We start from the raw sequence: 72089 nt of genomic DNA, 5'->3' as shown, positions 1-72089 counted from the left end.
ACACCTGTGATTGCTTTATGCCTCTCTCCCATGTCAATATGGTTAGCTTATTGTTGTTTCGGTTATTTCTAATTGTACTATCCCCCAGCCCAGCTAAACCTGCTTTAGATAGCTCCTTTGACCGACTCAATTGGTGCCTCCAGTGATGCTATCTCTTTCATTGTTACCCAACGCTTAGGTTTACCTCCACTTTACTCATATCCTTCCATATCCTTGTCTGTACATAATGCCCTGAATCTTTTCTACAACGCCCGGAAATCTGCCCCCTTTATTCTATGTACCCAACGCACTAGAAGACCAGTTCTTAAAGCCTTTAGCCGTATCCTTATTCTAGTCCTCCTCTGCTCCTCCGGTGATGTAGAGGCTAACCCAGGCCCTGCAGCCCTCAGTATCACTCCTACTCCCCAGGCGCTATCATTTGCTGACTTCTGTAATCGCAAAAGCCTTGGTTTCTTGCATGTAAATATCAGAAGTCTACTTCCTAAGTTTGAGTTATTCACTGCGTTAGCACACTCCGCCAACCCTGATGTTCTAGCAGTGTCTGAATCCTGGCTTAGGAAGGCCACCAAAAATTCTGAAATTTCCATCCCCAACTATAACATTTTCCGTCTAGATAGAACTGCCAAAGGGGGTGGAGTTGCAATCTACTGTAGAGATAGCCTGCAGAGCTCTATCATACTATCCAGGTCTGTGCCCAAACAGTTTGAGCTTCTACTTCTAAAAATCCACCTTTCCAGAAATAAGTCTCTCACTGTTGCCGCTTGCTACAGACCCCCCTCAGCCCCCAACTGTGCCCTGGACACCATATGTGAATTGATTGCCCCCCATTTATCCTCAGAGTTCGTACTGCTTGGTGACCTAAATTGGGATATGCTTAACACCCCGGCCATCCTACAATGCAAACTAGATGCCCTCAATCTCACACAAATTATCAACGAACCTACCAGGTACAACCCTAAATCCGTAAACATGGGTACCCTCATAGATATCATCCTGACTAACTTACCCTCTAAATACACCTCCGCTGTCTTCAACCAGGATCTCAGCGATCACTGCCTTATTGCCTGCGTCCATAACGGGTCCGCGGTCAAACGACCACCCCTCATCACTGTCAAACGCTCCCTAAAACACTTTAGTGAGCAGGCCTTCCTAATTGACCTGGCCCAGGTCTCCTGGATGGATATAGATCTCATTCCGTCAGTAGAGGATGCCTGGTTGTTCTTTAAAAGTAATTTCCTCTCAATCTTAAATAAACATGCCCCATTCAAAAAATACAGAACTAAGAACAGATATAGCCCCTGGTTCTCCTCAGACTTGACTGCCCTTGACCAGCACAAAAACATCCTGTGGCGTACTGCATTAGCATCAAATAGCCCCCGCGATATGCAACTTTTCAGGGAAGTTAGGAACCAATACACACAAGCAGTCAGGAAAGCAAAGGCTAACTTTTTCAAACAGAAATGTGCATCCTGTAGCACTAACTCCAAAAAGTTTTGGGACACTGTAAAGTCCATAGAGAATAAGAGCACTTCCTCCCAGCTGCCCACTGCACTGAGGCTAGGAAACACTATCACCACCGATAAATCTACAATAATCGAGAATTTCAACAAGCATTTTGCTATGGCTGGCCATAATTTCCACCTGGCTACCACTACCCCGGCCACCAACTCTGCACCCTCCGCTGCAACTTGCCCATGCTTCTCCTTCACACAAATTCAGACAGCTGATGTTATGAAAGAGCTGCAAAATCTGGACACCTACAAATCAGCTGGGCTAGACAATCTGGACCCTTTCTTTCTAAAACTAGCCGCCGAAATTGTCGCAACCCCTATTACTAGCCTGTTCAACCTCTCTTTCGTAACGTCTGAGATCCCCAGAGATTGGAAAGCTGCCGCGGTCATCCCCCTCTTCAAAGGGGGTGACACTCTAGATCCAAACTGTTACAGACCTATATCCATCCTGCCCTGCCTTTCGAAAGTATTTGAAAGCCAAGTTAACAAACAGATCACCGACCATTTCGAATCCCACCATACCTTCTCCGCTATGCAATCCGGTTGGTCATGGGTGCACTTCAGCCACGCTCAAGGTCCTAAACGATATTATAACCGCGATCGATAATAGACAGTACTGTGCAGCCGTCTTCATCGACCTGGCCAAGGCTTTCGACTCTGTCAACCACCGCATTCTTATTGGCAGACTAAATAGCCTTGGTTTCTCAAATGACTGCCTTGCCTGGTTCACCAACTACTTCTCAGATAGAGTTCAATGTGTCAAATCGGAGGGCCTGTTGTCTGGACCTATGGCAGTCTCTATGGGGGTGCCACAGGGTTCAATTCTTGGGCTGACTCTTTTCTCCGTGTATATCAATAATGTCGCTCTTGCTGCTGGTGACTCTCAGATCCACCTCTACGCAGACGACACCATTTTGTATACATCTGGCCCTTCATTGGACACTGTGTTAACAAACCTCCAAACGAGCTTCAATGCCATACAACACTCCTTCAGTAGCCTCCAACTGCTCTTAAACACTAGTAAAACTAAATGCATGCTCTTCAATCGAACGCTGCTGGCACCCGCCCACCCGACTAGAATCACCACTCTCGACGGGTCTGACCTAGAGTATGTGGACAACTACAAATACCTAGATGTCTGGTTAGACTGTAAACTCTCCTTCCAGACTCACATTAAGAATCTCCAATCCAAAGTTACATCTAGAATTGGCTTCCTATTTCGCAACAAAGCCTCCTTCACTCATGCTGCCAAACATGCCCTCGTAAAACTGACTATCCTACCGATCCTTGACTTCGGCGATGTCATTTACAAAATAGCCTCCAACACTCTACTCAGCAAATTGGATGTAGTCTATCACAGTGCCATCCGTTTTGTCTCCAAAGCCCCATACACTACCCACCACTGTGACCTGTACGCTCTTGTTGGCTGGTCCTCACTACATGTTTGTCGTCAAACCCACTGGCTCCAGGCCATCTATAAATCACTGCTAGGCAAATCCCCGCCTTATCTTAGCTCATTGGTCACCATAGAGTGGCGCAGTGGTCTAAGGCACTGCATCGCAGTGCTAACTGTGCCACTAGAGATCCTGGTTCGAATCCAGGCTCTGTCGCAGCCGGCCGCGACCGGGAGACTCATGGGCGGCGCACAATTGGCCCAGCGTCGTCCAGGGTAGGGGAGGGAATGGCCGGCAGGGATGTAGCTCAGTTGATAGAGCATGGCGTTTGCAACGCCAGGGTTGTGGGTTCAATTCCCACGGGGGGCCAGTATAAAAAAATATGTATTCACTAACTGTAAGTCGCTCTGGATAAGAGCGTCTGCTAAATGACTAAAAATGTAAATGTAAAATAGCAGCACCCACCCGTAGTCTGCGCTCCAGCAGGTATATCTCACTGGTCATTCCCAAAGCCAACACCTCCTTTGGCCGCCATTCCTTCCAGTTCTCTGCTGCCAATGACTGGAACGAATTGCAAAAATCTCTGAAGCTGGAGACTCTTATCTCCCTCACTAACTTTAAGCATCAGTTGTCAGAGCACCTTACCGATCACTGCACCTGTACACAGCCCATCTGAAATTAGCCCACCCAACTACCTCATCCCTATATTGTTATTTATTTTGCTCTTTTGCACCCCAGTATCTCTATTTGCACATAATCTCTTGCACATCTAGCGTTCCAGTGTTAATACTAATTGTAATTATTTTGCACTATAGCCTATTTATTGCCTTACCTCCATAACTTGCTACATTTGCACACACTGTATATATATTTTCTGTTGTATTTTTTGACTTTATGTTTTTTTACCCCATATGTAACTCTGTGTTGTTGTTTTTATCGCACTGCTTTGCTTTATCTTGGCCAGGTCGCAGTTGTAAATGAGAACTTGTTCTCAACTGGCTTACCTGGTTAAATAAAGGTGAAATAAAATAAAATAAAAAATGCACACGCACACGGACACAGACACGCGCGCACACACACTACACTTTACCCACTACTCACAGCGAGCTAGACAACCAGCTACAGCTAGAGCAGCTGCAGCGTATTACTCTGAGTTCTGCTCCGTGGGATGTTATTAAAGATTACAGGATATAATCACAGCGGTATCATGCAGGATGCCAGGATCAGCAGCCACTACATCATCATGTGCAGAATGTTGGACTTGGCCGTGGTGGAATATTAGTGCTGTCGCTACCGTCCTGTCCCGTCAGTGTTGAAACGGACACAGCTAAGAGACAAGAGTACTAGGAAAAGGGTTACAGGATTTAACTGAACTGGATGTGGAAATGCAGTAGCTGGAGAGGCGTGTGCACGCAAACATACACATGCACACACACATTCTTGCACATTCTTGTGCATGCACACACACACACACACAATGATAGCTGAGAGCCAAAGGACACCAATCCCTCCCACACCACCAACACTGCAAACAGTAGCCTCTGTCCCTTAGTCCAATAACATCACACAATCTCCCTTCCCAGAATCTTGAACTGAACATCCTTCAACAACCGTCCGTCCCATATAGAACTAATAAATCGTAATGAAAACGTGCCAGTGGGGAGAATCGCTACCTCTATATGAGCTCAGTGACTGGCTATCAGGGCTATCATTATCTGAGCATGGCCATCGGCAGCTGCTCTGACTGCAGAGAGAGAGAGAGATGCACACAGGGAGCGGAGAGGTGCCCACTGGAATACTGATCAGGCTCATAATGCTACTCTCACTCAGCCTCCTCCCCTGTGACTGTAGGTACACTGACACACTGGCATATCCGTCTAAAGGGACCCATGAGCACCAACATGTGAAGTTAATAAGAGTCTATTTTTTTTTTTACATTAACGCATATATACGTTTTTCAACAATTTTTCATCTTACAAATGTGGAATAAGCAAAGACTTTGATTTCTGGTGAAACAGATGGGAAAGGGGTCTTAGACAACATCTACCAGAAAAAGTCTTAAAAGGTATAAATACATTAAAAACACAACAATGTTGAAGTAAAGACCCCTGCCAACTAATATCCATACTTATACTGAACAAAAATATAAACGCAACATGCAACAATTTCACTGAGTTACAGTTCATATGAGGAAATCAGTGAATTGAAATAAATCCATTAGGCCCTAATCTATGGATTTCACGACTGGGAATACAGATATGCATCTGTTGGTCACAGATACCTTTTTAAAAAATGGGCCTCACAATGGGCCTCAGGATCTCGTCAAGGTATTTCTGTGCATTCAAATTGCCATCGATAGAATGCAATTGTGTTCATTGTCCATAGCTTATGCCTGCCCACACCATAACCCCATCGCCACCATGGGGCACACGCCTACACGACGCCATACAAGTGGTCTGTGGTTGTGAGGCCAGTTGGACGTACTGCCAAATTCTCTAAAACAACGTTGGAGCCAGCTTATGGTAGAGAAATTAACATTTAATAATCTGGCGACAGCTCTGCTGGACATTCCTGCAGTCAGCATGCCAATTGCACGCTCCTTCAAAACTGTGGAATTGTGTTGTGGCCTTTTATTGTCCATAGCACAAGGTGCACCTGTGTAATGATCATGCTGTTTAATCAGCTTCTTGATATGCCACACATAAAACATGGGACCAACACTTTATATGTAACATGTAAAGTGTTGGTCCCATGTTTCATGAGCTGAAATAAAAGATCCCAGAAATTTTCCATACGCACAAAAAGCTTATTTCTCTCAAATTGTGTGCACAAGTTTGTTGACATCCCTGTTAGTCAGCATTTCTCGTTTTCCAAGATAATCCATCCACCTGACAGGTGTGGTATATCAAGAAGCCGTTACCAAAAACCCACATATATTTAAGATATTTTCAAATTTCTCTCCCTCTGGGGAGGGAGAATAGTGAACGTTCACAGAAGTAATGAGTAAAGGTAGACCTACCAATTAGTTAGTGTTTTTACTAATATACAGTTTATGAATTATTAAGTGATTAAAACGTGTAATTGATTAAAATGTGTAATTCTGTTACCAAATCTATTTAATAGGCTACAATGGGAAATCACAGTAGTCACAAACCACAGTTGGGTCACCTGCTAATGTCCTCCCTTCCAATGGCATACTGTTATGTTCAGAAGTGTTTTTTGTCTCTCTTTCTATCGTCTGGTGGTGAAAGCAAGACTGTGAAAACAGTCTGGACAATCAATCTTTCGCTCTCTCATGTCACCTCTCCCTGCTCTTACTGACTGCCCTCTTTCCATTTAATGTAACAAGCATGCTCACCCACTGAACACCGACCGACAACAGACGTCCATGGATGTTGAAAAGCAGATGGCTGGAACAAACCTGAACCAATCATAGACATCTACAGTTGAAGGCGGAAGTTTACATACACCTTAGCCAAATACATTTAAACTCAGTTTTTCACAATTCCTGACATTTAATCCTAGTACATTCCCTGTCTTAGGTCAGTTAGGATCACCACTTTATTTTAAGAATGTGAAATGTCAGAATAATAGGAGAGAATTATTTATTTCAGCTTTTATTTCTTTCACATTCCCAGTGGGTCAGAAGTTTACATATACTCAATTAGTATTTGGTAGCATTGCCTTTAAACTTGGGTCAAACGTTTCAGGTAGCCTTCCACAAGCTTCCCACAATAAGTTGGGTGAATTTTGGCCCATTCTTCCTGACAGAGCTAGTGTAACTGAGTCAGGTTTGTAGGCCTCCTTGCTCGCACACGCTTTTTCAGTTCTGCCCACAAATGTTCTATAGGATTGAGGTCAGGGATTTGTGATGGCCACTCCAATACCTTGACTTTGTTGTCCTTAAGCCATTTTGCCACAACTTTGAAAGTATGCTTGGGGTCATTGTCCATTTGGAAGACCCATTTGCGACCAAGCTTTAACTTCCTGACTGATGTCTTGAGATGTTGCTTCAATATATCCACATAATCTTCCTACCTCATGATGCCATCTATTTTGTGAAGTGCACCAGTCCCTCCTGCAGCAAAGCACCCCCACAGCATGATACTGCCACCCACGTGCTTCACGGTTGGGATGGTGTTCTTCGGCTTGCAAGCGACCACCTTTTTCCTCCAAACATAACGATGGTCATTATGGCCAAACAGTTCTATTTTTGTTTAATCAGACCATTTCTCTAAAAAGTATGATCTTTGTCCCCATGTGCAGTTGCAAACCGTAGTCTGGCTTTTTTATGGTGGTTTTGGAGCAGTGGCTTCTTCCTTGCTGAGCGGCATTTCAGGTTATGTCGATATAGAACTTGTTTTACTGTGGATATAGATACTTTTGTACCGGTTTCCTCCAGCATCTTCACAAGGTCCTTTGCTGTTGTTCTGGGATTGATTTGCACTTTTCGCACCAAAGTACGTTCATCTCTAGGAGACAGAACGTGTCTCCTTCCTGAGCAGTATGACGGCTGCGTGGTCCCATGGTGTTTATACTTGCGTACTATTGTTTGTACAGATGAACATGGTACCTTCAGGCATTTGGAAATTGCTTCCAAGGATGAACCAGACTTGTGGAGGTCTACCATTTATTTTCTGAGGTCTTGGCTGATTTCTTTAGATTTTCCTATGATGTCAAGCAAAGAGGCAGTGAGTTTGAAGGTAGGCCTTGAAATATATCAACAGGTACACCTCCAATTGACTCAAATTATGTCAATTAGCCTATCAGAAGCTTCTAAAGCCATGACATCATTTTCTGGAATTTTCCAAGCTGTTTAAAGACACAGTCAACTTAGTGTATGTAAACTTCTGACCCACTGAAATTGTGATACAGTGAATTATAAGTGAAATAATCTGTCTGTAAACAATTGTTGGAAAATTACTTGTGTCATGCACAAAGTAGATGTCCTAACCGACTTGCCAAAACTATAGCTTGTTAAATAGAAATGTGTGGAGTGGTTGAAAAACGAGTTTTAATGACTCCAACCTAAGTCATTTAATTGTAGTCATTTAGCAGACGCTCTTATCCAGAGCGACTTACAGTTAGTGAGTGCATACATTATTTTTATTTTTCATACTGGCCCCCCGTGGGAATAAAACCCACAACCCTGGCATTGCAAACGCCATGCTCTACCAACTGAGCTACATCCCTACCGGCCATTCCCTCCCCTAAACTTCCGACTTCAACTGTATGTTTCACATGTTTGGACAGTACAGTACAGTAGAGTAGTAGAGTAGAGTCCAGTACAGTACACTAGAATACAGTATAATGTACTGTAATGTACTGTACTGAACATATCTACTTTACTGTACTGTACTCTACTCTACTTTGCTGTTCTGTACTATACTCTACCGTGCTGTACTGTGATGTCCAAACTTGTGGAACATAGACGTCTATGATTCTTTCAGATTTGGTCTGGTCCAGACCAACCGACTGTGGTCTTGTTTTGGGGCGGAATTGCCCACAGTCAATTTGGCCTTGCTAGCTAATTTACTCCCAAAATCCCAAAATAAGCAATAATCCAATAATAATTCAAACACAAAATTGTCTACAGAGAAAAGGCCTTGCCTTAGAAATAGCCTTCCACACTTTGTCCTTATAAGTCAATAGTCTAGTCCACAAAAGGAAACTTTTAATAATCAATAATCCTTACAAGTGTTTGAGAAAGTTATCACTTAAAAATTAGGCTTTCTTAAACTGTGAAGAGTTTCCTAGTCACAAACATTTCTGACCACACATGCACACAAGATTTCACTCAAACCAGGAAGTGACTATGGGTGTGGCTAGGGCGTGACCGGGGCGGAGCCCACAGCCTATACACATCTCAAGGAACCATTGAACCTTGTGGGTTGTGTGTGTGTGTCTGTGTGCGTGTTGAGGAAACAGCAGAGCTACGAGAGAGAGCGAGTGCGGGAGAGAGAGAAAGAGAGAGTCAGAGACAGAGAGAGCTTCCAGAAATCCACGGTTCTTCTTGCCTGGATTCACATTCAGCAAGCTTTTTGCTGGGTTACGTAACAGGTTGTGTCTGACTCAAGCTCGGAAATGTCTAATTAGATTTCTCTTTTCCACTCGGTGCAAGGTCATTCCTTTAGTCATTTCCTAACAACCTTCCACTCAAATCATGGCAGTAGGGCTGAAGCGGCATGTGTGAGGAGGAGGTTAGTAATACTTTTTAGAGGTTGAAAGCCACATGTTTTCTATGACCTACTCGCTCTGAACCCAAGTCTCCTGTACACCAGAAGACTGTTAGACCTTTGAGCTAAAGCTTAGGTTTTCTGGTCTCAGGCAAGTTTATTTTTTTTTATCACACGATTAACCACCTTCATACATTTCGTCATCATAGGATAGCTACTTCAGAATAAACTATAAGCCTACAGTGCCTTCAGAAAGTATTCATAACCCTTGACTTATTCCACATTTTGTTGTGTTACAGCCTGAATTCAAAATGGATTAAATAAAATAAAAAAACTCACCCATCTACACATAATACCCCATAATGACAAAGTGATTGTTGTTGAAATTTGAACTACATTTATTGAAAAATGAAATACAGAAATATCTCATCTTGGTAAGCAACTCCAGTATATTTTTGGCCTTGTGTTTTAGGCTATTGTCCTGCTGAAAGGTGAATTTGTCTCCCAGTGTCTGTTGGAAAGAAGACTGAACCAGGTTTTCCTCTAGGATTTTGCCTGTGCTTAGCTCTATTCTGTTTCTTTTTATCCCCCAAAAAACTCCCTACATCTTGCCGATGACAAGCATACCCATAACATGATGCAGCCACCACCATGCTTGAAAATATGAAAAGTGGTTCTCAGTGATGTGTTGTATTTGCCCCAAACATAACGTGTTGTATTCAGGACATAAAGTTACTGCAAACAGGATGCATGTTTTGTCATATTTGTATTCTGTAAAGGCTTCCTTCTTTTCACTCTGTCAATTAGGTTAGTATTATGGAGTAACTACAATGTTGTTGATCCATCCTCAGTTTTCTCCTATCACAGCCATTAAACTCTGTAACTGTTTTAAAGAAACCATTGGCCTCATGGTGAAATTCCTGAGCGGTTTCCTTCCTCTCTGGCAACTGAGTTAGGAAGGATGCTTGTATCTTTGTAGTAATTCTCTGCTCGACTGAGGGACCTTACAGATAATTGTATGTGTGGGGTACAGAGATGAGGTAGTCATTAAAAAATCATGTTAAACACTATTATTGCACACAGAGGGAGTCCATGCAACTTATTATGTGACTTGTTAAGGACATGTTTCCTCCTGAAGTTATTTAGGTTTGCCATAACGATATTATAACCACGATCGATAAAAGACAGTACTGCGCATTCTTATAGGCAGACTAAATAGCCTTGGTTTCTCGAATGACTGCCTCAACTGGTTCATCAACTACTTCTCAGATAGAGTTCAATGTGTCAAATCGGAGGGCCTGTTGTCTGGACCTCTGGCCGTCTCTATGGGGGTGCCACAGGGTTAAATTCTCGGGCCGACTCTATTCTCTGTGTATATCAATGATGTTGCTCTTACTGCTGGTGAAGCTCGGATCAACTTCTATGCGGACGACACCATTTTGTATACATCTGGCCCTTCATTGAACACTGTGTTAACAAACCTCCAAACGAGCTTCAACGCCATACAACACTCCTTCCGTAGCCTCCAACTGCTCTTAAACACTAGTAAAACTAAATGCATCTTCAACCGAACGCTGCTTGCACCCACCCACCCGACTAGAATCACTACTCTCGGCGGGTCTGACCTAGAGTATGTAGACAACTACAAATACCTAGGTGTCTGGTTAGACTGTAAACTCTCCTTCCAGACTCACATTAAGCATCTCCAATCAAAAGTTAGATCTAGAATCAGCTTCCTATTTCGCAACAAAGCCTCCTTCACTCATGCTGCCAAACATGCCCTCGTAAAACTGACTATCCTACCGATCCTTGACTTCGGCGATGTCATTTACAAAATAGCCTCCAACACTCTACTCAGCAAATTGGATGTAGTCTATCACAGTGCCATCCGTTTTGTCACCAAAGCCCCATATACTACCCACCATTGTGACCTGTACGCTCTTGTTGGCTGGCCCTCACTACATATTCGGCGCCAAACCCACTGGCTCTAGGTCATCTATAAATCACTGCTAGGCAAATCCCTGTCTTACCTTAGCTCACTGGTCACCATAGCAACACCCACCCATAGTCTGCGCTCCAGCAGGTATATCTCACTGGTCATCCCCAAAGCCAACACCTCCTTTGGCCGCCATTCCTTCCAGTTCTCTGCTGCCAATGACTGGAACGAACTGCAAAAATCTCTGAAGCTGGAGACTCTTATCTCCCTCACTAACTTTAAGCGTCAGTTGTCAGAGCAGCTTAGCGATCACTGCACCTGTACACAGCCATTCTGAAATTAGCCCACCCAACTACATCATCTCCATATTGTTATTTATTTTGCTAATTTGCTCCCCAGTATCTCTATTTGCACATCATCTTTTGCACAGCTATCATTCCAGTGTTAATACGAAATTGTAACTATTTTGCACTATGGCCTATTTATTGCCTTACCTCCATAACTTATTACATTCGCACACACTGTATATATATTTTCTGTTTGTATTTTTGACTTTATGGTTTTGTTTACCCCATAGGTAACTAACCGCTTTGCTTTATCTTGGCCAGGTCGCAGTTGTAAATGAGAACTTGTTCTCAACTGGCTTACCTGGTTAAATAAAGGTGAAATAAATAAATAAATAAATAACAAAAGGGGTTGAATAGTTATTGACTCAAGACATTTCAGCTTTTCATTTTTAATGACATAAACATAAATCCACTTTGACATTATTGGGTTTTGTGTGTAGGCCAATGACAAAAAAATCTAAATTTTATCAATTTTAAATTCAGGCTGTAACACAACAAAATGTGGAAAAAGTCAAGGGGAGGAGTGTGAATACTTTCTGAAGGCACTATATGTCACCTCTATTATTATTTCACATCCCGCAAAGTTAACCTCGATGCACCACCACCACAAATTCAATTATACAAAACGCTTCACCATCTACAATAACAGACATGTCTTGTCTTAAATTAAAGATATTTCTTTCCTGACGATGTGGGCACCTGTCTTATACAAAACATTGTCGGTACTATACGATAATTATACTCTCCAACATGCATTTCTTTATTATTATTTTGTGAAATTATTTTTTGTAATTTTTACCCCCTTTTTCTTCCCAATTTCGTGATTATGATCTTGTCTCATCGCTGCAACTCCCCAAACGGGCTCGAGAGAGGAGAAAGTCGAGCCATGCGTCCTCCGAAACATGACTCGCCAAGCCGCGCTTCTTAACACCTGCTCGCTTAACCCGGAAGCCAGCTGCACCAATGTGTCGGAGGAAACACCGTTCAACTGACGACGGAAGTCAGCCTGCAGGTGCCCAGCCAGCCACAAGGAGTCGCTAGAGCGCGATGAACCTAGTAAAGCCCTCCTGGCCAAACGCTCCCCTAACCCGGACAATGCTGGGCCAATTGTGCGCCGCCCTATGGGACTCCCAGTCACGGCCGGTTATGACAGAGCCTGGGATCGAACCCGAGGCAGTAGTGACACCGCAACACTGGGTTAGACCGCTGTGCCATTCGGGAGGCTCCAACATGCATTTCAATTTCCCTCCACCTCAGAGTCACCTGATCAAACATGTTCAATGTTTTTTTTAACTGGGGGAGAACTGGGCTTCACTCCCCATAACTTCATCACAGCCATTGATTGAATGTGAATTTGGACCATCTGGTCAGCGCTAATACTGCTGTACAGTACGCAGCTAGCCAATCGGGTGGGTTGAGCAGTAAGAACTAAGAAGACAGATAAGAGACAAGGTGGGGGGGGGGGAGCAAGAGAAAAATAATTGAATTTTTCTGACAGTCTTTCTTCAGTTCATGATCTTGGGTTGGATGTGCGTTGGTCTGTCCTTAGCCACTGAAATGGTTGATGGGTTTTCAGTGACCCGCCCTCAAATCATAGCCTGGAATCCAAGCTGAATAGGGATATTATTCAGTTTGGATTCCAGGCTAAACATATCCAACACACACCAAAAAAGCAACTTCTAATTCAAACTGAGAAGTAGAAGTTTTAGCATGCATGTGATGTATAGTACCTCAAGATTTTTGCTTCTTGTTCAATTTCAACTGAAAGCGCCTTATTTCCTGAAATGAATAGCCTACATCTTTATTCACAGGGTTCAGTTTGGAGGATGCAGCCATGGAGGAAGATTTGAGAGTTTGTGAATAATAATAAATGGCTAAAGGGGAGATTTAGTCAAACCACATTCATTTCGCTGGGCTGGCTAGGCTGTGTGTGTGACATCGCTTTTCCTCTCTCGCTCTCTGTCTCTTTCCTCCTCTTTTCCCTCTCTCTTTCCTCCTCTTTTCCCTCTCTCTTTCCTCCTCTTTTCCCTCCTCTTTTTCCACTCAGAGAAGCTCCTCCTGGAAACAGCAGGCCTGCCCCCTAACTTTAATACTACATGGTTGAGATGAAAGGAACACAGGGCAACAGAGAGTAAAGCGAGAAACAAAGAGAGAGAGCGAGAGAGAGAGAAACAGAGAACAGTCGCCCAGTCATCTCCCAGTCTTGATAGGTGTCATGTCATGTTTGCGAGAGCATGATGCAGCCGCTCTGACATCCACAGTGGCTCAGGTGAACTGAAACCACAACAAAAATGTGTTACTACTCCAGTGCATTCTCCTCTCTCTTGGTGCGTCACTGAAAGCACACCAACAGAACAGTAACACATTGGTGCATTATTAAGGCCATTCACCACAGTAGAGAAAAGATGCAAGGTCGGGTCCTCCAGAGAAACAATTAGCCGTGGAACTTCAGAGGAGAACAATCGTTGATTAGCATCTGTTTACGGCACAGAGGCAGACATGATTGGACAAGAGGAGAGCAGGGAACTGTAGGGCTTGTCACACTAGTTGTAGTCTATGGATTTGCTTACATAATGAAGCAGTGCAGAATTTTGCGTATCGCAGAATTGTTTAACGCACCCCTCCTTCTAATCCGCACACACACACCTCCTCTTGTTCCTTCACTGCAGTAACCTCATTTGGACCATTGGACTAATTACAGACTCAGTTTGCATACCATATTCCCAACCTGCCATATGCTCTATACCCCCAACAGTAACTCAAGTGTCACAACTTGAACTGTCAGATTTAGCTGCTGGGCCAAAACAAGGATATTATTTTCTTCTATTTTAACACTCTTATCTGTTAAACTATTCACATCATCTGCCTCCTGCAGAAAGCACTAACACTAACAGTCTAATTATTATTTGTGGTATATGAAGGAATAGTAGTAACTAGGCTATAGACAGTATACTGTATTTTCACTACCACTAATGGCAACAGAAAATACCATTGGCCTCCTCGTCCTGTAGAAACCTATAGCCCCAATAGTCTATTGTCTATGTGAAGGTGTAATAGCAGTTTTACCACAGCTACTGCTACCACTGCTATCATTCCTATTCGATCAACACTGATTATAACAATGACGAAACTGTAGGCTGAAGAATATGAGTCACAATACTGTACATCTCTTTTGTATAGGAGAATCTACAGCATGAATAGCTATAACCTTTTTGAGGGCCATACATGAAGCGAGCCATTGAACCCTCTTTGGTTCAACACAGCTACTGTAGCAGCATCTCTTATTACAGTGTACAGTACGTTATGAAAACGAAAATACAGTTGAAGTCGGAAGTTTACATACACCTTAGCCAAATACATTTAAACTCAGTTTTTCACAATTCCTGACATTTAATCCTAGTAAAAATTCCCTGTTTTAGGTCAGTCAGGATCACCACTTTATTTTAAGAATGTGAAAAGTCAGAATAATAGTAGAGAGAATGATTTATTTAAGCTTTTATTTCTTTCATCACATTCCCAGTGGGTCAGAAGTTTACATACACTCAATTAGTATTTGGTAGCATTGCCTTTAAAATTGTTTAACTTGGGTCAAACGTTTCGGGTAGACTTCCACAAGCTTCCCACAATAAGTTGAGTGAATTTTGGCCCATTCCTCCAGACAGAGCTGGTGTAACTGAGTCAGGTTTGTTGGCTTCCTTGCTCGCACATGCTTTTTCAGTTCTGCCCACACATTTTCTATAGGATTGAAGTCAGGGCTTTGTGATGGCCACTCCAATACCTTGACTTTGTTGTCCTTAAGCCATTTTGCCACAACTTTGAAAGTATGCTTGGGGTCATTGTCCATTTGGAAGACCCATTTGCGACCAAGCTTTAACTTCCTGACTGATGTCTTGAGATGTTGCTTCAATATATCCACATAATTTTCCTTCCTCATGATGCCATCTATTTTGTGAAGTGCACCAGTCCCTCCTGCATGTCACGAACGTCGTAGGAGTGAGTAGACCAAGGCGCAGCGTGTGAAACAAACATGACTTTATTTAATTAAAGTACAGTACTAACAAAACACGACTCGTGAAGTCCACGGTTAACAATACCGACACGGAACAAAAACCCACAACACCCAAGGGAAAACATGCAGTTTAAATATGGCTCCCAATCAGAGACAACCCACAACAGCTGACACTCGTTGCCTCTGATTGGGAGCCACTCTGGCCAACATAGAATACACAACCTAGAATACCCAACATAGAAAATGAACACATAGAATGAACACACCCTGGCTCAACATATAGAGTCCCAGAGCCAGGGTGTGACAGTACCCACCCCTAAAGGCGCGGACTGCGACCGCGCCTCAACAAAACCCCAAAAAGGGGAGGGCTGGGTGGGCATTCCTCCTCGGAGGCGGCTCCGGCTCCGGCTCCGGGCTTGACCACCACCCTTCCATAATTCCCCCGTAGCGCCCCTGGTCCGGTCTGACTCCGCTGGCTGGATCTGGACTGGACATTGACGGAGCGGATTGCTTACGCTCCGTTGTGGAGCAGCTGACCGGTCTTACCAGGCTGACGACTCGCACCCCGGGCTTGGTGCGAGTAGCAGGAACGGGCTGAACCAGGCTGACGACTCGCACCCCTGGCTTGGTGCGAGTGGCAGGAACGGGCTGAACCAGGCTGACGACTCGCACCCCTGGCTTGGTGCGAGTGGCAGGAACGGGCTGGACCAAGCTGACGACTCGCACCCCTGGCTTGGTGCGAGTGGCAGGAACGGGCTGGACCAGGCTGACGACGCACACCGTAGGCTTGGTGCGTGGAGCAGGGACAGGCCGGACAGGGCTGGCGACGCACCCCGTAGGCTTGGTGCGTGGAGCAGGGACAGGCCGGGCTGGGCTGACGACGCACACCGTAGGCTTGGTGCGTGGAGCAGGGACAGGCCGGACAGGGCTGGCGACGCACACCGTAGGCTGGGTGCGTGGAGCAGGGACAGGCCGGACAGGGCTGGCGACGCACACCGTAGGTTTGGTGCGAGTGGCAGGAACAGGTCGGGCCGGGCTGGCGACGCGCACCGTAGGTTTGGTGCGAGTGGCAGGAACAGGCCGGACCGGGCTGGCGACGCACACCGTAGGTTTGGTGCGTGGAGCAGGGACAGGCCGGACAGGGCTGACGACGCACACCGTAGGTTTGGTGCGTGGAGCAGGGACAGGCCGGACTGGGCTGGCGACGCACACCGTAGGCTTGGTGCGTGGAGCAGGGACAGGCCGGACAGGGCTGACGACGCACACCGTAGGTTTGGTGCGTGGAGCAGGGACAGGCCGGACTGGGCTGGCGACGCACACCGTAGGCTTGGTGCGTGGAGCAGGGACAGGCCGGACAGGGCTGGCGACGCACACCGTAGGTTTGGTGCGTGGAGCAGGGACAGGCCGGGCTGGGCTGGCGACGCACACCGTAGGCTTGGTGCGTGGAGCAGGGACAGGCCGGACAGGGCTGACGACGCACACCGTAGGTTTGGTGCGTGGAGCAGGGACAGGCCGGACTGGGCTGGCGACGCACACCGTAGGCTTGGTGCGTGGAGCAGGGACAGGCCGAACCGGGCTGTGGAGACGGATAGGAGGCCTGGAGTAAATAGCGGCCACCACCCGTCCTGGCTGAATGCCTACCCTCACACACTCTGTGTGAGGCATCCGCACAGGACGTACAGGGCGGTGTACCCCTGGCCTGGTGGCCTTCTGGATCCGCCCCCTTTTCTCCTCCGTCAGCCCCGTCGTCCATGCCGTGTGCCCCCCCCTAAAAAATTTCTGGGGTTGCCTCACGACCGTCCGACGATGACCCTGATCACGCCGTAACTCCTCTCTACGGCGCGCCTCCACCGTCTCACTCCATGGCCGGCGATCCATCCCGGCCAGGATTTCCTCCCAGGTCCAGGACCCCTGCCCGTCCAAGATCTGCTCCCACGTCCAGGCTGCCTGCTCCTGGACACGCTGCTAGGTCTTGGTATGGTGGGTTTTTCTGTCTCGAACGTCGTAGGAGTGAGTAGACCAAGGTGCAGCGTGTGAAACAAACATGACTTTATTTAATTAAAGTACTAACAAAACACGACTCGTGAAGTCCACGGTTAACAACACCGACACGGAACAAAAACCCACAACACCCAAGGGAAAACATGCAGTTTAAATATGGCTCCCAATCAGAGACAACCCACAACAGCTGACACTCGTTGCCTCTGATTGGGAGCCACTCTGGCCAACATAGAATACACAACCTAGAATACCCAACATAGAAAATGAACACATAGAATGAACACACCCTGGCTCAACATATAGAGTCCCTGAGCCAGGGTGTGACACTGCAGCAAAGCAACCCCACATCATGATTCTGCCACCCCTGTGCTTCACGGTTGGGATGGTATTCTTCGGCTTGCAAGCGACCACCTTTTTCCTCCAAACATAACGATGGTCATTATGGCCAAACAGTTCTATTTTTGTTTAATCAGACCAGATTTGTCCCCATGTGCAGTTGCAAACCGTAGTCTGGCTTTTTTATGGAGCAGTGGCTTCTTCCTTGCTGAGCGGCCTTTCAGGTTATGTCGATATAGGACTCGTTTTACTGTGGATATAGAAACTTTTGTACCTGTTTCCTCCAGCATCTTCACAAGGTCCTTTGCTGTTGTTCTGGGATTGATTTGCACTTTTCGCACCAAAGTACGCTCATCTCTAGGAGACAGAACGCGTCTCCTTCCTGAGCGGTATGACGGCTGCGTGGTCCCATGGTGTTTATACTTGCGTACTATTGTTTGTACAGATGAACGTGGTACCTTCAGGCGTATGGAAATTGCTCCCAAGGATGACCCAGACTTGTGGAGGTCTACAATATTTTTTTTCTGACGTCTTGGCTGATTTATTTTGATTTTCCCATGATGTCAAGCAAAGAGGCAGTGAGTTTGAAGGTAGGCCTTGAAATACATCCACAAGTACACCTCCAATTGACTCAAATTATGTCAATTAGCCTATCAGAAGCTTCTAAAGCCATGACATCATTTTCTGGAATTTTCAAAGCTGTTTAAAGGCACAGTCAACTTAGTGTATGTAAACTTCTGACCCACTGGAATTGTGATACAGTGAATTTTAAGTGAAATAATCTGTCTGTAAACAATTGTTGGAAAAATTACTTGTATCAAGCACAAAGTAGATGCCCTAACCGACTTGCTAAAACTATAGTTTGTTAACAAGAAATGTGTGGAGTGGTTGAAAAACAAGTTTTAATGACTCCAACCTAAGTGTATGTAAACTTCCGACTTCAACTGTAATAAAGAAAGGGGATATTCATATACTGTATGTGGAGTCTAACGTATAGTACAGTAATTAGGGCCATAGGCCCCTGGGCAAAGTCACCCAGATGATGATTATTTTTCTTTTCATTTGAGAGGGCATGGGGAAGGAGTCCTGTATTTGGTTTTCCATATCAAAGAGCTATTCAAACATTTTGTTTGAGGGAGAGACACAAGACACATTTTCCAATCCTCTATATTCAATATTCTCTTTTGATTGGAAACGGCTGGGGTCTCCCTGCCCAAGACAAAGACTGTGGTGCTCCACTGCTCTGCTTGGTATTTGATTCATTCAACTCCTTGAGGCAATCTTCCATTTCCTTTTTAGTAAGAGCTATGGGTATAGTAACCGTGGTGATTCTCACAACAAAACGGTTGAGACAGCAATTCCCAAACGCTCAACCCCAGGTCCACGCTCACCATGCTCCCTTTAATACATATGGTAGAACTTGAAGAGAATTTGAGATAGAACAGAAGCCTTACGAGAGACATGGGGCTCGTGTCGGAAGCTACCTCTCTCTGGGTGCCTTGCCTCACTCTGAGGCCTGTGTGTTAAGCATGGCAAAACTGTCTCTCGCCGGCGCAAAATTCCCCCCATCAGATCAGACACATCTAATTGTCCCCCTTGGGTAAGGCTATTCATTATATCAGCTAGCGCAGCTAGTGCTGTGGCCTCCTCCACCACATCCAGTCAAGCAGGGTTAGAGATACAGACAAGATGCCAGCCAGACCAGGCACACACACAAACAAACGGTGCCTCAGTAAACCACCACTGACCACTAACCCTCCAACCACCCAATTACACCAGGACCTAGCTAATTAGAACAAAACTGCATAGTACTGTAGCGCTAGCTCCCTCTGAACCAACACACGGCCCCTTGTGAGAAAAGACTAGCAAATCTATGAGGCGTTCTTCACATCCTTCTTTCCTCTGAGGAGAGAGTTATCCTATTTAGCCTGGCATAAACTCTGACTGACTAACTGCAAGCAATGATGTTCTTATGCTAAATGGGAAAACACTCTAATACTGTAAAAAGTGCTTCCCCAACTTAAATGACCAAAGAGGACCACATAATCTGCAATAAAAGCCTTTCAAAGAAAGAGAGTCAGCGGTAAAGGAAGTAATTTGGAAGTAAATTGGTAGTGTATATTTGGACTGCTTATAACAGGCTGTGATTAGCTTACATTCGCTTTGGGTTTGCTGTGTGTGAGTGTGTGTATGTACAGTACCAGTCAAAAGTTTGGACACACCTACTCATTCCAGGGTTTTTCTTTATTTTTTTACTATTTTCTACATTGTAGAATAATAGTGAAGACATCAAAACTATGAAATAACACATATGGAATCATGTAGTAACCAAAATAGTGTTAAACAAATCAGAATATATTTTTATATTTGAGATTCTTCAAAGTAGCCACCCTTTGCCTTGCTGACAGCTATGCACACTCTTGACCTTCTCTCAACCAGCTTCATGAGGTAGTCACCTGGAATGCATTTCAATTAACAGGTGTGCCTTGTTAAAAGCTAATTTGTGGAATTTCTTTCCTTCTTAACGCATTTGAGCCAATCAGTTGTGTTGTGACAAGGTAGGGGGGTATACAGAAGATAGCCCTATTTGGTAAAAGACCAAGTCCATATTATGGCAAGAACAGCTCAAATAAGCAAAGAGAAACTACAGTTCATCATTACTTCAAGACATGAAGGTCAGTCAATCTGGAAAATGTCAAGAACTTTGAAAGTGTCTTCAAGTGCAGTCGCAAAAACCATCAAGCACTATGATGAAACTGGCTCTCATGAGGACTGCCACAGGAAAGGAAGACCAAGAGTTACCTCTTTTGCAGAGGATAAGTTCATTCGAGTTACCAGCCTCACAAATTGCAGCCCAAATAAATGCTTCACAGAGTTCAAGTCACAGACACATCTCAACATTCAGAGGAGACTGCGTGAATCAGGCCTACATGGTCAAATTGCTGCAAAGAAACACTACTAAAGGACACCAATAAGAAGAAAAGACTTGCTTGGGCCAAAAAACACGAGCAATGGACATTAGACATGTGGAAATCTTTCCTTTGGTCTGATGATTCCAAATTTGATATTTTTGATTCCAACCGCTGTGAGACGCAGAGTAGGTGAACGGATGATCTCTGCATGTGTGGTTCCCACCGTGAAGCATGGAGGAGGAGGTGTGATGGTGTGGGGGTGCTTTGCTTGTGACACTGTCAGTGATTTATTTAGAATTCAACGCACACCTAACCAGCATGGCTACCACAGCATTCTGCTGCGATACGCCATCCCATCTGGTTTGCGCTTAGTGGAACTATCATTTGTTTTTCAACAGGACAATGACCCAATACACCTCCAGGCTGTGTAAGGGCTATTTGACCAAGAAGGAGAGTGATGGAGTGCTGCGTCAGATTACCTGGCCTCCACAATCACCCGATCTCAACCCAATCGAGATGGTTTGGGATGAGTTGGACCGCAGAGTGAAGGAAAAGCAGCCAACAAGTGCTCAGCATATGTGGGAACTCCTTCAAGACTGTTGGAAAAGCATTCCAGGTGAAGCTGGTTGAGAGAATGCCAAGAGTGTGCAAAGCTTTCATCACGTATGTGTGTGTGTACGTGCACTTGTGTGCTAGCACCAGCTCTCGGGGCTCAATCTCTCTGAAAGAGCACAATAAATACATCAGACAGCCTGCCCTTAGAGAAATAACTCCCTTCCAAAATGCGTGTCTTTATTCCAGCTCTACAATAGACCCTGATGGGATTAACTATTGTGTGTTGCTGTCTTGGGATGGAACAGCACAGGAGCACAATTGCTCTGCATAAACATAAACAGACACAACACCTGGTGTCATGTTGCAGTAATGCCACCTTGACTTGGCAAGATGCCCACCGAGGAGCAGTGATGCACCACAGCAGGAGGAGGGATTATTATATAACTACAGGACTCCAGACGATTACAAAGACTCTCTGAAGACAATGGAGATAAACAGCTGGAGGAAGAGAAATAGAAATGTCACATTACATTTAACATTTTAGTCATTTAGCAGACGCTCTTATCCAGAGCGACTTACAGTTAGTGAGTGCATGCATTTTTCATACTGACCCCCGTGGGAATCGAACCCACAACCCTGGCGTTGCAAGCGCCATGCTCTACCAACTGAGCTACAGAAGGTAGAACAATAAGTGAGAGGATGTTGTTTGTAATGTGTCCAAATGATGCCCAAGCACTAGTAGACTGCTGTCCTGTCGCGCTGAGGCAGGGATGTTAGAAAGGGCAAGGTGAGGATACTGCATCCAGTGGTCCCACACCAGCACAATAAATATTACACATTACAACCAACTGATGAATGAGTGTAACATCAGCCAGTGACAGTATCATAACACCATGTTGAGGGTCTGAGCCTGCGAGAAGAAGACCCAGCAAACCAGGCTATGGAGGCCACGTCTATCGAGGGGACAGCGTCCAGTTGTCTAATGCCAGCATCTCTGAGGCAGTCTGTCACACACACATAGGGGGGTTGGGGGCTCTATCTGAGCAGGGGACGGAAGATTGGAAGATAGGGGACGCCACAGGAGACACACTGAGTCACTCTCCTCCGGCCTCCAAACACACACAGAGAGAGAGAGAGAGGGGAGGGGGGGGGGGGGGGTTATGGGACAAAGAGTCACACATCACCATGCTACATCTTCATCACATCACATCATGCCCCCTTCTTTGTACCCCCCGTATTGTAAACATCACCCCTCCCCTTGTAGACGCCACCCACTGCAATAAGCACTAGCCAGCTACACACAGGCACATGCACACACACGTACACACGCACGCACACACACACAGTTATATCACTGGTAGAAAGGAGTAGCTCCTATATATCAGACTAGTAGAAGCAGCTTAACTATAATGGAAAGAGCAGGCAGCAGCTTTAGCATAACACTCATCCACAGCTACAGATGTAGGATCTTAATTTGAGCCAGTTTGCTACAGCATGGAAATAATCCTGCAGCATTATTATGTGGATTTTAATTAATGGACATTTTTTGTAGGGGTTGATACATTTTCCGTTAGGTCAAATCAAGTCTGACATTTTAAAATGAAAATGACAAACTTTAGAAGCTTTTTAAAACCTATAATAAATTACAAGTGTGCATTGCCTGCTGTGCAGGACAATTCTCATTAACAAAAGAGTGATACATTAAGATCCTATATACAGTATGTATAGGATATGGGATATAGTGCTGCTCATATGAAGTGCAGTCTTTCAGTAAATCTCAAATGTGGTTAAAATCATTTGCAAATCTAGTCATTTTAGATTGAGTGTCACCATGTAGGCTCTCTGAATCCCCTTGGTGTAGGCCAAATTTGTACAGGTTGTAGACACCCTTGGTGTTGGACACATTTTACAGGGTCTTGATTTCGTAAGAAAAATTGTGATGAGCAATTACCCGAAATGTCTGTATTTTTTCAGTTTTTTAATTGACAGAAGTCAGTTCAATTATTTGAATTCCATGTTGTTCTGTTTTTTTCAGTGAGCTCAATGCCGCACATTGCACAGTTCTCTGGAGATAAATCAGATTAAGCCCAAACTGTGCGATGTTGTAGGCAGTTGTAATTTCCAACAGGCCAATACTCTACCTAGTTTAGTGCAGAAAACGTAGTAATTAACTACAATGACCATAATCCATTATGCGCCTACTTGTCCGTCTGTGCTTCTTCTATGCCTGCTACATTAGGTTAGTGTGGGTAGAAACGGAGAGAGAGAGAGAGAGAAGAGACAGAAGAATGCGCGATTGAGAGGGATAGAGAGCAGAGCAGTTGCTTCGTGAGGTATATCATGATCTAAGTGATTGATAGTTAGTATCCAGCAGTCGTAAAAGTATGCCTTATTTACTTTGAAGAACAATTAAAACAGTCATAAAACTATGCCTTATTTACTTTGAAGAACAATTAAAACAGTCATAAAAGTATGCCTTATTTACTTTGAAGAACTATTAAAACAGTCATAAAAGTATGCCTTATTTACTTTGAAGAACTATTAAAACAGTCATAAAGGTATGCCTTATTTACTTTGAAGAACATTTAAAAGTCATAAAAATATGCCTTATTTACTTTGAAGAACTATTAAAACAGTGATTTTGTCAGAGAGCATAGGTAGCAGCTCTATAGAGATGAGATGATGACTTGGAATGAAATATTAAAGTCATCAAATAAAACAAATGTAATATACACAACTGAAATATTTTATTCAAGTAAAGTAATGAATAAATTACTTTAATGAATAAATTATGGTTAATACAGTGGGGGAAAAAAGTATTTAGTCAGCCACCAATTGTGCAAGTTCTCCCACTTAAAAAGATGAGAGAGGCCTGTAATGTTCATCATACGTCAACTATGACAGACAAATTGAGATTTTTTTTTCCAGAAAATCACATTGTAGGATTTTTAATGAATTTATTTGCAAATTATGGTGGAAAATAAGTATTTGGTCACCTCCAAACAAGCAAGATTTCTGGCTCTCACAGACCTGTAACTTCTTCTTTAAGAGGCTCCTCTGTCCTCCACTCGTTACCTGTATTAATGGCACCTGTTTGAACTTGTTATCAGTATAAAAGACACCTGTCCACAACCTCAAACAGTCACATTCCAAACTCCACTATGGCCAAGACCAAAGAGCTGTCAAAGGACACCAGAAACAAAATTGTAGACCTGCACCAGGCTGGGAAGACTGAATCTGCAATAGGTAAGCAGCTTGGTTTGAAGAAATCAACTGTGGGAGCAATTATTAGGAAATGGAAGACATACAAGACCACTGATAATCTCCCTCGATCTGGGGCTCCACGCAAGATCTCACCCCGTGGGGTCAAAATGATCACAAGAACGGTGAGCAAAAATCCCAGAACCACACGGGGGGACCTAGTGAATGACCTGCAGAGAGCTGGGACCAAAGTAACAAAGCCTACCATCAGTAACACACTACGCCGCCAGGGACTCAAATCCTGCAGTGCCAGACATGTCCCACTGCTTAAGCCAGTACATGTCCAGGCCCGTCTGAAGTTTGCTAGAGTGCATTTGGATGATCCAGAAGAGGATTGGGAGAATGTCATATGGTCAGATGAAACTATTTGGTAAAAACTCAACTTGTCGTGTTTGGAGGACAAAGAATGCTGAGTTGCATCCAAAGAACACCATACCTACTGTGAAGCATGGGGGTGGAAACATCATGCTTTGGGGCTGTTTTTCTGCAAAGGGACCAGGACGACTGATCCGTGTAAAGGAAAGAATGAATGGGGCCATGTATCTTGAGATTTTGAGTGAAAACCTCCTTCCATCAGCAAGGGCATTGAAGAGGAAACGAAGGAGTGGCTTCGTAAGAAGCATTTCAAGGTCCTGGAGTGGCCTAGCCAGTCTCCAGATCTCAACCCCATAGAAAATCTTTGGAGGGAGTTGAAAGTCCGTGTTGCCCAGCGACAGCCCCAAAACATCACTGCTCTAGAGGAGATCTGCATGGAGGAATGGGCCAAAATACCAGCAACAGTGTGTGAAAACCTTGTGAAGACTTACAGAAAACGTTTGACCTGTGTCATTGCCAACAAAGGGTATATAACAAAGTATTGAGAAACTTTTGTTATTGACCAAATACTTATTTTCCACCATAATTTGCAAATAAATTCATTAAAAATCCTATAATGTGATTTTCTGGATTTTTTTTCCTCATTTTGTCTGTCATAGTTGACGTGTACCTATGATGAAAATTACAGGCCTCTCTCATCTTTTTAAGTGGGAGAACTTGCACAATTGGTGGCTGACTAAATACTTTTTTTCCCCACTGTATGAGTGAGGGAAAAAAGTATTTGATCCCCTGCTGATTTTGTACGTTTGCCCACTGACAAAGACATGATCAATCTATAATTTTAATGGTAGGTTTATTTGAACAGTGAGAGACAGAATAACAACAAAAAAATCCAGAAAAACGCATGTCAAAAATGTTAGAAATTGATTTGCATTTTAATGAGGGAAATAAGTATTTGACCCCTCTCCAAAACATGACTTAGTACTTGGTGGCAAAACCCTTGTTGGCAATCACAGAGGTCAGACGTTTCTTGTAGTTGGCCACCAGGTTTGCACACATCTCAGGAAGGATTTTGTCCCGCTCCTCTTTGCAGATCTTCTTCAAGTCATTAAGGTTTCGAGGCTGACGTTTGGCAACTCGAACCTTCAGCTCACTCCACAGATTTTCTATGGGATTAAGGTCTGGAGACTGGCTAGGCCACTCCAGGACCTTAATGTGCTTCTTCTTGAGCCACTCCTTTGTTGCCTTGGCCGTGTGTTTTGGGTCATTGTCATGCTGGAATACCCATCCACGACCCATTTTCAATGCCCTGGCTGAGGGAAGGAGGTTCTCACCAAAGATTTGACGGTACATGGCCACGTCCATCGTCCCTTTGATGCGGTGAAGTTGTCCTGTCCCCTTAGCAGAAAAACACCCCCAAAGTATAATGTTTCCACCTCCATGTTTGACGGTGGGGATGGTGTTCTTGGGGTCATGGGCAGCATTCCTCCTCCTCCAAACACAGCGAGTTGAGTTGATGCCAAATAACTCAATTTTGGTCTCATCTGACAGCAACACTTTCACCCAGTTCTCCTCTGAATCTTCCAGATGGTCATTGGCAAACTTCAGACGGGCCTGGACATGCGCTGGCTTGAGCAGGGGGACCTTGCGTGCGCTGCAGGATTTTAATCCATGACGGCGTAGTGTGTTACTAATGGTTTTCTTTGAGACTGTGGTCCCAGCTCTCTTCAGGTAATTGACCAGGTCCTGCCGTGTAGTTCTGAGATGATCCCTCACCTTCCTCATGATCATTGATGCCCCACGAGGTGAGATATTGCATGGAGCCCCAGACCGAGGGTGATTGACCGTCATCTTGAACTTCTTCCATTTTCTAATAAATTGCGCCAACAGTTGTTGCCTTCTCACCAAGCTGCTTGCCTATTGTCCTGTAGCCCATCCCAGCCTTGTGCAGGTCTACAATTTTATCCCTGATGTCCTTACACAGCTCTCTGGTCTTGGCCATTGTGGAGAGGTTGGAGTCTGTTTGATTGAGTGTGTGGACAGGTGTCTTTTATACAGGTAACGAGTTCAAACAGGTGCAGTTAATACAGGTAATGAGTGGAGAACAGGAGGGCTTCTTAAAGAAAAACTAACAGGTCTGTGAGAGCCGGAATTCTTACTGGTTGGTAGGTGATCAAATACTTATGTCATGTAATAAAATGCAAATTAATTACTTAAAAATCATACAATGTGATTTTCTGGATTTTTGTTTTAGATTCCGTCTCTCACAGTTGAAGTGTACCTATTATAAAAAATTACAGACCTCTACATGCTTTGTAAGTAGGAAAACCTGCAAAATCGGCAGTGTATCAAATACTTGTTCTCCCCACTGTATATTCCCTTCCCCAATTGGAGTAAACCAGTGAACAACAACGCTTAGGCCTCTACTTCCAGCTTATACATACAATATACATTTTATGGACAAAGTCAATTTTACAATAATTGTATTTTGTTTGTTTTTACTCCTGAACTTCCTCTACCCTCAACCTCTCCGATCATTTTCATGATGTCCATCAGGTTTGCCTCTACATGCCAAATCCCCCAAACTGTGCTCTTTCACAAAAGTTATATACAACCTATATACTTATTATGGACACAGTATGTTTTGCATTAGTTATTTTGTTGCTATTAGTTGTTATTAGTCCCAACCTTCAGCTCCATTCAACACCTCCCATCTATCTCTTAACACCATCAATATTGGATTTCTACTTGCCATATATTTCTCAACTGTACTGTGATGTTTGCCCGTTGGTTACATGCCCGTTGGTGCTACGTGTTATGTTCGTCACTGTTTTCAGACCAGGAAGGACATATGCTACTTTGCAACATTAATCAGCTAATTTCCCGGACAACCTCACCATAGACTGTAAAAATAACGTCATGCACTGTTGCACCTATGACACTAATCTAGTGAGCACTATTGGAGTTCTGCCCAAGCAAGGCATTTGATTGGTTTGACGTGTAGTGAGGCGTCAGTGATGTACACCGGGTCTCCACTCCTATTTGTCTATTTTTCTGCCATGAACTTCCACAGACTTACCTGTGTTAGAGAAGCCTGGTTCTTGACGAGGCTAGCATAGTAGAAACCCAGCCCCGTCCCTTAGACTAGGTGGACACATTACACATTTCTTTAGTAAAAAGACAGGTGCTGCTGATAATTCTGCCATTTTTGTAGAGGCAGAAGCAATGTACGTGTAGCCCATGCATCTGATGCTGTCTGGCAAAAAAGAGTATGGCATGTCATACAATTTTTGGGCCAGACAGCATCAGATACATTGGGTACATACAGTAAGACAGAAGGGTGCTGTTTCGCTTGCTCAGATGCTTTCTCCGGTGAGATAGTTTTAGCCACTGGCGAATTGAAGGAAAGTTGGCGGGTACACATTGCACTGTTCAGATGCTGGAATAATTTGGGATGAACGTGCAGAGGTAGCCTACTTTTTGAAGTGATTTGTTTGACAATCAGATGAAAACATCATGATTGGTTGAATTCATGGCACATTAAAATGTAATCAATTTTTTTAGTTAAATTACATCTTTACTATAAAACCCACATAGGAGAGGCGGGGAGGGCCTCAGACTGGCCTCCGCCTGGGGCCTCCAAATCATTAAGCCCGTCCCTGGTTCTAATACTATTTGAAATCTTTAAAACACTTTGAGTGTTTGCTCTAGCCGGCCTGGTGTGCCATATGGGTGGAGTTAGCAGTTTTGGGAATGTTCTATTGGTACATTAAGCCAGGCAAGCGCAGTCAACCACAGAAAAAGTATTTGAAATGATTTTGAATAGTATTTGAACCCAGGTCTGGCTACATGTAGGCTAGAGTAACTTTGATGTGATATGCCTGACGGCGCTCTCTGGGCTACTGTCTGTCTGAGCTTACATTGGCAACAATTCATAATGTATTACAGAGCTTGACGCAGAAGAAGGTTATTGTACACATTTGTATTATGTCACTCACTTGGCTTGCTTTACTGTACAAGCTCTGAGTGGGGGCAGGATGAGGGTGAAACAAGAACGTCTGCTTGTACCAGATTGTGTAGTCCTAGAAAATTCTCAAAAGCCCATTTGAGTGTACCATAATGTTAACACACCTAGAGGGTGTCGAACAGATCTCTCTTTTTATTAACCGATGTGTGGCAGAATGCTGTGAATGGGTATAAAGTTTTTTATTTTTTATTTTATTTCACCTTTATTTAACCAGGTAAGCCAGTTGAGAACAAGTTCTCATTTACAACTGCGACCTGGCCAAGATAAAGCAAAGCAGTGCGATAAAAACAACACAGAGTTACATATGGGGTAAAAAACATAAAGTCAAAAATACAACAGAAAATATATATACAGTGTGTGTAAATGTAGCAAGTTATGGAGGTAAGGCAATAAATAGGCTATAGTGCAAAATAATTACAATAGTATTAACACTGGAATGCTAGATGTGCAAGAGATTATGTGAAATAGAGATACTGGGGTGCAAAAGAGCAAAATAAATAACAATATAGGGATGAGGTAGTTGGGTGGGCTAATTTCAGATGGGCTGTGTACAGGTGCAGTGATCGGTAAGGTGCTCTGACAACTGTTTAATGCAATGTTCTGGCTATTTTGACCATCTTTGTCTAAGGAGGTTCTAAATGTAGCAAATTGAGAATGCTGTATGTTCTTAATTGACCAACATGAAGAAATAATGGTTCAATAAATACAAGTGAAAAAGAAAGGAACTCTCTTCCATCACCTGAAAGATGACAGGAAGTACATATCTTGCAAAAAAACACACATCTGTACATTACCACACACGTTTCTGCAGGTGTTCAAACAGCCATTTCCAAAAGTAAGAAACCATGTTTGAAACCACTTAAGGTGGTCTATGTAAAGCGAAAAACACGAACGCCCCCTCACTTTACATCCTCCAGACCACCCACCCCATGGACGTCCCCTTACTTTAAATCCACCAGACCCCCCAACCCCTGGACGCCCCATCACTTTCCATCCTCCAGATCCTTCCAACCCCTGGGCAAAGTAACAAATAATATCTTCCTTGTCACTATGCATGAGCTAATGGCCTAAGTGTGTCAACAACCGTCTCAGACATGAGGAGAAGAGAGAGAGAACATGTGAAAGTACATCCCTCTAAAACCTCCATGCACCAAAAAAAGGAGGAAACCTTAATTAAAAAGGATGAGATGCTCGCTGGGGCATGGAGTACTCTTTGATTCACTCCAGATACAATTAAGGTATTTTTAGACTCCAAGTTGCATGCTCCTGAACGTGACGCTCTCTCTCTGTCGAGTTCGTTAATTCACTGTGTGCCGATTCATTCTCGTAAATAAATTGTTGTGTGTTTCACGGCTGAGATGGAATATAAACAACAGCAGGAGGTCATGGCAGAAACATTGAAAAGCTACAGGAAGAAACTGTGCTCTTTGAAATCTTTACGTCTTTCGTTGTGTTCCAGGTTGTCTTAATTGCAGTCGCAGAAGAAGATATCTCCTTCTATATCATATTAACGTGGTCGCCGAGATATTGAACACTTCTCTAGGTGTTGTGAGATCTGACATTTTGGGCATCACGACTGCAACAAAGACAACCTGGAACGTGCCCTTTAATTTTGGTCATATAGCATCCAGGTGTCCCCATAGGAGTCCATAGACAAAGTCCAGTCTCAGAAAGCATGACAATCTCAAGTGCACACCTTATGTCTCCCCTGAATTCTCTGTCCTGTCAGGGCATTGAAAAACAACCCAACAGGACGTTGCTGCAGTGCTGCTTATAAAATATACAGTCAGATCTGCTCATCGGTGTGAAAGGTCTTTGTTGAGAACACTGGGAATAAAAGGACGAAAATCCATTATAACCACACATCCTTGCTCCAGGGACCGTACACACAGACACAAATAGACCATAGTCCTTTTCTCACCTGGCTGGCTGGCGAGTCCTCGGGGTAGGTGACAGAGGTCAGGGGAAGCGTGATGAGGGTTCTGGGGCTGACATACACAAACAGAGGAGAGGGGCCCGAGGGCAAACCACCATCATCACATCTTCATCTGAAGGTACCCAGGGGTGGTAACCATAGTGACAAACAGAATAAGGGGTCAACTTACTCACTAGTTAGAGTGTGGTGCAGACAGTGTCACTCTTACACTCTGCCTTGTACAGGTCTCTGTAGCAATATATTTGTTAAGGCACTGCAAAAGAACAAACGTCTTTACATGTATGTTCAGTCTCAGTTCATTGTGGATAAGCATCAGGATTGTTTTAAGTAGGGCACACCGTAGCATAATGTTTTGTTACGAAAAGCTAAAAGATGTGTTCATATTGGACAGCTCAGGTAGTAACCTAGTTTGTCAGAGAGCTCGTTAATCATCAGTCATCACTGGTCATCAGTCACAATGTCATCTATAAACACAGAGATGACTCAGCTATCAGCTGGCTAAATGTTAAATGCCTCTAAGGAAGTGTGTGTACATGTGTGCTTATAATGACTCCATAGTGCAGACTGGAGTGTGTGTGCTGTGATCAATCAACATGTCTCAGCCATGTGTGTGCAGTGCACATGGGCAACAATTTCCCCTTGCATTGGCTGTGTGTCTGTAATGTGAGTCTATATTTTCTACGTCAATATTGTATGTAGAAATTGTGATTGTGTGTGCATACAGTATGTGTGTGTACATGCGTGAGTATGCACCATTACTCCAGTCACACCTCAGCCTGCGTGTTTATGAGCGAGCCATGATCTCACACACACACACACACCTCCTGCCTGCCTTGTCAGAGAGCGCAGCAAATCTCAGGCGACAGAAGGGCCACGGAGGAAATAAACCCATAAAACATTGAGCGGAGAGGATCCCTGGAGAAGAGAAGTCAGTTCTTCATATATATACTAGATCGCCAGGTCTTATCAAATGTGACATGTCAGCCTCTGATATTTCAATGGCTGGTCCATTCTACACGCCTGGACTAATCATACATGAATGGGGCTGGAATGGGGCTGGGCTGTGGATGGGATGCATCACTGGGGACTTTTAAGGAGGGGTAAACGCATGGCTCAATTGATTTCAAGTGGCTGCCAACGTCTTATCAGTCTGTGGCTAAGCGGACCACTAAACACCCTCAATCAGAAGGCTATTGTTGCAGAGGCATGAGAAGATATAACTGAAGTATAAATCGCACTACGACAGTCTATTGTGATGCTTTTTCTTACTGCAGAACCACAGCAAATGTGCAGTGAATTCTAAAATTGGAGAAAAAAAAAGAACCAGTCAAGACGGTTGGGGGGGACATCTGGAACATAAATTGCAAATCCTAATTTTATTCGCTGGTCTCAAATGGTATCCGCATAACATCAAAGAATATACCCCACAAATCAAAGAAAGCCCAACGCTCAAAGGATTCTCCTCCTCCAATCACACAAGGCCTCACTGAGGGTATTCTCTTCTCTCTTTTTCTGCACTCACAGACGAGCTCATATACTCCCTGACCCAGAGAGAAGGAGAGAGAGGGGGAGGGGGCAGGAAGGGGGATGGGAGAAAGATGGAGAGGGGGAGAAAGGGAGGAAGAGAGAGCGAGGTGGGGTAGAGAGAGATGGAGAGAGAGGGGGTGGGAGAGAGGAAGGAGGTAGGAGAGAGATGGAGAGAGAGGGGGTGGGAGAGAGGAAGGAGGTAGGAGAGAGAGGTATTGAGAGGGGGGCGGAGAGATGGAGAAAGGGAGGGAAAGAGATAGAGAGGGATAGGAAGAGAGATGGAGAAAGAGATACGGTTAGCACCTCTAGGCTTGAGATGAGCATTTAACCTCCTTTAAAGGATGGATCAGCATTCTCAACTAATGAGACCTGACATTGGCATTTGAAAACCCCAACAGCAGCCAACACACACTCACATCCTCATCCTCCCACAATGACACAAACATTTTTTTATCAAAGAATGCTGTCAAGACGAGAAACATTACAAGTGTTGGGAGAATGCTGTTGAAGGCAGCCCTCCCCTGCTGTCAATGTTAGAAAACACTGTCATAACAGACACAACTAGCCACAGGAAGGTTTTCTAAATGTCATCAAATACTGAGAGTAGCCAGTGGAGGACCTCAGATGAAAACCGAGCCCCAAAGTAAAGAGGATTGTAGCCTTATGGCAGTGCATTTCCAGATAATCCTCGGGATGAGAGCGGAGAGAGAGAGAGAGAGAGAGAGAGAGAGAGAGAGAGAGAGAGAGAGAGAGAGAGAGAGAGAGTGGGAGAGAGAGAGCGGGAGAAAGAGCGGGAGAAAGAGAGCGAGAGAGAGCGAGAGAAGCAGAGAGAAACCTCGGAATTCTGTGCACCACAGAACAGAGTGAAGGAAAAAAGACCATCAGAGACGCTTATCTGTGAAAGGGTCAGAGGAATAGAGGTTTTAACCTAATTTCTGACATCAACCACAACTCTCGCTGGGCCCGTCCACAGAGAGAAAAAACAAAAATAAAGGGGGGAAAATTAATCCAGTTTTTTACATTAAAACAGCAGCAGTAGCAGCAGCTGTATGTAATGAATCCATGTTGGTCAAGGCTGCACATCAAAAGCTATAGCCTACAATGATAATAGAGCAGGGTTTCTCCCCCCATTATTTTTCACTACAAGTAGGCTATACACAGGATGGGTCTGGTGAGCCCTTTGAGCATTGTGGAAATGTATTTCAGTTGCATTATGATCATATATACATATGATAAGAGAACTGACAATCAATGAATGGCTTTATTACAAAACACTGATTTGTAAGAAGGTAGATGTCATACAACTAGATTATTGCGGGCTCAATTCCCGCAGAAATGGATGTACAGATGTAGGATCATAATTTGATCACCCTGTTGCAGGATAACTTGTATTAGGCTTGAAATTTCAGACTTCAATTTCCCTTCCGAAAAATGTATCAACCCCTACAAAAATTAATTAATTAATTACAATCCACAGAATAATAATTCACATTTCCTGTTCCAGCAGGATTATTTTCCTGCTGTAGCAAACTGCCTCAAATTAAGATCCTACATCTGTATACTACAGCGTCACCTCAATTTGATTCCAAGGCTACAGTGCCCTCTGCTGGGCCCAAAATGCCATCTCCACTCTTCAGCACTGGATGACGATGATGGTTTGCAGGTTTGGGTTGGATGGCGCCTGCCTGCTTATGCTGGGTCTTTTGAGAACTGCTGATGTAAAAACTAAAGTAAGTAAATAGCCATGCACAAGCCTTGGCTTGGATGATGTAAAAAGGGCTTTATAAATATATTTGACTGATTAACACTGGGATATGTCTGCTAGTGGCGCAATGTCTCTCTCGAGTGGCGCAGTGGTCTAAGGCACTGCATCACAGTGCTAGCTGTGCCACTAGAGATCCTGGTTCGAATCCAGGCTCTGTCGTAGCCGGCTGCGACCGGGAGACCCATGGGGCGGCGCACAATTGGCCCAGCGTCGTCCAGGGTAGGGGAGGGAATGGCCGGCAGGGATGTAGCTCAGTTGGTAGAGCATGGCGTTTTCAACGCCAGGGTTGTGGGTGCGTTTCCCACGGGGGGCCAGTATGAAATTTTTTTTTTTTATGTATGCACTAACTGTAAGTCGCTCTGGATAAGAGCGTCTGCTAAATGCCTAAAATGTAATATGTTTAGGAGGGAGCAACATTCTGACTGTGGCAGATGTGATATGAACTGACATCTCTCTATGACAGAGAAGCATTTTTTTTTTTACACATAATTTACAACTTATTTTAGTTGGCACAAAACTACCTCAATACTTCCATTCATTTGTATGGGATACCTTTAGACGAGTCCCGTGACACTTGTGGTCATATTAGTTTGTAAGCCAAACCGTTTGGATAATACAGACGTTTTCGTGAGAAGACCGACTTTCGGGATGTCTACTGGTCCAGAAAATCACATTGTAGGATTTTTAATGAATTTATTTGCAAATTATGGTGGAAAATAAGTATTTGGTCACCTACAAACAAGCAAGATTTCTGGCTCTCACAGACCTGTAACTTCTTCTTTAAGAGGCTCCTCTGTCCTCCACTCGTTACCTGTATTAATGGCACCTGTTTGAACTTGTTATCAGTATAAAAGACACCTGTCCACAACCTCAAACAGTCACACTCCAAACTCCACTATGGCCAAGACCAAAGAGCTGTCAAAGGACACCAGAAACAAAATTGTAGACCTGCACCAGGCTGGGAAGACTGAATCTGCAATAGGTAAGCAGCTTGGTTTGAAGAAATCAACTGTGGGAGCAATTATTAGGAAATGGAAGACATACAAGACCACTGATAATCTCCCTCGATCTGGGGCTCCACGCAAGATCTCACCCCGTGGGGTCAAAATGATCACAAGAACGGTGAGCAAAAATCCCAGAACCACACGGGGGGACCTAGTGAATGACCTGCAGAGAGCTGGGACCAAAGTAACAAAGCCTACCATCAGTAACACACTACGCCGCCAGGGACTCAAATCCTGCAGTGCCAGACATGTCCCACTGCTTAAGCCAGTACATGTCCAGGCCCGTCTGAAGTTTGCTAGAGTGCATTTGGATGATCCAGAAGAGGATTGGGATAATGTCATATGGTCAGATGAAACTTTTTGGTAAAAACTCAACTCGTCGTGTTTGGAGGACAAAGAATGCTGAGTTGCATCCAAAGAACACCATACCTACTGTGAAGCATGGGGGTGGAAACATCATGCTTTGGGGCTGTTTTTCTGCAAAGGGACCAGGACGACTGATCCGTGTAAAGGAAAGAATGAATGGGGCCATGTATCGTGAGATTTTGAGTGAAAACCTCCTTCCATCAGCAAGGGCATTGAGGATGAAACGTGGCTGGGTTTGAAGAAACCAGAGGACAATGCACATTCACACGTGACGCGAATAGATCCACTTCGGCTCTCCCGAACTGTTCCCAAATTTGGAGAACGATGTCCGGGTGCAGACACCACTCGTCGTCTCGAGGACCCCCTCGTGACATGAGGTCTGCTCCCACGTTCAAGTAGCCTGGAATGTGTGCTGCTCTCAACGAGCGAAGGTGCTTGTGAGCCCACAGCCACAATTCCTCCGCCGACTGGTGGAGTGCAGGAGACTTGACTCCTCCCTGGCGATTTATGTAGGCTACTGTGATCCGGTTGTCTGACCAGACCAACACAACGCGACCCCGAAGGGTAGACGCGAAATGGGTCAGAACCAGTTGAACCGTTTCCAACTCCAAGAGGTTGATGTAGCGACTCGAAAGAGGTCACACCTTCTATCGCTTGGGTCTGACATGTCCCTCCCCATCCAGTCAGAGAGGCATCTGTAAACACTGGAATGTAGGAGGACACTTTGCCTATCGGGACTCCGTGCGTGAGAACGCGCGGGTCTCTCCAATAGTTCAGATCTGCACTGAGCGAGAGAGGAACCACCACCAACCGACGACGTTGACGTACTGGGTCTAGTCTTAGTTGGGTGAACCATCGCTGCATCCTGCGCAGGAGTCCCAGCGGGACCACGAAATGGGCTGACGACGTTCAGAAGCGACGCTCTGTCTGCTTCTTTCATGGTTTTCAGTGACAGCCATAGGTGTCGCTCCGCCACCACCGAAGTGGCCATGGACCTCCCCGCGCAGACAGCTGATGCCTGTGTCAGGTGAAGAATAGCGCCAGAAATCCTGGACGCCTCTTCCACCTCCTCCCTGCCGAGCTGTCTTACCCGTGGTTCAATGGAAGGAGGGCGCAGCTGGCGCAAATAGGGGGATCGCTGATGCCGTCCTTCGCGTGCTGTGAACCCAAACACACAAAACATAAGTCGTGGGAGTCCACAGCCACCATGGAGGTGCAGCGGCATTGAGCTCTGAAAATAGCATTTGGGGGTGGAAAATTTCCCGGTGTGCTCATTTTCGGACGACGTCGAGAACTGGAAGTTGACGGCACTATCTTCGTCCTGAGTCTTCGTCTCTTCTTGGCTTCTTCAGTCTAGTCCAGTCGCTGAAGATAAAGGGAGGCTGATTGAGGGGAAGCGTCCCCTCTTATAGGGACACCTGTACTCCTATTAGCTGCAGGTGTGGGCATCATTTTGTCTCAGGCTGTTCGCTGCCTAGGCAGCGGGGTAAACCCAATAGGAGCAGAGCTCCCCTATGGGGAAGAGCTCCACGATATAGAACTAAAGGTGTAATCATAATGATACATAGGAAACTCAAAATCACCATCTTGGGTAATCACTTTCCTTAACTGTATCCATTTTTTTTTTAAATCCCTCATCAATCTACACACAACACCCCATAATGACAAAAACAGGTTTTATTTTGTGTGCAAATCTATCATAAATAAAAATCTGAATTATCATATTTACATAAGTATTCAGACCCTTTACTCAGTACTTTGTTGAAGCACCTTTGGCAGCGATTACAGCCGAGTCTTCTTGGGTATGATGCTACAAGCTTGGCACACCTGTGTTTAGGGAGTTTCTCCCATTCTTCTCTGCAGATCCTCTCAAGTTCTGTCAGGTTGGATGGGGAGCTATTTTCAGGTCTCTCCAGAGCAGTTAAATCGGGTTCAGGTCCAGGCTCTGGCTGGGCCACTCAAGGACATTCAGAGACTTGTCCCGAAGCCACTCCTACATTTTCTTGGCTGTGTGCTTATGGTTGTCGTCCTGTTTGCCCGTCTGAGGTCCCGAGCGCTCTGGAGCAGGTTTTCATCAAGGATCTCTCTGTACTTTGCTCCATTCATCTTTCCCTCAATCCTGACTAGACTCCCAGTCCCTGCCCCTGAAAAACATCATCACAGCATGATGCTGCCAACACCATGCTTCACCGTAGGGATGGTGCAAGGTTTCCTCCAGACGTGACGCTTGGCATTCAGGCCAAAGAGTTCAATCTTGGTTTCATCAGACCAGAGAATCTTGTTTCTCATGGTCAGAGTTCTTTAGGTGCCTTTTGGCAAACTCAAGCAGGCTGTCATGTGCCTTTTACTGAGGTGTGGTTTCCATCTGGCCACTCTACCATAAAAGCCTGATTGGTGTAGTGCTGCAGAGATGGTGGTCCATCTGGAAGGTTCTTCCATCTCCACAGAGGAACTCTGGAGCTCTGTCAGAGTGACCATCGGGTTCTTGGTCACCTCCCTGACCAAGGTCCTTCTCCCCCGATTGCTCAGTTTGGCCGGGCAGCCAGCTCTGGTTCCAAACTTCTTCCATTTAAGAATGAAGGAGGCCACTGTGTTCTTGGGGACCTTCAATGCTGCAGACATTTTTTGGTACCCTTCCCCAGATCTGTGACTTGACACAATCCTGTCTCGGAGCTCTCCGGACAATTCCATCGACCTCATGGCTTGGTTTTTGACATGCACTGTCAACTGTGGGACCTTATATAGACAGATGTGTGCCGTTCCAATCAATTGAATTTACCACAGGTGGACTTCTACAATCAAGTTGTAGAAACATCTCAAGGATGATCAATGGAAACAGGATGCACCTGAGCTCAATTTCGAGTCTCATAGCAAAGGGTCTGAATACTTACGTAAATAAGGTATCTATTTTAATTTGTAATTGTTTTATTTGAACTAATTTCTAAAAACCTGTTTTCGCTTTGTCATTATGGGGTATTGTGTGTAGATTGATGAGGGAAAAAAATATTTATCCATTTTAGAATAAGGCTGTAACTTAAAATGTGGAAGAAGTCAAGGGGTCTGAATACTTTCCAAATGCACTGTATATATAATATACTGTATATTCACATATCAAATATTTGAATATATGAATACAAATATTACTGCCCACTACACAGCGTGTTCCGGTTCCTGCCAATATCCAGCAACTTCGCACAGCCATTGAAGAGGAGTGGGACAACATTCCACAGGCCACAATCCACAGCCTGATTAACTCTATGCGAAGGACATGTTGCGCTGCATGAGGCAAATGGTGGTAACACCAGATACTGACTGGTTTTCTGATCCACACCCCTACTTTATTTTTTACATATCTGTGACCAACAGATTCATATCTGTATTCCCAGTAATGTGAAATCCATAGATTAGAGCCTAATGACGTTATTTCAATTGACTGATTTACTTATATGAACTGTAACTCTGTAAAATCTTTAATATTGTTGCGTTTATATTTTTGTTCAGTATAGGCTGTCTTGCATCCCTGTGTACTGTAAAAGCGGCAGCTGAGCTGGTAAAAGCATAAGAGTTGAAAAAGGTTTCAACTTCAGAGAATGAGAACCGATCTTGATACAGGAAGACACTACTGTTTCTATGAACAATGTGGCTAGACCGACCACTCACCAGTAAAAGCATTTTTCTATCATGGAATTGTATTCCTTTAGCCCATCATTGACATTGGCTATTATTTGCAGGTTTGATTGTTATATAGTGCAGCTGTAGGGTTGACAGTATTTACCTCGTGACAAAAAAAATGACATTTTTAAGGACAGATGGAAAATACATTGTTTTCATTGGTCAAAGCAAGAAAGAAACATCAAAGCCTGACAAATAGTCAACAGAGAACATGGACAGAACATAACACACTGGTTGGGAGGTGGAAGAAGAGGGATTGTCTGATTGGGGATTGTCTGATTCCTAGCTTAAAGCCTCCTGTTTAGACAGGGATAACAACATCTCTCCTTTGAGGGGATGAATGTTCCAGAGTCTGTTTTCAGGAGGAGCAGACAGGAGGAGAGTTTAGTCTAGGTTCGACAGGACCTCAGAGCGCCGTCACTCCCAGCATCCCTGCAGACAGCTCCTTTCCTCCTCCCATGAGGTCCTGCAGAGTGGGGATGGTGGGTGTAGCATCTCTCCGCGGGGCCTGCAGGAGATCCACCACCACGCACCCAGGCTTGGAGCGATGCTGCTTGAACGCTCGCTTCTCTGCCCTGCTCCTGGGTGGGTGCAGGCCGTCACAGAGGCGCGTGCAGGTGGTGGCGGCAAGGCCGCATAAGGAGGGCTCGTCTGACTGGGAGGAGCTCTCTGAGCTGCACTCAGAGGGGGGGTCCATGAAGGCGTGGTGGCTGAGACGCCCCATGCGGGGTGTAGGGTCTGTGGTGCCACGAGGAGCGCCGCCATTACATACGGGTGCTCCGTTAGCAGGCAGAGGAGCGCAGAGAGTAGTGCATTTAAGGGTTTCCACAGCCTTCATCTTACTGCGTTTCTTCTGCTGAGGGAGAAGAGTTGGGGACAGAGATTTTATTTGTTGAGGTTGGCGATGAGAGATTATGTTCATAAAACAATTATACTCTAAGAGTATGAGAGAGAGACTTTCCTTGAGATAGGGACACTATTCCATCCATACCTTTTTATTAGCTGGTAGAAAACTCAGTGGTTCAACAGTATGCGGTGACTCTGGACCTGCGAGCACAAGGAGGAAAACAAATTAATTACATTAAAAAAACTGTTGAAGCTATATTATAAATCAGCAAAACAAAACCGATCATAAATATCAAAATATCAACACCCAAAGTCAAGTTATGTTTACATATTCATCAGCAACAAACCTTAGAATTAGGAATCACAAGGGAGTACACTACACACACACACACACACACACACACACACACCATAGTCATAGGTAAACTTGCCTTCAGTGGTGGGTAACTGGAAGGAGCCTGAGTGCAGGAGAGGATATGACACTAGTCTCTTCAAGCTCATGTCTTCATATTCAGAGAAACGCCTGAGAGGAGGAGATGTGTTAGTTAGACTAGGACAAGACTTAAAAACAGCATCCTGTTTTGTACAGTTGAGTGTGTGGTGTCTGTCCCTTGGATGGAATGTGGTAACTCAAATTTAAGGGTACCTATGTAAAGGACTTCATAACACATTCCTAACCCATGCATAACACATTCATAAGCAGTACAGAAGCACAACCAACGGTGTTCCCCCTAGTGGGGCAGAAGGAGAGGATGTGTGTAGTTACCTCTCTGGGCAGCAGTAGCTGTAGCTCTTGGGTATAGGAGGCTCTGGGTCTGTGGAGGGAGGCTCCATGGCAGACATGCGACAGTGCTGGACACACAGCAGCAGGCCCAGGAACAAACACAACACCAGGCACAGCAGGAGGTAGCTCTGCCTTTCAGACACCTACAACATAGGCAGAGCAACGTTAACACAGTGCAGCCATGTGGTGTGGGTTGGTAAAGAGTTTAAAGAAATATACAATTCATTTGAATACTGCTGCATTCTAGGGTTGGGACCAATTCCATGTCAATTCAGGAGGCCAAACTTCCTTGTTGAAAAGCAATGACGAATAGGACTTGTTTACTTACAGCATTGACTGAATTGAAATGTAATTGACCCCAACCCTGCTGTATTCAATAGGGTAGGTAAGTATGCAGTATCTACCTGGCTCTGCAGCTGGCTGACTCCGACAGACAGGTTGAGCACCAGCTGTGTGACAACCTCCAGCTGGACCTGCAACGACTGGATGGACTCCGTCTGTCTTTGGTCCTATAGGGAGACAGGAAACTAATGAGCTGGCCAATCACAAACACTCTCACAAGCCACTTTCCCATACATTGTCAATCACAGCTTGCCTTTGATTGTGAGTGATTAACATCCAACCAGAGCCTTTCACATGACAGCCTTGACATTCTCATTATTCAAAAGGCCAAAACGGTGTGAGACTCCATCTTAAGATAGGCTACGTAGTACGTAACATTCTACACAAACACATTGAAGGTCTCCCTCCACTCCCCACCTGCTCCTCTGCTACCCTGGATGTGTTCTGCAGTTTGATGATGGTTTTGTTGAAAGCCCTCTGCATCTCTTCCATCTGCCTTCGGTACCTTCAATACAATGACAAAGACAAAACATCACCATCTAAACCTTCAACGGACTGACTGTGTTGAAATGGAATTGAAAGCACTGGTTATTTCAACAGCATTTCACTGTCTGACATTGGACAGTTAACTAAGACTAACTGGATGATGCACAATGCTTAGTACGATCCATCAACCCCCGAGGGCCCATACCTCTGGCTGAGCTGCTCCAGGTAGCGTCCGCTCAGCGACATGTTCATCTCCAGGGCCTTGATGCGGTTGTTGAGCCTCATGAACACAGACTCCTTCTGGCTGGTGGAGCCGTGCATCGGGTTCCCGTTCCCCTGTTCCATGGGTTTGTGGAGCTCTGCGTAGAAGTCTGAGGGGGAGGGAGAGGGGGGGGAGGGGCGAGGCAGCTGCTGCACATTGCCATTGGGTGACGAGGTGAAGAGGATGTCTTCCACAAGCTCTGCTTCCCCCTTGGTTTCGATGGCGACAGCCTGGCCCTGGCCATGCGAGGGGGGTTCTGTCATAACCACGACGGGGACAGAGCGGGACTCCTCAGGAGTAGTGTTGCCACTGCAAGCAGCACTCTCTTTTTCAGCCGTGGGGACAGGAGGCTGCTGCTGCTCTGTGGGGGTGGAGACAGTGGGGAGGGAATGGGGGAGTGGATCGGCCACATGTTGGGTGTAGATGACTGGGATGTTGTCTTGTTTTGCAGGCTGGACCTCCGGACAGGGCCTCTCCTCTACAGGGGCTCCACAACTCTGCTCTACTGGACCAATGGGGCTGGAGGTGGCGACAGTAGGAGAAGGCTGCCTGTTCTCCTCCTGCTGCACCTCCCGGCTCTTCTCTGTCCCAGTGGCGGGGTGCTCCTGCCCGGGCAGGTCTTTCGAGGAGGCCTGGTGTGGAGGCTCCACGGTAGGGGTGGGCCTGGTGGCAGAGCTGGCGGTGGAGCTGGGCAGGGTGGAGGTCTGGCTGGGCTCCAGGTGGGGCAGCTCCGTGCTGGGCTCTCTCTCTCCCACTGCCTCCGTCTCAACCCATGGAAGGTGTGGTGGGGCGTCAGTGGGACTTGCTCTCCTCTCCCCCAGGGCAGAGCTGGGCTCTCTCTCCTGAGGCTGTTCCCCCTGAGTGTGGGGCTGCTGTGGGGTATGGGTGGCCGTGGGGGAAATGGAGAGCTGCTGTGACGGGGTGGTGGTGGTTCCTGGGGCTGGGGGTGCCTCTGGCTCCCTCTCCTGGCTGGTGCAGTTCCTCTGAACGGAACACTGGTGGAGGAGGTACTCCTGGAAGGAGGCTGAGCAGGAGCAAGAAGAGGAGGAAGACAGGCCACAGTAGCCAAGGCTTTCTTGCTGTCGGAGGCCAGGGCAATGGTGCACCTCTCTATCCCTCCCTTCCTCTTCCTTCTCCTCCTCTTCTTCTACCTCCTCCAGCATGGTAACTATGGACTGGACCTCCTCTTTCTCTATAGGAGTCACGACCTGCTCCTCCCCAGTTAGATTCTCTAGTTTGGGTTCCTCTGTGACAGGGGTGTCTGGAGTAGGGGGCTCTGGTGTGGGGTCCTCTGTGGTAGTGACATCAGGGTCTTCTGGTACCTCAGACTGTTCCACCTCTACAGTGTCAGGCCTGGAACAGAGAGACAGGGATGTAAGCTACCACAGCTGCAAAAGAAGACTAATTATGCACATCCAAGCACGGTACATGCTAGACAGAAAAATGCAAGAGAAAAAAAATGTCTTACTAATGACAATGTTACCTCTAATATACCCTGGTAAATGTCATTGCTTAAAAAAAATGTTTTAAATGACAAGATGTGTGACATGACTGTAAATCTAGATAAAATAAAAGACTAGGTGAAGAAGTGATTGGTTGGCTGGTACTTACACTGGGCTGACGGTGGAGGTGGTGTCAGGGTCAGATGATTTACTGGTAGTCATGTTCACTGCCTGGCTTGAGAAGTTCCCTTCCCATGGTCCTCCTCCCAGCACGTTGACTTTAATGTTGTTCACCATGTTCAGAATGACATCTGGAACAACAAGACAGCCCATGAGTGAATACTTGTCCCTGTCACTGAATCCATCTCCACATTGGCTTCACAAAGGGATAGCGACTCAAGTATGACACAGCACATTCTTTCAATATTGATACCATATTTGTGTGACTGGTGTAACAGGATATTTAGCTGGCTGTACATGTGGGTAACTCACCCTTGGCTGATCCTATGAGGTCATTTGAAGCCTCGTCCTCTACAGGAACATATCCAGGAGGATAATCTGAGGGTCACAAAGCAGAGAGATAACATTACACTTACCAACATCAATCATCCAAACAGTTCAAAGTTGAGGTAAAATGTACATATAAACCTGCAGTATAGTCGCTTCAGGACTTTCGATGTTCACATTATATGACATCCAGTCTCCTCAAAGTGAAAATGTTGTTGTGTACATGTAACAACATAAATGACCATTGACAAATGTGTCATATCTTATTGAACATTCACTGTCCTGCTGCTTATGATTGACAAGTATTCAAGCTACTGTAGAATAAGAGGCTCTCCTCTCACCGAGGTCGTCATCCTGGTCGTCTGGTCTGTCGAGGGGGTCAGCGATCTCCTCATACTCCTCCACCATACTCGTACCAAACACCCTTCAAAAGAGTGGAGAGAAACAGCTCTAAGCCATCTCACATAGTTGTGTTTTTGAATGAGATTGAGGATTGCCAAAGAATGGCCTACATTGAATGGTGGCCACATTGGTGAAGAGCTGTTATACTCTCTAGCAGCCACCAGAGGGAAGACAGAGATACACCAGTATCCCAGTAATAACACACCAAGTAGGCCGAATAATAGTTAAGGCTATTATAAGAATCCTAAAGGAAAAGGTTTCAACTAGGGTATCTACCATCCAACTGGGACTTGGAAATACTACAAATCCCACAGTACTTACTATGACTGTGATATGTGGTTGTCCCACCTAGCTACCTTAAGATGAATGCACTAACTGTAAGTCGCTCTGAATAAGAGCGTCTGCTAAATGACTAAAATGTCAATGTAGTCATTATCAAGGGTGATTGGCGTTGGTATATTATTTTCTAGTTGTCATTTTTTTATTATATACAGTGGTAAGTGTTCACAAAGTATGGCAAAGTATTCACCCCCCTTTACATTTTTCCTATTTTGTGGCCTTACAACCTAGAATTAAAATGGATTTCTTTTTTTTGGGGGGGGGGGGGGGGGGGGGGTTCTATCATTTGATTTACACAACATGCCTACCACTTTGAAGATGCAAAATATTTTTTCTTGTGAATCAAACAAGAAATAAGACAAAAAAACAGAAAACTTGAGCTTGCATAACTATTCACCCCCCCCCCAAAGTCAATACTTTGTAGAGCCACCGTTTGCAGCAATTACAGCAGCAAGTCTCTTGGGGTATGTCTCTATAAGCTTGGCACATCTAGCCACTGGGATTTTTGCCCATTCTTCAGGGTAAAACTGCTCCAGCTCCTTTAAGTTGGATGGGTTCCACTGGTGTACAGCAATCTTTAAGTCATACCACAGATTCTCAATTGGATTGAGGTCTGGGCTTTGACTAGGCCATTCCAAGACATTTAAATGTTTCCCATTAAACCACTCGAGTGTTGCTTTAGCAGTATGCTTAGGGTCATTGTCCAGCTGGAAAGTGAACCTCCGTCCCAGTCTCAAATCTCTGGAAGACTGAAACAGGTTTCCCTCAACAATTTCCCTGTATTTAGCGCCATCCATCATTCCATCAATTCTGACCAGTTTCCCAGTCCCTGCCGGTGAAAAACATCCCCACAGCACGATGCTGCCACCACCCTGCTTCACTGTTGTTCTCGGGGTGATGAGTTTGCGCTAGACATAGCGCTTTCCTTGATGGACAAAAAGCTCAATTTTAGTCTCATCTGACCAGAGTACCTTCTTCCATATGTTTGGGGAGTCTCCCACATGCAAACATGTTTACTTATTTTTTTCTTTAAGCAATGGCTTTTTTCTGGCCACTCTTCTGTAAAGCCCAGCTCTGTGGAGTGTACGGCTTAAAGTGGTCGTATGGACAGATACTCCAAATCCGCTGTGGAGCTTTGCAGCTCCTTCAGGGTTATCTTTGGTCTCTTTGTTGCCTCTCTGATTAATGCCCTCCTTGCCTGGTCCGTGAGTTTTGGTGGGCGGCCCTCTCTTGCAGGTTTGTTGTGGTGCCTTATTCTTTCAATTTTTTAATAATGGATTTAAATGGTGTTCCGTGGGATGTTCAAAGTTTCAGATATTTTTTTATAACCCAACCCTGATCTGTACTTCTCCACAACTTTGTCCCTGACCTGTTTGGAGAGCTCCTTGGTCTTCATGGTGCCGCTTGCTTGGTGGTGTTGCAGACTCTGGGGCCTTTCAGAACAGGTGTATATATACTGAGATCATGTGACAGATCATGTGACACTTAGATTGCACACAGGTAGACTTTATTTAACTAATTATGTGACTTCTGAAGGTAATTGGTTGCACCAGATCTTATTTAGGGGCTTCATAGCAAAGGGGGTGAATACATATGCACGCACAACTTTTCCGTTATTTATTGTTTTGAATTTTTTGAGCAAGTTATTATTTTCACTTCACTTCACCAATTTGGACTATTCTGTGTATGCCCATTACATGAAATCCAAATACAATTCCATTTAAATTACAGGTTGTAATGCAACGAAACAGGAAAAACGTCAAGGGGGATGAATCCTTTTGCAAGGCACTGTATAATTTTACAACCATTCATGCCTCTATAGGAGAAAAACTATGTAGGGGATTGGTTGGCTGTACTTTTTTGTTTTTGAAGACAAAATGTTCTGCAAACTGACTGCCAGAGCTGCACCCCAGTGCCCCTGAAAAAAGCAGCTTATTTCTATGGTGTAGGAGATAGCCAAGTATAACAGCACTAGACTAGCAGTTCCAGATTTAACAGTCCCCTCGGCTCAGCCTTTATGAGGGGTACATTTTTACCACTCGTACTCTATTACTTAACACCCTCCCCACTACCTTCAGTTTGCTGGTAATCCATTAACAAATATGACTGTACAATACCTGTGGATTCGGTAAATTGATGCTTATTACAGCTAGCTATACATTATCTTTATATTACCTGTGATTTCCCCAATTACCTTTAAAACGTTCCATGAACTCAGTGTTTTTCTATTCATTGCCTACCTTATGAGACTGAGAGGGCAGAAGTGTTCAGATCCATGGTGAGAGACCAGCTCCAGCTGCGATGAAACACAGACATAATTTACATCCAGGAGAGAGGCATCAGCGCATGGTGGGATTTGGCCGGTGGTCAAATTGTCAATGAAATCGTGGGACAAATAGTCAAATTCCAGAAGTAAGTTGTTAACGTTGATGCTTTTCTGGGTGGCCAGTGACAAGCTAGCGCACTTTGAAGCTGTGATCAAACCACCTTGCCCTGAAGAATAAGCTTCTCTACAGTAAAAATGATGTGGAGTGACATAACTAGATGAATGATAATAATTACAAATATATTTTGATTGCCTTGGACCAGATTGTATAGATTCTGTGCTACCTGGACTGCAGTAACCTAGCGCTGATCAGTTAGCAAGCTTATCCTTCTGTTAGCATCTATCTACCTGCTCCTCCACAGACCGACCACATCTAAGAGAGAAATGGGCTAACCTTTATGTACTTGGTGAACATCTGAAGCAGGAGAAACAAGAGAAGAGAAACAAATAATTACAAGAACATGCACACATGCATTTAAAACAGGACCAGTGTATGAATGCTGGTTCCTGCTTCAGTCCTCAGAGAAGAGGTCCAGAAGCATCAGATTAACGATGAGAAAAACAGCAAGGTTTATACAAATCTCCGCTGTTGAAAACTAAATGTTAGTCTAAAAGAAATGTGAGATAATGTCTAGATGCTTTTTATAGTGGAGATCAAGTTAATAAATTGCCTGGCTAGGCTGATAAGACAGTGGATTGCGCAGTCAGATGGAACAGAGTAAATAGGCATTTTAACGTCATAGATTTAGCCGGTGGTAACTTGTGGAATAGACACCGGCTGGAATGCGGTTTTAACCAAATCAGCATTCAGGATTAGACCAACCCGTTGTATCATTGTAACACATTACTCTAGAATGAGAGGACCAGCATACACACACAGGCCTGCAGGATTTGAGTTAAGTGGGGGATAATCTAGTATTGATGATCTATTATTTTTATTTAGATAAGAAGTCCCATTCAGAGTACCTCTTTCCCAAGAGAAACCTGATTGAGTAGAGTGGGACTAGAGGAGGGAGTAGAGAAGAGAAGGAACAGGAGGATGCCATACACACCTTGACATATTTGGCATACAGATGCTCATCCAGAGGGAAACTCTGAACAGTGCGCTCGTCCCGAGCATGAAAAGTGCCCAGCTTCACCCACTTGTTGGTCGGGTACCTGACGGAGCATTATCCAACATAATTCAACTTATTGATCTATCCTTAGTGCAGTAGTAGTGACTGTTTCTGTTTGTAGCATTTATGATGTTCAGCATCAAATGACAGATTAAAAGATATCAAAACGAGACATTCTCATTGGGGTCATGTTCATTAGGCACCAAAAAGAAGAAAACTGACTAATACAGGGAGAGAATATCTGGTCAAAAAACAGCACTCATTTTCGTTTCAGATTCTAAGCAGTTTAAAATGTTAATGTTTTTGTTTTGTTGTTGAAACTGAGAAACGGAGGAGAGGAGCCTCTGGTAGCGTGGTAAAAAAAATGTGCCATACATATTCTGCTGTTCTATCGCACATGCAATGATGTTCAATGGGGAAAAAACAGTGTTTGTTATTTGCAGTAACTTATTTGTTTTTGTAATATCCCAAATGGACGTGCCAGTTTCACCAATTAAGGACACCAACTTTAATGAACATGACTCAGATCAAACCTGTCACTGATGGAGACCAAGAACTCTTTGGGTGTGGAAGAGAAGAGCTCAAAGTTAGCGATGTCCAACTGCTTCACCTGGATGGGATCACACAGCTCGATGATGAACCTGAAGAAGAAAGAAAGAAAGAAAGAAAAAAAGAAAGAAAAAGAGAGAGAGAGAAAGAGAGAACGAGAGAGAAAGAAAGAAAGAAAGAAAGAGAGAGAATGAAAGAGAAAGAGACAGAAAGAGAGAAAGAGAGAAAGAAAAAGAGAGAAAGAGAGAAAGAGAGAGAGGATGATGAGGGATGAGGATACCGTAGGTGGTGAGTGGAGTAGTGGATTCTGTTCTACCTGTAGTTATAAAGGGAAAAAGGAACAGGGAGGTTTTAGAGGAAGTATAAGGACAAGGACAGAAGACATTTTTGGAAACAGAAACACATGTACACATTAACTCTTAGAGCAGCAACACACAGGGATCTAGACACACACACTCACCAGATCTTGTTGCTGCAGGGATTTAACATGTAATGATCCATGCTCTCCATTAATATGGCTGAAGTGCTCTGAGAGAAAAGATCCTTCCATCAAAATCTGCAAAGCTAGCGATAAAAAAATAATATATAGATAGGTTTGGAGGGTGACAATTTGAAATAGATACCTTAGCCTCTGGGTTAGAACCCAGGATCTTTGCCCCACACTCCACCGATGCATAGTTGTTGAAGTTCTTCTGCACCTTCTTTACAGCGTGGGAGCCGCCATTGGTGGAGGTATGAGTGGCCTGAGCTATGAAGAGAGATAGTTTTAAATCAAAACTAGTGAGTGACTGACTGAGACGGGCCAGGAACACGATCTATCTTACTCTTCTCTTTCTCCACCTCCATCATTTTCTTCCTCCACTCGTCAAAGGTGGGGTTGTCCTCCGGATCCTTGGTTGCCACGCTGGGATCTGTCTCTGTGGTGATGTGTGAGCTCAAGTCCTAAGAATAGCAGTCAACAGACAAGCATCAGACCTTGGTCAAATACATACTGTCTATGTGTCAAATACTTTCATTTGAGGTCGGCATGATTAAGCTTGGAGGTTGTACTTCTGGGACTATCAGCATCAGAAAACATTATTGCTGTGCAACAAATGTTGGTGTTTCTCTACCTGTTCGTTGAGCATGTGGGATGTGTTGGCCCCCTGAGCCAGCCCCACTGAGGCCTGACCTGCCTGGGCCAGAGGGGGGACTATGTCGGTCTTGGTGCCCTTTCCCAGGGCATTGGATGTGTTCTCCAGCACAACAGGAAGACTACATAGGGGGACAATAGAAAGAGAGCCTACATTCAAACACTGGGTAAAACAACTGGGTTCGAACCTGCGCACCACTTGACTGTCTTAGCCTGCTGATTTAAGCCTAGCCATTAGCTCTCTGGGAGCTAACACAAGTTCAGTCCTCAGGTAAGGTTACTCACCACGGGAGCACCTCCGTTACACTGACCTGGTGAGGGTGCTGTCAAAGGGGTTGGTTTCTCCAGCTTCACAGTCATCTATGGCCAGATCAGCATCGCTGGAGTATGACACAGGGACATCAGACACAGTTTCCTCTGGTACACTAGAGGATGAGCTAGGGGTGCTGGACGGCTCTTCAGGGATGGGATTGAAAGCAGGGGCAGAGGGTGGAGGGGACAGGTCAGAGGTGGGGGTTGGCTGCTGCCCTTGGGTGACAATGGCCTCTGGAGGTGGCTGCTCAGCATCTGTACCGGCCTCTGGTTCTGCGGTCTCTGGCTCCTTCTCTGCTACAGAATCCTCCAGGTCCAACGTCTGGAAAACATCATCACTGCACTGTCATTAAAACACAGAACTTAGTATTGATGGCCCACAACAACCACCCACCTGCCTTATGTGTGGTACAACCTTTCATGCAACAAATATTTCAGGAACAATCAATATGTTTGATCAATAGGTCTGATGGACAGTATCCTAGTCTCAATCTGCTCTTATACTAAAGAGAGAGACATCTGCTTCACATCCAGTAAGTAAGCCAGGGTGGAGTCGTTTTTCAGGCCTAGTTGTTAGGATTCATCATTGCAGTACCTTGTGGACCCCAGGAGCAGTAGGTTGCAATAGTAACAGCTAAATGGGGATCCAAATAAACCAAATGAATACCTTGACATGCTCCTTGTCCTCCACCTCTGTGCCTGGAGTCTCCACCACCTCCCCCTCTGCTAGGCCCTGCTGCTGTGTATCCACCTCCTCTCCCTCTGGCAGCACCTCCTCTTCAGATAGGTACTGGACATACTGGTACCCCCAGCCCTCCTCTACCTGAACAACACCCTGACGGACAAGACGGGAAGGAAACATTAGTTGGTGTTTTATCCAACATTAAAGAAACCAGTATCAACAAGAGAGTTGGTTATATTAGGTATGTACAAATACAAAATCATAGTAGCTTATGGTCCAACAGGTATGTACCCTGTGATGGGACTTGTCGCCTGGGTCTTCCTCTGCACTGCTGTCCTGAGCAGGTGCAGGCAGGCTCTGAGCCTCTGGGGGCTGCTCTGTGCAGCCAACATTTTTAGTGGGGTGCCTGGGGAAACATAGGAGAAGACATCAGTGTTATTGTTTTAGGCAAGGGGAGTAGAGTTAGAGTTAGGAGAGACAAGAGCAATGGGAAAAGTGGAATTGGAATTTCTGTTTACTTCCCGAATCGGCTGAATTTAGATGAAATCGACCCCAATTCCTGTTAAGATGTGGCAATATACTGTCACCTTGCATCACTGTGTTTCCTATACCAACAAGGACAAGCCTTAATCAGAAGGAAAACAACGATTTCAAAGAATCCATGAATGAGTCATGAGCAATCAGAGGGGGCTGCTGCCGAGCAGTGTCAGAGCTGAGAGAGGTGATATGGGAGCGACCAGGTGGCTGACACTGCGAGACAGACACATTTTATCTTATCACTGTGGGGGGCTGGCAAGGCTGGAGGCGGGAGGTCAAAGTCAAAACCTAAAGCCATGTGGCTGCACAGGGAAAATGACAACTGCATGCAGTCTGCTGACAGTCTGACGGTGTGACAGGGAAATGGGACAAGTCAATGTCACAGCTGTCCTGTTCATCCTGGCATGCGACAACAACAGAGATCACCGGTCAGTCATGACAAGGCTTTAAATAGTTCCATTAACAACGTCATATTCCTACTGGGGACAAAGGTCCTTGTCTTAAGCTCCAGTGTCAAAATACTTAAACACAAACGTAGCCTTGTCAACAGCAAGTCTATTGTCTAGCAGTGAGGTTTATAGGGTAAGTAGTCTACTCTGCTTGGCCACTGGAGTCTGGTAAGACACAAATACTGTAAGCTGTACAGTGTTTGTTTACCTTTTAATTCATAGCCAACAGTCTTAACGTAACCCCTGAGAAGCAATGCTGATTTTAAGGCACTAGACAATGAATAACGTATCAGAGCGCACTTTACCATAAGAATGGATTGTGGAAGGACGTGTACTCCGAGCATGCACTGACAAACTGGCAAGTGTCTTCACTGACATTTTCAACCTGTCCCTGGCCGAGTCTGTAATACGTACACTACCGTTCAAAAGTTTGGGGTCACTTAGAAATGTCCTTGTTTTCGAAGGAAAAGCAATTTTTTTGTCCATTAAAATAACATCAAATTTATCAGAAATACAGTGTAGACATTGTTAATGTTGTAAATGGATATTGTAGCTGGAAACAGATACGTTTTAATGGAATATCTACATAGGCGTACAGAGGCCCATTATCAGCAACCATCAGTCCTGTGTTCCAATGGCACGTTGTGTTTGCTAATCCAAGTTTATCATTTTAAAAGGATAATTGCTCAATAGAAAACCCTTTTGCTATTATGTTATCACAGCTGAAAACTGTTGTGCTGATTAAAGAAGCAATAAAACTGGCCTTCTTGAGACTAGTTGAGTATCTGGAGCATCAGCAATTGTTGGTTCGATTACAGGCTCAAAATGGCCAGAAACAAATAACTTTCTTCTGAAACTCATCAGTCTATTCTTGTTCTGAGAAATGAAGGCTATTCTATGTGAGAAATTCCCAAGAAACTGAAGATCTCGTACAACGCTGTGTACTACTCCCTTCACAGAACAGCGCAAACTGGCTCTAACCAGAATAGAAAGAGGAGTGGGAGGCCCCGGTGCACAACTGAGCAAGAGGACAAATACATTAGAGTGTCTAGTTTGAGAAACAGGCGCCTAACAGGTCCTCAACTGGCAGCTTCATTAAATAATACCCACAAAATACCAGTCGCAACATCAACAGTGAAGAGGCGACTCCGGGATGCTGACCTTCTAGGCAGTTGCAAAGAAAAAGCCATATCTCAGACTGTCCATCTTAATATTTTATTTTTATTGGCCAGTCTGGCTTTTTCTTTGCAGCAGAAAGAAACTAGGCAGTAAAGCAAAAGTAGGCCTACTTGCCAAATATAGTAAAATGTCATCAAACCATTAGCCAAGCCTACATCCCTACACGTCTGAGGAATTTCAATGATGAGTCAAGTTCAAACAGGCTAAACCATCCTTTGTCACATCACCTATGCTTCACAAAGTCGTGGCTGAACGAGGACATGGTTAACATAAATCTATTGTCAGTGGGCAAACGTACAAAATCAGCAGGGGATCAAATACTAATAACTCAAAAAACACTTAAACAACACAGGGAACACTTAAACAACACAATGTAACTCCAAGTCAATCACACTTCTGTGAAATCAAACTGTCCACTTAGGAAGCAACACTGGTTGACAATACATTTCACATGCTGTTGTGCAAATGGAATAGACAACAGGTGGAAATTATAGGCAATTAGCAAGACACCCCCAATAAAGAAGTGGTTCTGCAGGTGGTGACCACAGACCACTTCTCAGTTCCTATGCTTCCTGGCTCATGTGCTCGCCAGAGGTAGCCTGACTGCCATTAGGTACCGAGATGAGATCCTCAGACCCCTTGTGAGACCATATGCTGGTGCGGTTGGCCCTGGGTTCCTCCTAATGCAAGACAATGCTAGACCTCAATGTGGCTGGAGTGTGTCAGCAGTTCCTGCAAGAGGAAGGCATTGATGCTATGGACCGCCCATTCCCCAGACCTGAATCCAATTGAGCACATCTGGGACATCATGTCTCGCTCCATCCACCAACGCCACGTTGCACCACAGACTGTCCAGGAGTTGGCGGATGCTTTAGTCCAGGTCTGGGAGGAGTTCCCTCAGGAGACCATCCGCCACTTCATCAGGAGCATGCCCAGGCGTTGTAGGGAGGTCATACAGGCACGTGGAGGCCACACACACTACTGAGCCTCATTTTGACTTGTTTTAAGGACATTACATCAAAGTTGGATCAGCCTGTAGTGTGGTTTTCCACTTTAATTTTGAGGGTGACTCCAAATCCAGACCTCCATGGTTTGATACATTTGATTTCCATTGATAATATTTGTGTGATTTTGTTGTCAGCACATTCAACTATGTAAAGAAAAAAGTATTTAACAAGATTATTTCATTCATTCAGATCTAGGATGTGTTGTTTAAGTGTTCCGTTTATTTTTTTGAGCAGTGTATATATATGAGATTCAGACCATGACAAGGATAGAGAGAGAGCGCTATTTATTATTTTGGTTTAACAAACAATGTTGTTGTTTTGTTTTTGAATGCATGAATCATGATGTGAGTCATGTGTCCAAAGGGGGAAGTACTGCTCGCATGGGGCTTTTTGGTAAATATGCTAATTGTATTAAGAATATGAGCAGTAGTAATTAATGTGTTATGGGTTAGATTAAATGTTTTAGGTGAAAATGTATTTGTGGTATAAGGCAGGATGTAGAGGAGGCCTGTCTATGGAACGAGTGGACTGCAACTAGCTGCAAGATGTGCACTTCCTAATCTCAGGGCTTCTCCTGACTGATAAGAAGACAGGGTAAAGTAGCATACTGTGTCTCACCTAACAATGTTCTGAAGACTTTCTTCCAAAAGGTGAAGGATTCTCTGCCAGAACTAACAGGAGAATCTGGGCTTTTTCTGCGCCTTGGAGGCTTTGTGGCAGTTAAGGATTACAGAAGTAAGAGCTGGACAGAATCTAGGTGGGGAGGTCAGTACTAGGTGTTGCTGGCTACCTGGATGGAGGGGAAAGTAGCAGAGACAGATTCCTTGATCTATGTGTCCCACTGTAAGAGTATTCCAACTCAGAGGAGGAAGATGGCATCGCCACTGCGGAGCATTGTTTTCTTTTGTGTCTGTGTCTGTGTGTTTTTGCAGCAGGGACTCTCAACTTCCCTATTGGTAAGATGCAAGAAGGACACACTCCACAGAGCGATGTTGATAAATGGAGAAGGACTCTGGCTGATCCAGAGACCATAGTGACGGAAGAAGATTCAGAGCTAAAGGGACCATACATTTTCACCCAGTCTACACCAACGGATGTATGGATAGAGGGGAGATCGATCTGGTATCATCTTAACCACTGAAACAGTGTACTACGAGGTAACGAAGGTCTAGAGATAAGGGAGATGAGGTTACTGGAGCTGACAAGGATCAGGTGATGGGAGACGACGTCAAGAGGAATGCTACTGATGAGCTACGTGTTCTGGCTGATTCCCTCGGTGGAGGGACAGACCTCCAAGAACTTCAAGATCTTCCAGAATTTCAAGAAATCACCTGGATGGCACACCATTCAGTTCTATGTATTTGGAGTGTTTACCTAATAGAAATTGGGGAGTATATTAGAAATTGGTATTAAGAATATTTTGTAAAACATAATAATTTGTCATATAGTCAATGCTTATATGGATTTATTGGATTAGAAATTAACTCAATTAAACTGTTATGTTCTGTCTTCTGGTGAGGTAAATACAGATGGTGTCTTGATGCATAGCAGGGATAATTTGGCATAGAATGGTGTGAACCTTAAAAAGAAACAACCTCTGAACCGGCTGAAGACGAATATCAGAGGCATTGAAGACATTCCTGTACAGCACCACTACTACATGCAACCGGTCTACAACAGCCAATAGAAGCCATCAACCGATTTTCTCTCATGTTTTTATATCGAGGGAGTGGGACAGGAGTCCACCATTGAGTGAGAATTAAGAAAGATATGTTCAAATACTACATTTCTAATGTTGTGCGCATAATGGTTGGCAAATGTACAAGACACAATGAGGTGTAGAGTTGGTGGTGACTCGGATGAGACATTGTAGTTGTGACATTGTCATGGGCAATTCATTTTGAAATATGAAGCTGTCTGAAGAACATAATGAAGAGACACCAGAAGATTTACGTGCCGGAGAAAGAAGGGGTTGGTTAGCGGTGTTGATAATACATTTGGATTGATCTAAATTAGCTAATTTGAGTAGGAGGTATATACATTGCTAAATTAACAGTATTCAGAATGCATTGAGATAATGATCTGTATTTATTCTCAGGATGAGGAAAGTCATAATAGAATTATGGATATTTATACTGTATGTTAATATAAGTGTACATTCTGACAGTTGTAATGGGTACTAAAAGTTGAGGGTTTGAATTTTGAGTAATAGGACCTATGTGAATCACTAAGAATTGTCATTCTAAATTTGGTTGAGCTAAGTAATTTGGTTTTGGTTATAATTATAAGATGACAGTGATTTAAGTAAATAATTAGTATATATTAGTATCAATATTTTCAGCATGAAGAATATTGATTGTACAATTGAGATAACTGTCTTATATCGATATTATTGTTAAAACAGTGATACATTATTGTAATGTCTTAGGATACACTTCTGTGATGTGTTTTGGGTAGACATTTTTGAATAATACTGTTTGAAACATGTAAGTTAATGTGAGGATTGTGACTGAAATCATGAATATGTTGATTATTAAGTTACAGTATTCACATATTAGTCACTATATACATTTGAAGTACTGGGTGGTATTGATAGGGATGTTTAGAGTGGTACTTATCTCTGTTTGCTAAGCAAGTACTTAACTGGTTCCTATCATAGGGTTTTGGTATTTGAGACAGGAATGTCAATGCTATTTTCATCTGATCTGACTTTGGTTGAATTCCTCAATCCTAACTAGTTCAGGGATGTCCTGATTTAACAGGGACTGAAAACAGTGTTATCCTGTTTATCTCTCCTCAGGCATATTAGGGGAACAGAGTCAGGGTTGAACAGAGTTCAACATTGTACCTATTAACAGTATCGGATTTTCAAGCAATTGGGTCTGAGATGTCACTCATTGGACAATATGTAATTGGTAATTGCATAGCATTGGATGCTATTATAGTAGATAGAGGGGGAATGTATGTGATTATATAGGGGAGATGCATGTTGTACATGCTGGCCATCAGAATGACGAAGGTATTGGGAATTTAAATAAAGCTATGGGAAATATTAGAGACATACAGGAAGGTATTAAGAGTACTAATTCTTAATCTATGTCATCTTATTCAAGTGTAGAGTCCTTTGATAATGTTTATTGAGTAATGTGAAATGTTAAGTTGGAACTGTATAACGGGGAATTTAAGGTTTACAGGATTGAAGATGTGGAAACAAGACTCTTAGTCGATCAGATAGCGCCCCAAGTAATTAGAGAAAAGCTTGGGGTTCCTTTGAATGAACATGGATGAAGAAGACTGACAATATTTTTATTGAGATATATTCATCTGAATATATTATAATATTCATGTAACTTAGAAAGTGTCACGTATCATTGTATTTGTGTGGATGAGGTCATGATGTTAAGAATTTATTTATATGTATGTTTTCTTGGTAGCATGTCTAAGAGGATGGGTAAATTTGAGAATGATGTATACAAGGGTGTCATTTAAAAAAGAGGGATAGTCTATGTGGGATTTTTCCTTATACAGTGGGGAGAACAAGTATTTGATACACTGCCGATTTTGCAGGTTTTCCTACTTACAAAGCATGTAGAGGTCTGTCATTTTTATCATAGGTACACTTCAACTGTGAGAGACGGAATCTAAAACAAAAATCCAGAAAATCACATTGTATGATTTTTAAGTAATTAATTAGCATTTTATTGCATGACATAAGTATTTGATACATCAGAAAAGCAGAACTTAATATTTGGTACAGAAACCTTTGTTTGCAATTACAGAGATCATACGTTTTCTGTAGGTCTTGACCAGGTTTGCACACACTGCAGCAGGGATTTTGGCCCACTCCTCCATACAGACCTTCTCCAGATCCTTCAGGTTTCGGGGCTGTCGCTGGGCAATACGGACTTTCAGCTCCCTCCAAAGATTTATTGGGTTCAGGTCTGGAGACTGGCTAGGCCACTCCAGGACCTTGAGATGCTTCTTACGGAGCCACTCCTTAGTTGCCCTGGCTGTGTGTTTCGGGTCGTTGTCATGCTGGAAGACCCAGCCACGACCCATCTTCAATGCTCTTACTGAGCGAAGGAGGTTGTTGGCCAAGATCTCGCGATACATGGCCCCATCCATCCTCCCCTCAATACGGTTCAGTCGTCCTGTCCCCTTTGCAGAAAAGCATCCCCAAAGAATGATGTTTCCATCTCCATGCTTCACGGTTGGGATGGTGTTCTTGGGGTTGTACTCATCCTTCTTCTTCCTCCAAACACGGCGAGTGGCGTTTAGACCAAAAAGCTCTATTTTTGTCTCATCAGACCACATGACCTTCTCCCATTCCTCCTCTGGATCATCCAGATGGTCATTGGCAAACTTCAGATGGGCCTGGACACGCGCTGGCTTGAGCAGGGGGACCTTGCATGTGCTGCAGGATTTTAATCCATGACGGCGTAGTGTGTTACTAATGGTTTTCTTTGAGACTGTGGTCCCAGCTCTCTTCAGGTCATTGACCAGGTCCTGCCGTGTAGTTCTGGGCTGATCCCTCACCTTCCTCATGATCATTGATGCCCCACGAGGTGAGATCTTGCATGGAGCCCCAGACCGAGGGTGATTGACCGTCATCTTGAACTTCTTCCATTTTCTAATAATTGCGCCAACAGTTGTTGCCTTCTCACCAAGCTGCTTGCCTATTGTCCTGTAGCCCATCCCAGCCTTGTGCAGGTCTACAATTTTATCCCTGATGTCCTTGCACAGCTCTCTGGTCTTGGCCATTGTGGAGAGGTTGGAGTCTGTTTGATTGAGTGTGTGGACAGGTGTCTTTTATACAGGTAACGAGTTCAAACAGGTGCAGTTAATACAGGTAATGAGTGGAGAACAGGAGGACTTCTTAAAGAAAAACGAACAGGTCTGTGATAGCCGGAATTCTTACTGGTTGGTAGGTGATCAAATACTTATGTCATGCAATAAAATGCAAATGAATTACTTAAAAATCATACAATGTGATTTTCTGGATTTTTGTTTTAGATTTCGTCTCTCACAGTTGAAGTGTACCTATGATAAAAATTACAGACCTCTACATGCTTTGTAAGTAGGAAAACCTGCAAAATCGGCAGTGTATCAAATACTTCTTCTCCCCACTGTATATCAGTAAGGTTTTGACTACATATATTTTTTAGCATGAATATATAGTAGTTAATCATGTATCAATCTTTTACTCAGACTAACTACATAAAGGTTTGAGAGGTTTGATTGTGCATGTGATAGATGACAGAGTTTATACCTTTGTTGATTAAATATATTGAGAATCTGGTTGGATTCAGGTATAGAAGGTAGATGGGATGAATTCTCAGTTATCTAGCATAGTTTAGACTGATCGTATATCTATAATACTGAAGGGAGAACATTTTATTTTATATTAAGATACAGTGGGGAGAACAAGTATTTGATACACTGCCGATTTTGCAGGTTTTCCTACTTACAAAGCATGTAGAGGTCTGTAATTTTTATTATATGTACACTTCAACTGTGAGAGACGGAATCTAAAACGAAATTTCAGAAAATCACATTGTATGATTTTTAGGTAATTAATTTGCATTTTATTGCATGACATAAGTATTTGATACATCAGAAAAGCAGAACTTAATATTTGGTACAGAAACCTTTGTTTGCAATTACAGAGATCATACGTTTCCTGTAGGTCTTGACCAGGTTTGCACACACTGCAGCAGGGATTTTGGCCCACTCCTCCATACAGACCTTCTCCAGATCCTTCAGGTTTTGGGGCTGTCGCTGGGCAATACGGACTTTCAGCTCCCTCCAAAGATTTTCTATTGGGTTCAGGTCTGGAGACTGGCTAGGCCACTCCAGGACCTTGAGATGCTTCTTACGGAACCACTCCTTAGTTGCCCTGGCTGTGTGTTTCTGGTCGTTGTCATGCTGGAAGACCCAGCCACGACCCATCTTCAATGCTCTTACTGAGGGAAGGAGGTTGTTGGCCAAGATCTCGCGAAACATGGCCCCATCCATCCTCCCCTCAATACGGTGCAGTCGTCCTGTCCCCTTTGCAGAAAAGCATCCCCAAAGAATGATGTTTCCACCTCCATGCTTCACGGTTGGGATGGTGTTCTTGGGGTTGTACTCATCCTTCTTCTTCCTCCAAACACGGTGAGTGGAGTTTAGACCAAAAAGCTCTATTTTTGTCTCATCAGACCACATGACCTTCTCCCATTCCTCCTCTGGATCATCCAGATGGTCCTTGGCAAACTTCAGATGGGCCTGGACATGCGCTGGCTTGAGCAGGGGGACCTTGCGTGCGCTGCAGGATTTTAATCCATGACGGCGTAGTGTGTTACTCATGGTTTTCTTTGAGACTGTGGTCCCAGCTCTCTTCAGGTCATTGACCAGGTCCTGCCGTGTAGTTCTGGGCTGATCCCTCACCTTCCTCATGATCATTGATGCCCCATGAGGTGAGATCTTGCATGGAGCCCCAGACTGAGGATGATTGACCGTCATCTTGAACTTCTTCCATTTTCTAATAATTGCGCCAACAGTTGTTGCCTTCTCACCAAGCTGCTTGCCTATTGTCCTGCAGCCCATCCCAGCCTTGTGCAGGTCTACAATTTGATCCCTGATGTCCTTACACAGCTCTCTGGTCTTGGCCATTGTGGAGAGGTTGGAGTCTGTTTGATTGAGTGTGTGGACAGGTGTCTTTTATACAGGTAACGAGTTCAAACAGGTGCAGATAATACAGGTAATGAGTGGAGAACAGGAGGGCTTCTTAAAGATAAACTAACAGGTCTGTGAGAGCCGGAATTCTTACTGGTTGGTAGGTGATCAAATACTTATGTCATGCAATAAAATGCAAATTAATTACTTAAAAATCATACAATGTGATTTTCTGGATTTTTGTTTTAGATTCTGTCTCTCACAGTTGAAGTGTACCTATGATAAAAATTACAGACCTCTACGTGCTTTGTAAGTAGGAAAACCTGCAAAATCGGCAGTGTATCAAATACTTGTTCTCCCCACTGTATATGTGAATTGTTAGGGTTAAGTAATGTTATATCTGAGTAATGTTACTTACCACAAAGAGAAAAAAAAATAAGGATTGTTATGATGTCTTTTCATGATGGTGGGAAGGTTACATTTATGAGATAAGTGACTCTTGGTGCCACACAGTCTGGAGGCCAAGGATTCCATTATGTCGAAGGAGCTTACTGAGGCTTATCTTAGAATGATTGATGGACACGATATACTGACTTGGGGTACAAGGTAATAACAGCAAAGAAGGGAGTGCCAAATGATGGTTAACAGATGTTGTTGAAGAAATGTGTCACGAGGTATATAAACTGAGAGGTTTTCTTTGTTCAGTAGTTCGAATGGCAAGAGGCGAAGCGCATGCCTTTTGTTAGATAAACCCAGTACCATGTCTATTAAACATTAGTATTAACTTTCCACATAGTTGTTTAAGTATATTCTTGCATCCTTAATTACTTGATACCCGAGAAACTCATCATAACACCCTGTTAGTGAGAATTTCTCCTTTGCCAACATAATCCATCCACCTGACAGCTGTGGCATATCAAGAAGCTGTTTAAATAAACAGCAAGATCCTTACACAGATGCACCTTGTGCTGGGGACAATAAAAGGACACTCTAAAATGTGCAGTTTTGTCACACAACACAATGCCACAGATGTCTCAAGTTTTGAGGGAACGTGCAATTGGCATGCTGACTGCAGGAATGTCAACCAGAGCTGTTGCCAGATAATTGAATGTTAATTTCTCTACAATAAGCCTCCTCTAACATCGTTTTAGAGAGTTTGGCAGTACGTCCAACCGGCCTCACAACCGCAGACCACGTGTAACCACGCCAGCCTAGGACCTCCACATCCGGCTTCTTCACCTGCTGGATCATCGGAGACCAGCCACTTCAGACAGCTGACGAAACTGTGGGTTTGCACAACCAAATAATTTCTGCACAAACTGTCAGAAACCGTCTCTGGGAAGCTCATCTGCGTGCTCGTCGTCCTCACCAAGGTCTTGACCTGACTGCAGTTTGGCGTCGTTACCGACTTCAGTGGGCAAATGCTCACCTTCGATGGCCACTGGCACGCTGGAGAAGTGTGCTCTTCACAGATGAATCCCGGTTTCAACTGTATGGCGTCGTGTGGGCGAGTGTTTTTTTTTATGTCAACGTTGTGAACAGAGTGCTCCATGGTGGCGGTGAGGTTATGGTATGGGCAGGCATAAGCTACGGACAACAAACATTATTTTATTGATGGCAATTTGAATGCACAGATATACCGTGACGAGATCCTGAGGCCCATTGTCGTGCCATTCATCCGCCGCCATCACCTCATGTTTCAGCATGATAATGCACAGCCCCATGTCGCAAGGATCTGTACACAATTTCTGGAAGCTGAAAATGTCCCAGTTCTTCCATGGCCTGCATACTGACCAGACATGTCACCCATTGAGCCTGTTTGGGATGCTCTGGATCGACATGTACGACAGCGTGTTCCAGTTCCGACCAATATCCAGCAACATTCCACAGGCAACAATTCCACAATCAACAGCCTGATTAACTATATGCGAAGGAGATGTGTTGCGCTGCATGAGGCAAATGGTGGTAACACCAGATACTGACTGGTTTTCTGGTCCATGCCCCTTCCATTTTTTTAAAGGTATCTGTAACCAACAGATGCATATTTGTATTCCCAGTCATGTGAAATCCATAGATTAGGGCCTAATAAATTCATTTCAATTGACAGATTTCCTTATATGAACTATAACTCAGTAAAATCTTTGAAATTGTTGCATGTTGCGTTCATATTTTGGTTCAGTGTATTTACCAGTATATTTCTCGTAGCTATCCATTTACCAACACAAACCGACGCTGGCACTAAGACCAATTGTGCAAGTTCTCCCACTTAAAAAGATGAGAGGCCTGTAATTTTCATCATAGGTACACGTCAACTATGACAGACAAAATGAGAGAAAAAAATCCAGAAAATCACATTGTAGGATTTTTAATGAATTTATTTGGAAATTATGGTGGAAAATAAGTATTTGGTCAATAACAAAAGTTTCTCAATACTTTGTTATATACCCTTTGTTGGCAATGACACAGGTCAAACATTTTCTGTAAGTCTTCACAAGGTTTTCACACACTGTTGCTGGTATTTTGGCCCATTCCTCCATGCAGATCTCCTCTAGAGCAGTGATGTTTTGGGGCTGTCGCTGGGCAACACGGACTTTCAACTCCCTCCAAAGATTTTCTATGGGGTTGAGATCTGGAGACTGGCTAGGCCACTCCAGGACCTTGAAATGCTTCTTACGAAGCCACTCCTTCGTTGCCCAGGCGGTGTGTTTGGGATCATTGTCATGCTGAAAGACCCAGCCACGTTTCATCTTCAATGCCCTTGCTGACTTAAGCAGGGGGACACGTCTGGCACTGCAGGATTTGAGTCCCTGGCGGCGTAGTGTGTTACTGATGGTAGGCTTTGTTACTTTGGTCCCAGCTCTCTGCAGGTCATTCACTAGGTCCCCCTGTGTGGTTCTGGGATTTTTGCTCACCGTTCTTGTGATCATTTTGACCCCACGGGGTGAGATCTTGCGTGGAGCCCCAGATCGAGGGAGATTATCAGTGGTCTTGTATGTCTTCCATTTCCTAATAATTGCTCCCACAGTTGATTTCTTAAAACCAAGCTGCTTACCTATTGCAGATTCAGTCTTCCCAGCCTGGTGCAGGTCTACAATTTTGTTTCTGGTGTCCTTTGACAGCTCTTTGGTCCTGGCCATAGTGGAGTTTGGAGTGTGACTGTTTGAGGTTGTGGACAGGTGTCTTTTATACTGATAACAAGTTCAAACAGGTGCCATTAATACAGGTAATGAGTGGAGGACAGAGGAGCCTCTTAAAGAATAAGTTACAGGTCTGTGAGAGCCAGAAATCTTGCTTGTTTGTAGGTGACCAAATACTTATTTTCCACCATAATTTGCAAAGAAATTTATTAAAAATCCTACAATGTGATTTTTTTGAATTTTTTTCTCTCAATTTGTCTGTCATAGTTGACGTGTACCTATGATGAAAATTACAGGCCTCTCATCTTTTTAAGTGGGAGAACTTGCACAATTGGTGGCTGACTAAATACTTTTTTCCCCCACTGTAGGTCCATAAGCCAACAAGAAAATGCTCATCCAGAGGCAGCTCTCCTAGTGGCAGGTGATTTTAATGCAGGAAAACTGAAATCTGTTTTGCCTCATTTCTACCAGCATGTCACCTGTGCAACTAGAAGAAAAAAAACTCTAGATCACCCCCTTTACTCCACACACAAAGATGCATAGAAAGCTCGGCCTCCATTTGGCAAATCTGACCATATCTCTATCCTCCTGATTCCTGCTTACAAGCAAAAACTCAAAAAGGAAGTACCAGTGACACACTCAATTCAGAAGTGGTCCGATGAAGCGGATGCTAAACTACAGGACTAGCACAGACTGGAATATGTTCCGGGATTCATCCGATGGCATTGAGGAGTTTACCACATCAGTCACCGGCTTCATTAATAAGTGCATCGACGACGTCATCCCCACAGTGACCATACGTACATATTCCAACCAGAAGCCATGGACTACACGCAACATCCACACTGAGCTAAAGGCTAGAGCTGCTGCTTTCAAGGAGCAGGACACTAACCCGGACGCTTATAAGAAATCTCGCTACACCCTCCGACGAACCATCAAACAGGCAAAGTGTCAATACAGGACTAAGATCGAATCCTACTAGACCTGCTCTGACGCTCGTCGGATGTGGCAGTGCTTGCAAACTATCACGGATTACAAAAGGGACACCCAGCCACGAGCTGCCCAGTGACACGAGCCTACCAGACGAGTTGTCTATGCTCGCTTCGAAGCAAGCAACACTGAACCATGCGTGAGAGTAACAGCTGTACCGGACTACTATGTGAACACGCTCTCCGTAGCCGATGTGAGTAAGACCTTTAAACAGGTTAACGAATTACCAGGACGTGTACTCAGCATGCACTGACCAACAAAACATTAGGAACACCTGCTCTTTCCATGACATAGACTGACCAGGTGAATCCAGGTGAAAGCTTTGATCCCTTATTGATCACCTGTTAAATCCAATTCAATCAGTGTAGATGAAGGGGAGGAGACAGGTTAAAGATGGATTTTTAAGCCTTGAGAAAATTGAGACATGGATTGTGTATGTGTGCCATTCAGAGAGAGAATGGACAAGACAAAAGAACTGCAACGCTGCTGGTTTTTTCACACGCAACAGTTTCCCGTGTGTATCAAGAATGGTCCACCACCCAAAGCACATGCAGCCAACTTGACACAACTGTGGGAAGCATTGGAGTCAACATGGCCCACTATCCCTGTGGAATGCTTTCAACACCTTGTAGAGTCCACGCCCTGACGAAATGAGGCTGTTCTGAGGGCAAAAGGGGGTGCAACTCAATATTAGGAAGGTGTTCCAAATGTTTTATACACTAAGTGACTAGACTTTATTGTACTCTTTATTTTCATTCGTTATTCACTGTGTCACTATTTCTATTTTTATTTTGTATCTCATCTTTAACTCTGCATTGTTGGAAAAGGACCCTAAGTAAGCATTTCACTGATAGTCTACACATGCTGTCTACTAAGCATGTGACCATTTTTTGTTTTTAATTATACTACACATTCCATCATTTGTTTAACCAGTTAAATGTAACGAAATGTAATTGAAAATGTAATCTACGTAATCCCCAAAAGTAATTATTTGTCATGAGAGGGCCATAAACAATAACTCGTAATGCTGCATACTCCAAGAAAGGTTCAAATCTCACCTTTCTGGTAAACATTTTTTATAAATTGCTGAGGTGTAGTCACTTTTGAGGACACAAGCTCAAGTAGACAGTACAAATATGATAAAAATATGGAATATTTTATATGATGTATTTCTTATTCAACAAAACTGTATGAATGAGGCTTGAAATGACTAATGCTTTCTAAATATAGTATAATCAAATTATAAAACGACTAACTAAGATTTCACCTTCCTTATAACTGTAAAATACATATTTGTATGTTTAGTATTTGCATATTTTCTAAAGGTCTCTCTTGATCAAAACGTCTGCGCCCATCACTGTGAACATCTCACACAGCTCTGGCCTAGCTACCTGAACTCGTTAGGAACTCGCCTTTCATCTCATATTAATCTTGTCCATCTATGACAAACAGAAAGTGCTTTTTTTTGTTTAAAATCGATTAATTATTTTAGATTATTGGCTATAAATCGATCTCTGAACAGGGCTTGAAATTAACTTTTTTAGCCACTTATCCTTCAGACAAATAGGCCTACAATAATTATACTCTGATGCGCTCTGCAGAGAATGGGAGGACACTGTGCAACACATTGCATCCGGAGGACACTGATCCAATTCTGATCGGAGTAGCCTAATTGTTTGATATAGTGATTTATGCGTGATTTTTTTTTACTTGTCCATTTGGACAACTTAAATCTATATTGTTCTTGTCCAACTTTTTTGGACAAGCGTTAATGTCGAGCCCTGTCTGAATGTGCTACAGCGACGAAACCACTCTCTCCTGCTGCTCTACAGTGTAAGGATTCCAGGCATATGTGTTGTTAGTGGCTGTGACATAGGGTTCAGCCAGGAGTTGATGAAGAGTCAGAAGAGCGAATGAAATGGTAGGAGGGACATATCAGCTTCAAGTGGTGTCACATTTCACATCCTGCTTCACACAGGCAAAAGAGACATACTCATGTGTCCGTGAGAATCAGGGCTACCGCTAGATGCATTTCAATCTACAGTATGGTGTCCACAGATCGATTTATAAGCTAAAATGTCTGTTGGAACCGGCTTCATCACCATGTAATGTATGTAGCAAACGACAGAGCAGCAGAAGAAGAATTTAGTGTGAGAAACCAGGCTAGGTTCTTTGACCTTTCCTTGAAAGGTCTTCAGGCTATTTAAATCTCTGACTGTGCATGAATGCAGCATTGATGTGTAGTTACAGTAAACTAGGTGCATTCTTCTCCATAATCCTAAATCCATAGTCACCTCTGGATGGACCTGTCAACTGTTGTGTCGAAGGATTTACAGCCAGGAGTCAAGACCTAATCGCAGCGAGCCTGCTGGCTGACTGACTAACGTTACGTGGGCTGTAATCCCCTGAAGAGTCAAATCCATTACTGTCTTTTACAGAACAGAACACACGCTTTCAATACTGGTCGTGCAACAACCCAGCAAAGCAATGGTATACAATGCAATGCCAGTGCAGGCTTTTGGCTTGATTCATTCTTTAAGCTGTCAATATGATATAGGAGTGTTGTTTATTTAACTACTAGCTCCACGTTTGTTGCAATGGTGATGGATGGTGAGGCAGGATGAGGCGGGCAGCATGTGATGGATACCCTGAATTTGATAGTTAACTAACTTTAGCTAATGACACTGAAAACAAAACAATAACACGGCAAAAAGAACAGTTGAATTGAGCTAGTTAACTGGCAAAATGCATTTGACATCTCAGACGAGTCGACTGAACTAGCTACAGTAGCTAGCTAAAATGTATAGTATAGAGCTACGTTAAGTTACCACTTGGCTAGCTACCACTTAACTCTCAGCAATTAACGTTAGCTAACAAACTAGCTAGCAGCAAGCTAGTTAACGTTATGCTTGCCGTAGTTCATTATTTTTGCAACTCTTCGAGCAACTTTTGAATAACGTTACTTAATGAGGCAAAACATCTTTCTTGATATTAAAATGAAAGTACAGTACGGTTTTTAACTTACCAACACGGTAAAAACACAAGTAGGCACACTGTCACTGACACAACTCGCCACAGTCTCTTTTTCATCATTATCCCGCAGGGACCAACATTCTCGCCGTTTACCTAAAAATGTATCAATACTATCGTTATTCAACAGTTGTACGTTTTAAGTCAACGTAGTAACTATGTCTAACTTCACAAGTTACAGGTCCGACATCTAAAACTGCTAGCTAGCTAGATTCCTAAAATCAAGTTGTGGTGTCTAACGTCTGGAGACTTTCATTGCGCCAACCTGCCAGCTGTCATCCTGTCCCCCGCTCTGTCCAATGAAAACGCAGCAACACTGTTGCGCAGTAAAATCAAAGACAGTACAGTATGAAGATAGGCAGCAACTGCTTCTCCAATAGAAATCTCCGATATAGCTTGTAGTCGATGTCTTGGCGATGTTGGCTAGCTAAGCTCATGCGCAGAAATACGTCATCGGGTCTAACGCATGCGCCGAACTGCGTATGTGTAGGCCGTCAAATCAAAAGCACGCTTGACGAAAATGAAAACGTATCAGTTTGTCACATGTTCCAATACTTAAGACATTGGCTCGAGTCTAGGTCGTGCCTTTAGATTTCGAGAAAATTAACAACTAAGGAAGAATGTTTCACTTCTCTCATTGGCTTCTCTAACACCAAACCCCAGCCTGGTCTGCTTGGTCTACTTCTCAAACGTTCCCGGAAGTCTTGTGATGTTGCGCCTCTGCGTTTAGAAACTCTGTGGTAAAGTTCATAGGTTTCCAAAAAGTGTGGGTAGCTTTCAAATTCCCATATAATGAACTGACACAAAGAAGTGTAAAATATGAAATTCGATAAAAATATATTTTAAGTTAATTCAGCCTTTAAAAAAATACATAGCTGACTTCCTTAAACAAATGTGGTTTATTTTTGTATTTTTATTTTATTTAACTAGGCAAGTCAGTTAAGAACAAATTCTTATTTACAATGAAGGCCTACCCCGGCCAAACCAGGACAATTGTGCGCCGCCCTATGGGCCTCCCAATCATGGATTGTGATATGGCCTAGAATCTAACCAGGGTCTGTAGTGACACCTCTAGCACTGAGATGCAGTGCTTAGACCGCTGCACCATTCCGGAGCACCGATTTAAGATGTACAAACAATATTATAAGGGGAAGACGAGCGGAAAAGAGGCAATCCGTAAATTGGACTAAGACATTAATGAGCGAGCTAGGAGGGACTAGTCAATATAACTATTTGTTCAGTACTTTTGAAATGTACAGAGACAGAATTCAGAACATGGTATACTGGGAGAATTCTGTACGGCCCAAGTCAAAACCATATACAGTGCCTTCGGAAAGTACTCAGACCCCTTGACTTTTTCCACATTGTTACCTTACAGCCTTATTCTAAAATTGATTAAAACATTTTGTTTTTAATTTTTTTTCTTCATTTTTGCACAAAAAAATAATTAAAAGAACAAGTGAAATATTACATTTACATAAGTATTCAGACCCTTTACTCAGTATTTTGTTGAAGCACCTTTGGCAGTGATTACAGCATCGAGTCTTCTTGGGCATGACACTTCAAGCTTGGCACACCTGTATTTAGGGAGTTTCTCCCATTCTTCTCTGCAGATCCTTTCAAGCTTGTCAGGTTGGATGAGGAGCGTTGCTGCACAGCTATTTTCAGGTCTCTCCAGAGATGTTCGATCGGGTTCAAGTCCGGGCTCTGGCTGGGCCACTCAAGGACATTAAGAGACTTGTCCCGAAGCCACTCTTGTGTTGTTTTGGCTGTATGCTTAGGTTTGTTGTCCTGTTGGATGGTGAACCTTCGCCCCAGTCTGAGGTCCTGAGCGCTCTGGAGCAGGTTTTCATCAAGGATCTCCCTGTACTTTGATCTGTTCATCTTTCCCTCGATCCTGACTAGTCTCCCAGTCCCTGCCGCTGAAAAACATCCCCACAGCATGATGCTGCCACCACCATGCTTCACCGTAGGGATGGTGCCAGGTTTCCTCCAGACGTGACGCTTGGCATTTAGGCCAAAGAGTTCAAGCTTGGTTTCATCAGACCTGAGAATCTTGTTTCTCATGGTCTGAGAGTCTTTATGTGCCTTTTGGCAAACGGCTGTCTTGTGCCTTTTACTGAGGAGTGGCTTCCGTCTGGCCACTACCATAAAGACCTGATTGGTGGAGTGCTGCAGAGATGGTTGTCCTTCTGGAAGGTTCTCTCATCTCCACAGAGGAACTGTAGAGCTCTGTCAGAGTGACCATCTGGTTCTTGGTCACCTCCCTGACCAAGGGCCTTCTCCCCCGACTGCTCAGTTTGGCCAGGCGGCCAGCTCTAGGAAGAGTCATGGTGGTTCCAAACTTCTTCCATTTAAGAATGCTGGAGACCACTGTGTTCTTGGGGACCTTCAATGTTGCAGAACGTTTTTGGTACCCTTCCCCAGATCTGTGCCTCGACACAATCCTGTCTCGGAGCTCTACAGACAATTCCTTCGAACTCATGGCTTGGTGTTGGCTCTGACATGCACTGTCAACTGTGGGACCTTTTATAGACATGTGTGTGCCTTCAAATCATGTCCATTCAATTGAATTAACCACAGATGGACTCCAATCAAGTTGTAGAAACATCTCAAGGATGAGCAATGGAAACAGGATGCACCTGAGCTCAATTTCGAGTCTCATAGCAAAGGGTCTGAATACTTATGTAAATACGTTTTTTTATTTTTTATTACCGGTATTATTATTTTTTAGACATTTGCAACAAAATGTGTGAAAATAATCAAGGGGTCTGAATACTTTCCGAAGGCACTGTAAGCAGATAATGAAAGCTCTTACAATATTCGCACCATCAAGTCAGAACAGTAGGCTAAATTCTGAGGGGGAAAGTGACCAAATGATTAGGCCGAGGCACATGGGCTACTAACAGCTTACTACAGAACATGCACTTGGTATTACTTTCTTAGCTACAGTATACATATCTCCCTGGCATTTTACATCATTTATGCAGCAGCATACAATACATTTTTGGACTCACCTTGTTGTGCTGTGCTCACTTGAAAAAAGGTGGCGCGGCGGTCCTTCTTGTGGGCTCTAGAAAGAGGCCCAAAATCCCGACTTGGAATTCCGAGTTGGATAACCGTTCAAATATATTTTCTGTATTTTCCCAGTTGGAGCTAGTTTTAACCAAGTTCCCAGTTGTCTTGAACTCACTGAAGTCTGAGATTTCCCAGTTCCGAGTTTCCAGTTGTTTTGAACGCGGCAGAAGTCATGCTGGATTGACAGCATAGCCAATGTATTCAAACTCTTCTGGCCCATGGCATTACTCCCTTTTTCGTGATATCCAATTGGTAGTTACGATCTTGTCTCATCGCTGCAACTCCCATACGGACTCGGCAAAGGTCGAGAGCCACACTGCTTCTTGACAGACTGCTCTCTTAACCCGGAAGCCAGCCGCACCAATGTGTCGGAGGTAACACTGTCGAACTGACGACAGAAGTCAGCGTGCAGTTGCCCGGCCCGCCACAAGGAGTCGCTAGAGCACGATGAGACAAGGACATCCCGGCCGGCCAAACCCTCCCCTAACCCGGACGATGATGGGCCAATTGTGCGCCGCCTCAAGGGTTTCCCGGTCACAGCCGGCTGTGACAGCCTGGGATCGAACCCGGGGCTACAGTGGCACCTTAGCTCTCATTGTTGAATTTGCGATTTCCAACTTGTTGTGTAATGTTTATGTCCAATGGCCAATGAGCACTGATACGTTTTATCTATAATTTCTCTTCATATGACAAGGATTTTAAAGGATTTGCCAGTAGATTGCCGACTTGATGCATCATGATGACTCCTTTGAAAGTATGATGTTGACATGATCAGTCCAATCAAAGCTACGGTAAATATAACGTGATTTGACAATTTTATCTGTGGCCAATGACCTTGAGCCTTCTTGGATGGGCACTTCAAACGTAAGTCTATGGCAGCACCCAACGGGCTTGAATTTTCGAGCTCTACCATGAGTGACAGAACACTGAGCCAATCACGGCACAACTAGAGAACATTACCAACCCCTACGCTCCGTATTTTCCACTGGCTGCCCCACCACCACAGAAAGCACTGAGCTAGGCGGAAACACCTGCATTTTGGAGCTGCCTTACTCAAGAAAGCAAAAAAGAGACCATGTTTGTATGCGGCTTTATTTACTCAAAGATTTTTTTTTTTTTTACACACGTATTAATGCCAAAATAACATGCATTAATAGCTAAACAGGTGGGCTTAGCCCCACCTATCCTGAATGACGCGTCGCCACTGTTCATGACAAAAGAAAAACAAAAGTGATAAAATGCAACCAATGATGTATATAAAACCTGGATTACTATGTATTGATGCTACGTATTGGCCTGTGAGAGGCTTTGAAGCCACCGGTCGGCCATATTGGCAATACTGGAATTCCACAGTATTTCAATGAAATGTTTTTATTTTTGTTGTAGTGGGGACAGTAACACTAGAACGTTCTAAAAATTACACTTTAAGGAAAATATTACATATTTCTTTAT

The 72089-nt window shown here is 44.1% G+C and overlaps 1 protein-coding gene across 3 annotated transcripts; it reads right to left on the bottom strand.

Annotated features, from left to right (window-relative positions):
- Positions 1–39190: 39190 nt before the first annotated feature.
- LOC311146505 (SUN domain-containing ossification factor-like) lies at positions 39191–67821 on the bottom strand. Of its 3 annotated transcripts, none has more exons than XM_084183009.1 (22): positions 67555–67821; positions 50868–50982; positions 50562–50729; positions 49894–50216; positions 49563–49704; positions 49275–49392; positions 49074–49198; positions 48911–48978; positions 48435–48542; positions 47839–47944; positions 47181–47201; positions 46701–46756; positions 44061–44143; positions 43705–43770; positions 43382–43523; positions 41714–43123; positions 41440–41527; positions 41085–41189; positions 40663–40823; positions 40328–40419; positions 40042–40097; positions 39191–39906 (listed from the first exon to the last, which is right to left on the bottom strand). In XM_084183009.1, exons 1-22 carry the CDS (start codon positions 67620–67622, stop codon positions 39457–39459), a joined length of 4071 nt encoding a protein of 1356 aa, XP_084039135.1. In that variant the 5' UTR covers positions 67623–67821; the 3' UTR covers positions 39191–39456. The 3 variants fall into 3 exon arrangements, with proteins under 3 accessions (XP_084039135.1, XP_084039136.1, XP_084039137.1); XM_084183010.1 differs by having other exon boundaries at positions 39191–39903; positions 67555–67716; XM_084183011.1 differs by lacking the exon at positions 47181–47201 and having other exon boundaries at positions 67555–67716.
- Between the last annotated feature and the right edge of the window lie 4268 nt (positions 67822–72089).

Source organism: Coregonus lavaretus, assembly GCF_964263955.1.
Source record: "Coregonus lavaretus genome assembly, chromosome: 19".
In the NCBI taxonomy this organism is placed as follows: domain Eukaryota; kingdom Metazoa; phylum Chordata; class Actinopteri; order Salmoniformes; family Salmonidae; genus Coregonus; species Coregonus lavaretus.
This window is presented reverse-complemented; position numbering and strand designations above follow the sequence as displayed.

Bases quoted from the DNA above. Each gene is read 5' to 3' on its own strand.
- LOC311146505 (XM_084183009.1), bottom strand. From the start codon at position 67,622: ATGATGAAAAAGAGACTGTGGCGAGTTGTGTCAGTGACAGTGTGCCTA. The intron at 48,543-48,910 runs GTGAGTGTGTGT...TTTCTTCTTCAG, and splicing joins CCCTGCAGCAACAAGATCTG to GTTCATCATCGAGCTGTGTG. The intron at 44,144-46,700 runs GTAGGCAATGAA...ACTCTTTTGAAG, and splicing joins TGCCCTCTCAGTCTCATAAG to GGTGTTTGGTACGAGTATGG.